The sequence below is a fragment of the Nerophis lumbriciformis genome, linkage group LG23 (assembly GCF_033978685.3).
Source record: "Nerophis lumbriciformis linkage group LG23, RoL_Nlum_v2.1, whole genome shotgun sequence".
NCBI classification, from domain to species: domain Eukaryota; kingdom Metazoa; phylum Chordata; class Actinopteri; order Syngnathiformes; family Syngnathidae; genus Nerophis; species Nerophis lumbriciformis.
The window spans coordinates 28,713,546-28,785,634 of record NC_084570.2 but is presented as its reverse complement, the minus strand read 5'-3'; the positions used below and the strand labels follow the sequence as shown (position 1 = coordinate 28,785,634).

At 39.7% G+C, this 72,089-nt stretch overlaps 3 protein-coding genes across 8 annotated transcripts in view; all 3 read right to left on the bottom strand.

Annotated features, from left to right (window-relative positions):
- The window catches only part of rassf5 (Ras association domain family member 5), a 101,075-nt gene extending 98,202 nt beyond the window's left edge, over positions 1–2,873 (bottom strand). Inside the window, exon 1 of the mRNA XM_061984842.1 lies at positions 2,101–2,873. Coding sequence (XP_061840826.1) covers positions 2,101–2,782 — 682 coding nt within the window. The 5' untranslated portion in view covers positions 2,783–2,873. The remainder of the gene's footprint in view (positions 1–2,100) is intronic.
- A 14,736-nt stretch (positions 2,874–17,609) lies between these two features.
- On the bottom strand, positions 17,610–60,684 carry ikbke (inhibitor of nuclear factor kappa B kinase subunit epsilon). 5 transcript variants are annotated; one of them, XR_009817755.1, is made up of 21 exons: positions 60,353–60,684; positions 60,085–60,176; positions 45,442–45,579; positions 45,237–45,366; positions 41,195–41,376; positions 37,924–38,084; positions 37,734–37,844; positions 35,606–35,785; positions 29,946–30,142; positions 29,767–29,840; positions 29,596–29,687; positions 28,652–28,753; positions 28,491–28,548; positions 28,231–28,343; positions 28,068–28,144; positions 27,958–27,997; positions 27,787–27,888; positions 27,592–27,688; positions 20,259–20,345; positions 19,218–19,289; positions 17,610–19,143 (listed from the first exon to the last, which is right to left on the bottom strand). XR_009817755.1 is itself a non-coding variant. In XM_061984845.1 (21 exons), exons 2-21 carry the CDS (start codon positions 60,172–60,174, stop codon positions 19,080–19,082), a joined length of 2,175 nt encoding a protein of 724 aa, XP_061840829.1. In that variant the 5' UTR covers positions 60,175–60,176; positions 60,353–60,684; the 3' UTR covers positions 17,610–19,079. The 5 variants fall into 5 exon arrangements, 4 of the variants coding, with proteins under 4 accessions (XP_061840829.1, XP_061840831.1, XP_061840830.1 ...); XM_061984845.1 differs by having other exon boundaries at positions 20,251–20,345; XM_061984847.1 differs by having other exon boundaries at positions 17,610–19,138; positions 20,251–20,345.
- Positions 60,685–67,278: 6,594 nt separating this feature from the next.
- The window catches only part of srgap2 (SLIT-ROBO Rho GTPase activating protein 2), a 231,242-nt gene continuing 226,431 nt past the window's right edge, over positions 67,279–72,089 (bottom strand). For both annotated transcript variants that reach the window (XM_061984849.2, XM_061984850.2), the window contains exon 23: positions 67,279–70,717. In XM_061984849.2, coding sequence (XP_061840833.1) covers positions 70,166–70,717 — 552 coding nt within the window. In that variant the 3' untranslated portion in view covers positions 67,279–70,165. The remainder of the gene's footprint in view (positions 70,718–72,089) is intronic.

The window sequence follows — 72,089 nt, the reverse complement described above, 5'->3', positions numbered from 1 at the left end:
TCTGTCTGGACTGGAGCCTGCAGTGCCTCAGACTGGAAGTCTCTCCAGAGAGTGGTGAGGACAGCGGAAAAGATCATCAGGACTCCTCTTCCTCCTATCCGGGAAATCGCAAAAAGCCGCTGCCTGACCAGGCCTCAGAAAATCTGCAGAGACTCCTCCCACCACCACCAAGGACTGTTTTCACTGCTGGACTCTAGAAAGCTCCGGGATTCTCCAGGAGGAAGTCGCTAATGTTTCTCTGGAGAGGGAAGTCTGGGGGTCTCTGCTGGAGCTGTTGTCCCCGTGACCCGATTCCGGATAAGCGGTTGAAGATGGATGGACTCTAGAAAGAGGTTCGGTAGCCTCCGTAGCAGAACCTCCAGGTTCTGTAACAGCTTCTTCCCTCAGGCCATAAGACTCTTGAACGTATCATAATAATCCCCCTCAATTCCCTCCCAAAAATGGATTAACTGGCTGGAATATAAAGACAATATAACATACATCCATAAACGTGGATGCATATGCAAAAGTGCAATATATTTATCTGTACAGTAATCTATTTATTTATATCTGCACATAATTGCTCTTTTATCCTGCACTACAACAAGCTAATACCACGGAATTTCGTTCTTATCTGTACTGTAAAGTTCAAATTTGAATGACAATAAAAGGAAGTCTATGTCTAAGTCTAAGACTAAAATGTCAACATCCTAAGAAACACTTGCAAATAACTCGCAAGCCATCACTTTCCAGGCAAAAATGTCCTACTCCAGGGGTGTCAAACTCATTTTAGACCCGGGGCCACATGGAGAAAAATATACTCCCAAGTGGGCCGGACTGGTAAAATCACGGCACGATAACTTAAAAATAAAGACAACTTCAGATTGTTTTCTCTGTTTGAAAACAGAACAAGCACATTCTGAAAATGTACAAATCATAATGTTGTTGGGTTTGTTTGTTTTTTACAATTAACTGTTGCGGTTAATAGTATATATACTTTATTTGTCGTTATTTATATTTTCTGAATAAATTATGTGATCATGTTCATCAGTCGACACATTGGTGTTAATTTTCAATCTATCAAGATAACATAAATAATATCAAAATCAAATTACAGGATGTTATTTATGTAGTTTACTCATTTTCCTCGACTGGTGCACTGACATCATGTGGTTTATATTTTTTACATATGTAGCATCCTCTACAAAGATACAAAGAATTGCTATTGCGACATCTAGTGGACACATTTACAACAGCAGTTTATTTCATTCAAAAATTCCAGGTTAATTTTTATACTTGGCAAACTCATCCTGGGGGCCGGATAAAACGTGTTTGCGGTGCTGGGCCGTACATTTGACACCCTTGCTGTGGAGCAAAATGTCCACATCCTAAGAAACACATGCAAATAACTCGCAAGCCATCACTTAACAAACAAAAATGTCCTACTCCAGGGGTGTCAAACTCATTTTAGATCGGGGGCCACATGGAGAAAAATCTACTCCCATGTGGGCCGGACTGGTAAAATCACGGCACAATAACTTAAAAATAAAGACAACTTCAGATTGTTTTCTTTGTTTAAAAATAGAACAAGCACATTCTGAAAATTTACAAATCATAATGTTGTTGTGTTTGTTTGTTGTTTTTTTTACAATCAACTGTTGCGGTTAATAGTATATATATACTTTATTTGTCGTTATTTATATTTTCTGAATAAAAGATCAGTCAACTTATTGGTGTTAATTTTCAATCTATAAAGTTAACAAAAATAATATCAAAATCAAATTACAGGATGTTATTTATGTAGTTTGCTCATTTTACTCGACTGGTGCACTAACATCATGTGGTTTATATTTTTTTACATATGTAGCATCCTCTACAAAGATATAAAGAATTGCTATTGCGACATCTCGTGGACACATTTATAACAGCAGTTTATTTCATTCAAAAATTCAAGGTTCATTTTTTTACCTAACAAACTCATCCTGGGGGGCGGATAAAACCTGTTTGCAGGCCTGATCCGGCCCTCGGGCCGTACGTTTGACACCCTTGCTGTGGAGCAAAATGTCCACATCCTAAGAAACACGCAAATAACTTGCAAGCAAACAAAAATGTCCTACTCACTTTGACACTGCAGGGCCCGGGCGGTGATCTGGCGGCTGCATGCATCGCACCAGTCCTGAGTCACAGCCTTGGCTTCGAACCGGTGTCCCTCTCCCGGCTTGTGCTCCGACCCCTGTGGGAAGATGGCCCACGCCTCTCGGCGGGGAGGCTCCGTGCGAGCCAGCCTCACCACCCCGGTCCTGCCCTGCGTGAGCCGCTGCAGGGGAGGACGGCGGCCGTCCCGCTTGGCTGCCGCCGAGGTGGAGACGCTCGGTTGTCCGCTGCTTAAGTCCCTCCTGCTCCGGAGGAATTCCCGTTGGCGTAGCGTGCTCGTCACGTCGACGCCAGGACCGTGGAGGGAGGTCTCGCCGTGACCGTGATTGCGGTCAGTGGGACAGTCCGTGATGACGAATCCCGAGTGACCGTCTCTCCTGGCGGGCGAGCGCCGGACACGCTCCGGGCTACGTGGCGTCGCTCCCCGGCATCCCGCCGCGCTTCTCCCCGCCGCGTCTTCACGACACGTCCCGGCGTGTTCCTGCGGGGCGACGGACTCGCACTCCCCGCCGCATCTCCTCGACATGATTCTCTCCCACGAAGACTTCCGCGGCAGGGCGATTTTCTTCCTGCCGCCGGCCGGTTTGAAGACCCGGAGGAGCGGCTCCGGGTCCAGCCTGTGCTGGCCCACCACGCTCGCCGAAGCCATGAGTGTTTTTATTTTGTTTTTGTTTTTTTGTCCCCGCGAGGTGGGTGCGTGTGTGGCGCGGCTTTGAAGTGTGGCGCTCCGTGCCCTGAATGTCAACTCCGCTCACGCCTGACAGCCGCTTGTCGCCGTGACGTCACAAGCGCCTCACTTAAGGAGGGAAAAAACCTAGAAGCGCGCACCCTCGAAGGCGACGGGAACGCGCCCTGCTCTTCAAAGACAAATAACTTTTTACTTTGTGCGGTGGTCTTGTAATATCAACTTATATATATATATATATATATATATATATATCAATATGATATTAATACATATGCATATATTAATACATATACAAATACAAATACAAATGTGATATAAAAACATATAAATAATTTGTATAAATAAACGCGCAGTGGTCCCCAACCACAGGTCCGGGGACCAAAACCGTTCCGTGACGCATTTCTACCGGGCCGCAGAGAAACATGAAATAATTTATAAAGGACTGCATTTTCTCCGACTTAGCTTTGGTCTGTCCCACTAACTTGTTTTCATTGAGGGCCACACCGCAGTCATGGTTGCCATTAGAGGACCGCTTGTAACAGTAAATAATTAATAAATTTGCCTATGAATTAGAACATTTTTTTTTAAATTTCTAACGTAAAGGGTAAAAAAAAAAAATTCTGAGGATTTTACCACGGTTTTTTTTACAGAAAAAAAGTTGTCAGACTTTTACTGTAAAATATATGGTGTTTTTTTATTATTATTATTTTTACAACATAATTAAATGTGATACCATAAAATCATCAACCGTGGATTTTGCAGTAAAAAAAAACAAAAAAACTGACAGCTCAATTGACAGAATTTTACTGTAAAAAAAAAAAACATTGGTCGTTTTTTTTTTTACTCACAGTAATATGCTGTAAAAAAAATTACAGTAAAATCTATTGGTCATTTTTATAGTGTACAATTTGATGGATAACTTGCTTTGAAATCATAGGTTAAGCAGATATTTAAGTATTTTTTTGGATTTCTACCAACAAAGTTAGATAATATAATATTTGTTACATTGGACACCAGAGGTGTGGACTCGAGTCACATGACTTGGACTCGAGTCAGACTCGAGTCATGAATTTGATGACTTTAGACTCGACTTGACAAAATGTAAAGAGACTTGCAACTCGACTTAGACTTTAACATCAATGACTTGTGACTTCACTTGGACTTGAGCCTTTTGACTTGACATGATTTGCTACTTTCCCCAAAATCCAAAGCTTAAAAAGTTATTTGGGAGCGCTCCGTATTTTTCATTTTCTTCGCCTGTGTCTATCAGCGTGTTGTTCCTGTCAGCTGGTGTGCTCTCAGTACAATAGCCAATCAAATTAGATCTATGTTGTTTTCATCACACAGCATTCATCCAATCAAATTGCTGTACAACCAATGAACAAGAGTTGTGAAACAACGTGCCAGTGAGAAACAATTATGCCAAAGTTGGTTTCGTTCGGGTATAAAAACTACGACTTGGTCAACAAAAAACGAATTGCCGTATGCAAATCACACAGTTCGAATATTACAGACGGAGATGCAACAACTTCCAACTTCGTTCGACATTTAAAGTTGCATAAAGAAGGGTAAGTTTTTAATGTAAGATAACGTTTATTGGCTAAGTAACGTGACTTTTATTTGCTGTGTAGTTAAATCAGTGAGGCTGCAAACTCCCTCCTAACGTTATAACCATAAACATCTTATAAGTAGACGCAGCATGGAGCGCGACTGCCTACTGGCGCTGACGAGACGCGGAGCCGCCATCTTGGAGTGGTGATCCGCTCCACTCAGTGCAATTCATTTGGCAGGAGCAATGAACTGTCAGCGCATTTAATTCATTTTACCTCACTGAATACCACTGATTTTCACCCCCTTTTTGTCATACGTGTAGCTATGATAACAGACACATGTTTTGGCGTGTTTTATTATTCATAGTTTGCCTAACAGTAATCTAATATTCTTATACGCTATAAATGAACAGACGTCCGAGATCAAAACTGGGAATATAATCCCAGAGAAGGGGGAAAAAAACGGTCAGCTATTTTTAAGTTAAAGAAAGAATATGATTAGGTTATATATACATGCATATATCCTACATAAACAATGTATGAATACATTAGATATCTATATATCTTAGGGACCTATAGACTGTATCTCTGTTGCTTCAGCAGCAGAGAGTTTATTCTGTCTTGACACTTTGTATTGATATTTTCTATTACATTCTTCCCTTAAATGATAATGTTTGCAGTGCTTGTTTTATATGTATTTTTTATGTAAGTTGCTTTGGATAAAAGCGTCTGCCAAATACTTAAACATATATAAACACCTGAAAGTCTTTATATCAGCTAAAACCACCAATCTGTTTCACTGGATTCAGAATAAAACCAAATTCTGTCTTACCCAACAATGTTAGTATTTGAATATTGTTACTTAAAGACTTATTCCTGGTTACAATTATACTGTTAAGAAAGTATTGTCTTATACTTTGCCTAAAATGAGAATGCATCATAATCAGTGGCAGCTGGTGAATTTTGTTTTAGGTGGGGCTGAAAGTTTGTAAACCAAACCCCTGTAGGGGGTTCATCCTCCCCCAGAAGATTTCTTTGTGATTTTCACATACAAATATTGAAGAGCTTTGCTCCTTCTCAACTCTAAAAGTCTCAATCAATAAATCAATCTGTGGTAATATTATTTTCATAAAATACAACCAATAGTACGTTAATGTTAAATCTTACTCCCCCGATTCCTATTTTCAACAGTCCGCTCATTTGAGCTGGAAAACGCTGAACACCATCTTTGTTTTCTACCTGTCAACTGTCAGTTCAGGCTGCTCGCCAGCTCCTCATCACCACTTCAAGATGGCGGCCAAATTGCTCACGTCACAGCAACCAATGCTGCGTCTACTTATAAGATGTCTATGGTTATAACGTCATTGCAAACACGGCAATATGTTGCGTCCACTGCAGTTCGCTACCTTATTCATACTTTTTGTCAAGTGATTTTTTTTAAGCAGGGTCTCATGAGTTACCTTCACATAACGTTACGTTAGTCAATGTATCACACACAGTAACGTAACGTTAGACGGGGGTCAGCAGCCCCGCGTTTTTAACCACCTACAAAAAGACAAACATAGTCAAATACCTTCTACCATCCGAGTCACGTCCGTTGTGTCCTTGGGCAAGACACTTCAACCCTTGCTCCTGATGGCTGCTGGTTAGCGCCTTGCATGGCAGCTCCCACCATCAGTGTGTGAATGTGTGTGTGAATGGGTGAATGTGGAAATACTGTCAAAGCGCTTTGAGTACCTTGAAGGTAGAAAAGCGCTATACAAGTATAACCCATTTATCATTTATGTATTTATAAATAAAGGTCAGTTAAAATGTATACTATATTAATAATATGTGTACATATTGCATAGGGCTCTGACATCTAAAAAGTACAACTCTGTTCATTGTTATGTTCATATATTTGTTATGTTTTTCATGTGTACGCACACATCAACACACATACAGTATGAGATGAGATCAATGAGATAAGGTAAGAACAGGATAGAAACTGCTGTGGAACTAGTTACAATGCAATATGCCATGGAAATATAATGTTAACACTTTTGTGCAAATAAGTACAGTTGCACTTGTTTTTTCAAATGTGTTTATTCTGTAAAGGAATGAGTTACATGTTTAAAATGACTGGTTAATAGTGCTATTTTGAAGTGCAATGTCACCACTATCTTTTTCCCTGCAATTTCAAATGCACTTGTTTTAATAAATAAATACAGCGTTTTAAAAGCATACACAATCTGTGTAAATACATTAGTCTGTGGTTAAAACGACTTGAAAGGACTCAAAACTCAAAATGCAGGACTTGGGACTTGACTTGAGACTTTCCAGTCTTGACTTTGGACTTGACTCGGGACTTGCCTGTCTTGACTCGGGACTTGACTCGAGACTTGAGGGCAAAGACTTGAGACTTACTTGTGACTTGCAAAGCAATGACTTGGTCCCACCTCTGTTGGACACTATTTGACACTATGACACCGACAGCCATCAGACTGTATAATGCATATGTTCCTTTTTGACTGTATACTAGACTGTATAATAGACTGCATTTATATTATTCACATGTGAATAATGCTGTATAACAGACTGTATTTATGTTATTCACATGTGAATAATGCTGTATAATAGACTGCATTTATATTATTCACATGTGAATATTGTTGTATAATAGACTGTATTTATATTATTCACATGTGAATAATGCTGTATAATAGACTGTATTTATGTTATTCACATGTGAATAATGCTGTATAATAGACTGTATTTATAGTATTCACATGTGAATATTGCTGTATAATAGACTATATTATTCACATGTGAATAATGCTGTATAATAGACTATTTATATTATTCACATGTGAATAATGCTGTATAAGACTATTTATATTATTCACATGTGAATAATGCTGTATAATAGACTATTTATATTATTCACATGTGAATATTGTTGTATAATAGACTGTATTTATATTATTCACATGTGAATAATGCTGTATAAGAGACTATTTATATTATTTACATGTAAAAAATACCTAAGTGTTTATTGTTTATTGTGAGCGAACTGTGGTGCTGAATTTCCCCCAGGGATCAAGAAAGTACTTTCTATTCTATTTTTTTTCCTGTCAAACTAGAAAAAAAACCTAATACCTTTCTTTAGTAAGAAAATAAGAAAGTAAAGAAAGAAAATATAAGGTATTTTATTGACACATTATTTCCAGGCTTTTGCGGGCCACATAAAATTACGTGGAGGGCCAAAACTGTCCCGCGGGCCTTGAGTTTGACACCTTTGCACTAGACACATCTATAAGCTCGTTTATAGATGTACCATAAAACTCCTCATAGGAAGTTGCCATTTGTTATAACTTTGTGACATGATACAATGCACATTAATGAACATATCTCATTGCAAAGAAACCCAAATTCAGCATTATAGTGAGTTGTATTTTTCATGCACTTAATTTTGCTGTATTTATCTGGCACAAGTGGAAAGCCGGTCCCTGAAAATAATGCTGTGTCCATGGTGCTAAAAAGGTTGGGGACCCCTGTTGTAAAGGACGAGGAGCATTAGAAAAACACAACCACAAAACTCATAGTATGCTAACGTTAGCTTGCTAAGTTTTTGCGCTAGTTTTGCAACCGTTTACCCCAGAGTCATGTAACCTGGTACGTGACACTTGTAAACTGTTAGCATGCTAACATTAAAGTGCTAACTTTCTTTGCTACATTTACTCCTTTTTCTCTAATTCCCCAGCTATACACCTTACAGTCATATAACTTGGTATGTGACACAAGCTTACCATGAATTGAGTAAACACGTTGAAAAACTTATTGGGGTGTTACCATTTAGTGGTCAATTAATCAAAACTATTATCATGCTCACATTAGCTTGCTAGCATGCTAACTTTTTGCGCTAGTTTTGCAACCGTTTACCCCAGTCATGTAACTTGGTACGTGACACTTAAGCATGCTAACATTAAAGTGCTAAATTTCTTTGCTAAATTTAGTAATTTTTCTCCATTTCCCCAGCCAACCTTAGAGTCATATAACTTGGTATGTGACACAAGCTAAATATTATCATGCTCACATTAGCTTGCTGGCATGCTAACATTAGCATGCTAACTTTTTCAGCTAGTTTTTCAACCGTTTCACCCGGAGTCATAAAACTTGGTATGTGACACTTGTTACCTGTTAGCATGCAACCGATAGCATGCTAGCAAGCTAACTTAAGCATGCTAACTTTTTCTTCTAATTTTACACTTTACTTTCTATTTCCGCAGCCGTATATACCTTTGAGTCGTATAACATGGTATATGAAACATGCTGACTGTTATCATGCTATCGTTAGCACACATGCTACGTGCATACTTGCCAACCTTGAGACCTCCAAATTCGGGAGATGGGAGTGGGTAGCGGGGGTGTATATATTTTCAAGTATTTCTTATATATATATATATATATATATATATATATATATATATATATATATATATATATATATATATATATATATATAAATAATCCGTTCATGAATGAGTATATCCATTCGGCCTCCGTGTTCAATGGAGAAGTTTGATCTACAAAATTTGCAAGCAGCATACCCCTTCCCCTTCGAGTTGTCCGGGATGAACTGAAATTATTTTTTCCAATCATTTTGGAACTTGCAAGCGTACTCCTTCTTTTTACTCGTTGTCGCCATGTCTCTTCCTCGTTCTTCTGCTTCGTCTCTGTTATGTTTTTGGACACAACTACTCGCCGTAGTTTTGAAGCAATGCATGATGGGAATTTGGATGTTGTGTGTTAGTGTATTAACGTGCCGGCTGGAATAAACACACGCTGAGAAATAGCTCCATGCCTGCCTACTTTATGGGTTATAGATAAACATTGCAATGGATAACGGAGACATATATAAAAGTCTCCTTTTCAGGTGAGAGAGGACGCTAAAGGCAGTGCCTTTAAGGCACGCCCCCAATATTGTTGTCCGGGTGGAAATCGGGAGAAATTCGGGAGAATAGTTGCACTGAAATTCGGGAGTCTACCGGGAAAATCGGGAGGGTTGGCAAGTATGGCTACGTGTTACGGTGTTATCATTTTTGTGTAAACATGCTACTGTTTCAGGCTAGCTCTGTGGCTCTCTTATGTTACACCGAAAATTCCTGGATTCAGACGCTCGGCACCATCTAATAAGTACGACGGCTTCTGACGACCCCTGGCCAGAGGTCCAGGGCACAGATAGCAGGCCCATCAACATTTCTGCGGGAATTTTCTAGTTTGTGTTTATTCTTGGCATATATCCAGAAAGTATTCACAACTTTACTTTTTCCAAATTGTGTTATTTCAAAATTGTTTTTTATTTTCAACACACAATTGCCCATATGTGTGACAACATGAAACATGCTTTTATTTTAAAATGTTTTTTTGGTAAAATGTAAACAACAAATGTGCGGCCATAAGTACAGTAGCACCACAACTTAAAACAGGGTTTGTCTTTCGGCTAATTGTTATGCTTTAAATTGCAAACACAAATTTGAGTAACTTACATCCCCGCAATCAGGGGTGCATAAATATTCTAAATTGGATCATCATTTTTTTTTTTTAAATGTTCAGTGCTAAATATTATAAACTTATCACTTTCCTCTGGCACTGTTCCCCTAGAATTCAAAAAAGCGGTTATTCATCCTCTGCTCAAAAGACCTAACCTTGATCCTGACCTCATGGTAAACTACCGACCGGTGTGCCACCATCCCTTTATCTCGAAAATCATCAAAAACACTGTTGCACAGCAGCTAAATGAAGACTTAGTGTCTAACAATCTCTGTGAACCCTTTCAATCGGGTTTCAGGGCAAATCACTCTACGGAGACAGCCCTCGCAAAAATGACTAATTATCTATTGCTAACGATGGATTCTGATGCGTCATCCATGTTGCTGCTTCTTGATCTTAGCGCTGCTTTCCATTCCGTCGATCATAATATGATCTGCGGTCCCCTCCAAGGTTTCTCATTGTATCCCATTGGGGTGAGTTTTTTCTTGCCCTGATATGTGGGATCTGTACCGCGGATGTCGTTGTGGTTTGTACAGCCCTTTGAGGCGCTTGTTATTGAGGGCTATATAAATAAACTTTGATTGATTTATTTGATTGACGTCACATAAACTGGAAGTGAAGCGCCCCAACACCCGCTTTTTTCCATTTATCACCAAAAAAACAGAAGAAGATAAAAATATTTTTACCATTCCATAGAAAATAATGGTTATTAGGACGCCACATCAATATTGAATGGGTTTTTTTCTGCCAAGAAAGTGTTTTGTGCGTTATAGGGTTGTACGGTATACCGGTATTATACCGCGATACTAATGAATCATATTCGGTACTATACCGACTCTAAAAAATACCGGTCCCACCCTCTCTACCCCCTGCCGTCGTCACGTCGTGTCATTGCCAGTTTACGAGCAGAGGAGCATGTTCGGCAGCGCGCACACACACAGAGTACTTACAAGCAGACACAGTGTGTAGACAGAAAAGGGAGAACGGACGCATTTTGGCTTAAAAACTAAAGATAAAGGTGAAGTTATAACACTGAAACGCCCTCAGGAAGAGGTGCTTTAAGACATGGTTAGCTAGCTAGCACCTAACATCCATCCACAGTGTTTTAGCTACTTCTAAATCACTAATCCTCGCCTTTATGGCGACAAATAAAGTACGTTTCTTACAAGTATAATCCCTGCAGGACGAGGAGTAGCTAAACATGCTTCACTACACATCGTAGCTCACCGGCGTCACAATGTAAACAAACCCCATTGGTGGATCTACACCTAAAATCCACTGTAATGATACAAAGTACGGGAGCGTAGCTAGTGGATTCTACTATGATTGCATCGATATTTTTTGGCATCACAAAATCTTTTCGTTAAAAAAAAATTAATGTTATGTTTTTCGAAACTCAGAAAATATGTCCCTGGACACATGAGGACTTTGAATATGACCAATGTATGATCCTGTAAATACTTGGTATCGGATCGATACCTAAATTTGTGGTATCATCCAAAACTAATGTAAAGTATCCAACAACAGAAGAATACGTGATTATTACATTTATTCTGATTAACAGTAGTGTAGATAGAATATGTTGAATTGGAAAACAAACAGATATTACCAGTAAATGAACAAGTAGGTTAATAATCCATTTTCTACCACTTGTCCTTAATGTTGACAAAATAATAGAATGATAAATGACACAATATGTTACTGCATATGTCAGCAGACTAATTAGGAGCCTTTGTTTGTTTACTTACTACTAAAAGACAAGTTGTCTAGTATGTTCACTATTTTATTTTAGGACACAATTGCAATAATAAACATATGTTTAATGTACCCTAAGATTTTTTTGTTAAAATAAAGCCAATAATGTCATTTTTTGTGGTCCCCTTTATTTAGAAAAAGACCCGAAAAGTACCAAAATATTGGTATCGGGACAACACTAGTGTGTTAATATAATTTGTTCAATTTTCAAATAAAACTCTGTTAAAAAATGTCGGTGTGTGTATAAGTACTTTTTGAAAAAATATTGTGATATTGATAACCGTGATAATTTTGTTCACAACCATGATATGACATTTTCATATCACTACATCCCTAATACTAACTTTTTAACTAACTCAGGTGTTAACTTGGGTTTGAAAAAATAAAAATAATAAAAATTAGTGGACTTTTTTTTTTCCCATTTACTTTAAAGTGTACTTTTGTACCGTATTTTCCAGACTATAAGGCGCACTTAAAATCCTTTTATTCCTCAACACTCGACATTGCGCCTTACAACCCGGTGCGCCTAATGTACCAAATAATTCTGGTTTTGCTTACCGACTTTGAAGCTATTTTATTTGGTACATGGTGTAATGATAAGTCTGACCAGTAGATGGCAGTCAAGCATAAGAGATACGTGTTGACTGCAATATGACTCAAGTAAACAACACCAAAATTGTATATGTTCCATTTAAAATAGAGAACATTACACACAGCACTCAAAGATCTATCAAAATGTTTTAGTATGACTTTGTAAGCTATGAAGCCGCAGCGCTTGATGGATTGTACCCTGCTTCAACATAGGAGTATTATTATGGTGTGTGTATAAAGTAAGACATATTATCTGGCGTTTTGTTTCGCAATATTATGCAAACGCAACTTTTCTTACCTTCTGGTACCTGCTGATCTGTATTTGGGATCTTCTTCTTTTTCGCTATCTTCTTGTTATGGGACATTCATCCTCCGCTGTTGCCATTTCTAATATTAAGTAGTGTAAAGTTCTTACTTATATCTGTCAGTAAACTCGCCATGAAAGCGCTAAAACATACCGGTGTAGTGAGTTTATATTATTCACCCAAGGAGAGTTCCGGTCAGACGGTTTTTCACGGGACACATTTCCGGTGTTGTTGTTTCCGGATGAGGAGATGCTGCTCCGTTTTTGATTGAAGTAAAGTCTGAATGTCATTAAAACAGTTAGCTTCATCTTTTGACCTTGCACGCTACACCGCTACAACAAAGATGACGGGGAGCCACGTAAATAAGACCGCCCACAAAACGGCGCATCCTGAAGCGACTGTCAGAAAGAGACTTGAAGAGGATCTGTAAAACATCATCTATGCAACATTTTGACCAAAGAACCACCATTACATGTTATGTAGATGACAAGGAAGTCTTTTACATTTAGAAAAAAAATTATAAAATGACCCCTTTAATGCGCCTTATAATCCGGTGCGCCTTTTGTATAAAAATAGACCTGACTAGACCCGCTTTTTGGCAGTGCGCCTTATAATCCGTTGCGCCCTATGGTCCGGAAAATACAACAATAAAAATGAGTGGACTTTTTTGCATAAAACATCTCTTTCTTTCATTTACTTTAAAGTTGACTATTGTAATACTTTGTGTATGTGACAATAACACCTCAAAACAGTGGATATTATTTGTGTTAATGTGAATGCTTTCATTGGATTCCAATGTGTGTTTTAGAAGTCTTAACACACTCCAAATAAACTGACGTGAGTGGGTGGCCAGTACAAAACTTGTCACAGTTTCCCTTTAAGCAGCACAAAACCACAAGAAACCTTGATGTCATTTCACAACATCGGAGGTGTTGGTCCTGGAAACTTGAGAGAACATTTTAGATTTACTTTCACTTTTGTCATGAAGATAAATGTGAGAAAAAAATAAAATAAACACGACTACATGGCAAAAGCAACAACATACTAGAAATGTACTTTTAAATAAATGTGATGGTCTCGGAGTGATTTCATCACAGTTTGTACTAAAAGTAGACACAAAGACATGGAATTGACATACTTCTATATAAACAGAGCAAGGTTCAGGTCGACTTTAGCCTCTTCTACACAGTCAGTGAGACACTGTTGGCCTGATTTACTCAAGGTTTGCGAGTTCTAAAACACGTGCAAACTTGATAGCGCACACAAAGCTGATCTACTCAACTTGTGAGCCAAGGATTGCGTCTGTTAAGTGAGCAGGATAAGGCGTGCAAACCATTTTGCGTCTGTCTTCATTAATATGCAAAATATATGCTGATCATCAAAATGCCCACAATAATGAGAGGAGAAGATGCAAATGTAATTAATTATTTAGCACACACAATGTGATTTATCAACACTTATCACCGTTTTGGGAGCACTATTGTACGTTTCATTTAGCACGTTTAAAAAGGACGTGCAAACTGACAGTTCCACACACGGCTGAGAGAGAGGAGTGCTTGCACACACACGCACAACAGGGAATCCTCAGTCGTACGTGTGTGTCAACATTTTGGACGGTCAGAAACAAAAAATATTAGACACATTGTCTATTCAGCAACATCCTTTTATAATTCCATAGCTGCTGGATGACTTAAGGGGCTGAATAAAACACATTTAATTGATGCGTTTTGGTGTATTTTAATGATGTTTGTTTTATTCACTTAAGATGTATATTACTAAACATATATCCAGTGTTGGGACTAACGCGTTACAAAGTAACGCGTTACTGTAACGCCGTTAGTTTCGGCGGTAACTAGTAATCTAACGCGTTATTTTTTATATTCAGTAACTCAGTTACCGTTACTACATGATGCGTTACTGCGTTATTTTATGTTACTTTTTATGTAGTATAAAGTGTGTTTTATCGGAGCGCTGCTGTGTCATCGTTCTGATTCTTCTTGTGTCACAAGCCGGAGAAGAGAGACATGCGCTCTGTGTGGGTGTGGGGAGGGAGGAGAGGGGGGGGGGGCGGCGTGTCTGATCATGGCGGAACCAGAAGTCGAGTTTGCTAACATGGAGATATTTTCACTACTTTTCTTTTGTCGAGCACAAAGAAATTAACATTTTAGTTAAATGTAAATTGTGCTTTGGATCAAAAATCCAATCTACTGCCCATAACAGCAATTCAAATCTGCTGAAACAAGCTACATAAGCAACATGCTTCGACGAAACTAGTAAAGAGAGATAGAGACTCCAATGACACTTCACCTACACCACCACCACTTAAGGATTAACTCTGCCTCTGCTCATCATTCAGCACTGAAGGTACACACACTCTGTCAATCAATGTTCCCTCTAATTGTTCATGTGTGTGAGCAAACGCAAAAACTCCCTGAGCATTCAGTGGAGCCCATGTGAGCAACATCAGACGTGCACACTGTGGCTACACCAGCAGCACACCTGTCCCAAACATGACTAAATAACAAGTTAAATCTCCATCCATCCATCCATTTTCTACCGCTTGTCCCATTCGGGGTCGCTGGAGCCTATCTCAGCTGCATTCGGGCAGAAGGCTGCGTACACCCTGGACAAGTCCCCACCCATTGCAGGGCCAACACAGATAGACAGACAACATTCTCTTATTATTATAATCAAATGACAGCAGTCATTTCCATTTCTAATATAAGTGTTTAGGCCCACTTACAATGACAATAACAAAAAATATTGTTTTTCATTAACTGTGTACTTGTATTGTTTGTCTGGGTGGAGGTCCTGCTTTGGAAATAATTTGTACCCCTTTCAGACATTGCATTTAGTTCCCATTAAAACATTCACATGTTGCACAATGAGATGTAAGCATGGGATCATGTTAAAGTTAAAGTTAAAGTTAAAGTACCAATGATTGTCACACACACACTAGGTGTGGCGAGATTATTATCTGCATTTGACCCATCACCCTTGATCACCCCCTGGGAGGTGAGGGGAGCAGTGGGCAGCAGCGGTGGCCGCGCCCGGGAATCATTTTTGGTGATTTAACCCCCAATTCCAACCCTTGATGCTGAGTGCCAAGCAGGGAGGTAATGGGTCCCATTTTTATAGTCTTTGGTATGACTCGGCCGGGGTTTGAACTCACAACCTACCGATCTCAGGGCGGACACTCTAACCACTAGGCCACTGTGCACATTCCTGCAACTTCCTGTTTTTAAAAATATATTTTTATTAGTATGTATTTAATATACTAACAGCATTTAATGATTAATATTTATAAATTAAGATTCCTAAAAAATGACACCAGAATAAGCACACATTTGATTGGTAAATCATAGAGTAACGACCTGGAATAACACTTTATGTGTGGTGTTGGAGTTGTCCGACTTTTTGTGTGGCTGTAAACGCATCACTGGCTAAGTGCCATATGTGCATGTGTTGGCGCAAGTGAGAAAGAGCGAGCGGCTGCTGTTGATATAACAGTGATGTGTTTATGGCCGACAATAAAGAGTTTTGCTCAGTAAAGTGATGGATGGAATTCATGTCCTCAAAGCGTCTCGACAGACGTGTTATTATATTTGAACAATGATGACGAAAATGGTTTTCTCTGTCGTGTCCGTGTCGTGTCGAAAATTGTTATGCGCTTATTTTTTTATTTGATTTTGTGCGTGGCATAGATTTGCCGTGCACAGAGGACGTTTGAGCAGTGCGCAATTGCACAGGTGCGCTCCTTAGAGGGAACGTTGCTGTCAATTCTCTTATATACTCTTTCATTCTAGACTTCTAGAGTGTTTGATTATCACATCACTCTAAATGTATAGACTATAAAGTTCACAAACATAAAGAGGTATGCTAGTGGGCCAGGCCAATCTTTCCTTATCTCTAAACTAAAACTGGGGAAATGTGTAGAGTGTTCTGGGCTTCAGACATGATTTTGTGTCAGAATTTCTTGAGGAAAAAATGCCTGGTTAGGCTTTGTGTATGTAGTGTGTGCCTTTCTTGCTTTACAGTTATTATGTTATTATGTTATGTTATTATGCTGTTTGTTACTTATGTATGTTATGTTGCAGCTATTTAAAATATTTTTGTCAATTTGTTCTGGCCAGAAACAAATTGGCCTTTGAAACATATCTTTGTCTTTGTGTGTTGTATGTAGACCACATTGCTTAGCAGAGTTCAGTGATACAAATGTATGTCAAGTTGATCAACAGATTGTATTATTCTCCAGTGCAATAACAGTACTGAAATGAAGGCTAAAAGGGCATTAATGGGAGCTTTAAAAAAAAAAAAGAAAAAAAAAAAGAAGTAACTAAATAGTTACTTTTCACAGTAACGCATTACTTTTTGGTGTAAGTAACTAAGTTAGTAACTGAGTTACTTTTGAAATGAAGTAACTAGTAACTGTAACTAGTTACTGGTTTTCAGTAACTAACCCAACACTGCATATATCCTATATACGGTAATGAAAATAATCTTGAAGTAGGCATTTTTTGTGTCTCGAGTACAGCAGTGCAGCGTCTTTCCCATGCACCTTAAGCGGTAAAAAAATATATATATATAGATGCACTGTAGGACTGCTTCCAACAGGCCTATAAAAAGTGGTAGATGTCTCCTGTTTGTTTGAAAACGTAACAAAATGCCACAGGTAGGAAGGAGCATGATAACATGAATGTGCAGTAAATGAGTATCTCCCTGGTTATGCCCCATATAGTACACACAAAATGATACATCAACAATTAACGCCGTTTTGGGAGCACAATATTACGTTTCATTTAGCACGTTTAAAAAGGACGTGCAAACTGACAGTTCCACACACGGCTCTGAGAGAGCTACACACATGCACACACACACGCACGCACGCACACATGTAGGACAGAGAATCCTCTGTTGTACGTGTGTGTCAACATTTAGGATGGTCAGAAACAAAAAATATTAGACATTGTTTATTCAGCAACATCCTTTTATAATTTCATAGCTGCTGGATGACTTAAGGGGGTAAATAAAACAAATTTAATTGATGCGCTGTGGGGTATTTTAATATTTTTTAATGACGTTTGTTTTTCTCACTTAAGATGTATATTACTAAACATATACCCTATATAATAAAACGATTTTTGTGACTTGAGTACATCAGTGCAGCCTCCTTCCCATGCAGTTTCAGCGGTAAAAAAAAAAAAAAAGTGGTGTCAATATAGATGCACTGCACAATTGCTTCTAAAATGCCCATAAAAAGTGTACACGCACGCACACACACAAACACACACACCCACAGGACAGAAAATCCTCCATTGTACGTGTGTGTCAACATTTTGGACGGTGAGAAACAAAAAATGTTAAACACATTGTCTATTCAGCAACATCCTTTTATAATTTCATAGCTGCTGGATTACTTAAATCAAGTCCTGGGGGCGCCCTAGAGGCGCCCCCAGGACTCGCTGGCTGGATGTATTAGCCCAGGACCTTAAGGCCTGCAATGTGACTATGGCACAAGCTCAACACCTTGCCCACAACAGACCCAGATGGAGAGACCTAGTTGCTATGGTCGGCTCTACGCGCCCTGAAGTGCAAGAGGACTAAGTAAGTAAGTAAGATTACATAAGGGGCTGAGTAAAACCAATTAACTAATTGATGCGTTTTGGTCTATTTTAATGTTTTTAATTACGTTTGTTTTTTTTCCACTTAAGATATATATTACTAAACATATATCCTATATAATAAAAACAATCTTGAAGTATGCATTGTTTGTGTCTTGAGCACAGCAGTAAAAAAAGAAAAAAAAAAGAAAAAAGAAAAAAGAAAAAAGAAAAAAAGTGGTGTCAATATAGGTGCACTGCACAACTGCTTCTAAAATGCCCATAAAAAGTGGTAATGTCTCCTGCTTGTTTGAAAACGTAACAAAATGCCACAAGTAGGAGCGTGAAAACATGAATGTGCAGTAAATTAGTGTCTCCATGGTGATGCCCCGCATAGTACACGCAAAATGCTAATTTAAAGGAGGCAGTCTGCACCACTTTACAACTGCACACGCAATCTTAGTAGATCACACGCAACACGCCCACTGATAGTACGTGCCATTTTATAGATTGCACACGCTGTTTAGCAGGAGGTATTTTGATCTTAGTAAATCAGTCCCTCAGTCTATTACCGGTATCTATATATTACTCATTCTTCACACACACGCTTACATGTACACACACACACACACACACACACACACACACACACACACACACACACACACACACACACACACACACACACACACACACACACACACACACACACACACACACACACACACACACACACACACACACACACACACACACACACACACACACACACACACACACACACACACAAAAGTGGCGTTTTTGTCCCAACCGTGCCTCTTATCTCTTAATTGGTTCCTGTTCTGCGGTCTACCTAAGGCGATCCTTGGTAGCATCACAGCAGTCCAACCAGCATCTGTCCATGAGGAGATAAACCCGCTGCCAGTCAGAGTGTACGAGGCCGGCCCACGATCGGATCTTCAGGGGGTGCAGAGTTCGCTGGTCCTAGACTACAGAAAATTAAAGATATATCGTACAAAACGCTGGTACTTGTTTAGTGCTGTGAAATGAGTGTTCAAAATACCTCTCAATAATGGCGTTGTTACACTGCAGTTCCCGGACAAGAATTTCCATTTCTTCCTTAAGGTGGTGCATCCTACAAAACAATGAAAAAGCGCTTATAGAGCAACTGTAACACACACCTACATTCTTGTATTTGTTACCTTCTTGAGACCTCTGAAAAATGCCTACCTCTGTAAGACCACCCTTTCTAGATATATAAAGATTTGTATTTACATCAATAATAATATATCCATACTATGCAAATACAAAAAAAGATAAGCTTTTAGTAAAAAATTTATTTTTTTGTTTGTAATCTTCATTATTTACTTCAAGTTATTACAGTATGTCTCTATATACATATTTATTTCATTAATTTTGGCCAAAGGGGGCGCATTTCAATTTCTTACACACACACCTGTATTTACATATGTTGGCCAGAGAGGGAGCACTTCAAACTTTTACACACACTTGTTATTTCAAATGTTGACCAGAGGGGGAGTACTTTTAAAACAGACACAAAGTCAGTTTGAGAAATCCCTCCTTTTTGGGACCACCTTAATTTTGATAGATTTCACCACCAGGGGTGCAAATGAGACATTCTCTATTAGATGCAATGGTTTTCCGTATTGGGACCATGATTTATGTCCTCACTTGTTCATACCTCCTCATATGGAAGGTACTTTGGGGCGGTATAGCTCGGTTGGTAGGGTGGTCGTGCCAGCAACTTGAGGGTTCCAAGTTCGATCCCTGCTTCTGCCATCTTAGTCACTGCCGTTGTGTGCTTGGGCAAGACACTTTACCCACCTGCTACCAGTGCCACCCACACTGGTTTAAAAATGTAACTTAGATATTGGGTTTCACAATGTAAAGCGCTTTGAGTCACTAGAGAATAGCGCTATATAAATATAATTCCCTTCACTTTTCCTTGTTGATGTCTCAAGAAGGGTAGAATACTAGAATACTAGAACGAACACACACACACACACACACACACACACACACACACACACACACACACACACACACACACACACACACACAAACAAACAAACAACCTGGACACCATTTGATCCTTGTTCATGGCTGATGTCTCCTTCTGCTTCGGTCCTGTGTTGCCCGTCTGCAAAGTGACCAAGACCTTGTCCAGAGTCTGAAGTGGATAGATGAAATGTGAAACTGAAATGTCATTGACACAAACAACAAAACCTCACACTGTAAAGAGGAAAGAAAGACATTTGTATTTACAAGAATAAAGTCAAAATATTATGAGATTAATTTGTTTAAAAAGGTTCAGAGACATGCACCTGGGGATAGGTTGATTGGCAACACTAAATGGTCCCTAATGTGTGAATGTGAGTGTGAATGTTGTCTATCTGTGCTGGCCCTGCGATGAGGTGGCGACTTGTCCAGGGTGTACCCCGCCTTCCGTCCGAATGCAGCTGAGATAGGCTCCAGCGACCCCGAACGGGACAAGCGGTAGAAAATAGATGGATGGAGGTTCAGATACTTTTCAAATTTTGTAAATGTTGTAATCAGACTATATTTATATAGGAATTTTTACCATCTTATATACCAAAAAAAATTCCATCTAATACAATGAAAATATTGTCTGATTATAAGAAAATTTGAAAAGTAAGACTTAAGTTGCAATTTTAAGAGGAAAATATTTTACGTTGAGATTATTAAATGTATTATCAAAACAATAATGTAATTTTTTACAATAAATAATTTGTACAAAACCCAAAACTAGTGAAGTTGGCACGTTGTGTAAATGGTAAATAAAAACAGAATACAATGATTTGCAAATCCTTTTCAACTTATATTCAATTGAATAGACTGCAAAGACAAAATATTTAATGTTCACACTGAGAAACTTAATTTTTTTTTGCAAATAATCATTAACTTAAAATTTAATGGCAGCAACATATTGCAAAAAAGTTGGCACAGGGGCATTTTTACCACTGTGTTACATGGCCTTTCCTTTTAACAACACTCAGTAAACGTTTGGGAACTGAGAAGACCAATTTTTGAAGCTTTTCAGGTGGAATTCTTTCCTGTTCTTGCTTGATGTACAGCTTAAGTTGTTCAACAGTCCCAGGTCTCTGTTGTCGTATTTTAGGCTTCATATTGCGCCACACATTTTCAATGGGAGACTACAGGCAGGCCAGTTGAGTACCCGCAATCTTTTACTATGAAGCCAGGCTGCTGTAACACGTGCAGAATGTGGCTTGGCATTGTCTTGCTGAAATAAGCAGGGGCGTCCATGAAAAATACGTGCAGTGATTTCTCCAGATTCTCTGAACCTTTTGATCATATTACAGACCGTAGATGGTGAAATCCCAGAATTCTTTGCAATATCTGGTTGAGAAATGTTCTTAAACTGTGACAATTTGCTCACGCATTTGGTCACAAAGTGGTGACCCTCGCCCCATCCTTGTTTGTGAATGACTGAGCATTTCATGGAAGCTGCTTTTATACCCAATTATAGCACCCACCTGTTCCCAATTAGCTTGTTCACCTGTGGGATGTTCCAAATAAGTGTTTGATGAGCATTCCTTAACTTTCTCAGTCTTTTTTGCCACTTGTGCTTGCTATTTTGAAGGCAACAAATTCCAAATGAGCTAATATTTGCAAAAAATAACAACGTTTACCAGTTCGATCGTTAAGTATCTTGTCTTTGCAGTCTATTCAATTGAATATAAGTTGAAAGGAATTTGCAAATCATTGTATTCTGTTTTTATTTACCATTTACACAACGTGCCAACTTCACTGGTTTTGGTTTTTGTAATATAACCAGCATATGATGCATAAATATTAGGAATGCTGACATGTTTTACAACAGTGGCGACTGCTGGTCTTTCAAGAAGGGGAAGCTCCTTTACAGCTCCTCTCTAAACACAAGGACAGTAGCCAATAAGAGATAAGATACAATGAAGATATGCTGTATTAGGCAAAGAAAACATCACTTGAATTGTAATATTTTCCGTATCAACTCAGAACAACCAAATTAAGCTTGAAAAATGCTTTGGCGGTGATTTGTATTTGAAGATTGCTGACTAACTTATTTGACTGTTAATCAAAAATAGATTCAGCCTCAGGCCATGTCCACACGAACACAGACAGTTTCAAAAATGCATATTTGGGGTTAAAATGATCTCCATCCACACAAGTGTAGTTTAAAAACTGTCTTTGTCTACACACCAACGCATACACCTGCTGTCACCCCTGTTTGTTTTTATATACTAGACGTTAGGGTTGTACGGTATACCCGTACTGGTATAGTATCGTGGTACTTATGAATCTAAAACGGTACTATACTAAAGTACCGGTTCCCAGGCATGACGGCGCGTTGTCACGTCGTGACATTGCTGGTTTTACGAGCAGAGGAGCATGTTCGGCAGCGCACACACACACGGAGTACTTACAAGCAGATACAGTGTGTAGACACAAAAGGGAGAACGGACGCATTTTGGCCTAAAAACTAAAGATAAAGGTGAAGTTATAACACTGAAACGACCTCAGGAAGAGGTGCTTTAAAACATTGCTAGCCAGCTAGCAGCTGACGTCCAGCTGCAGTCGGCAGTGTTTTAGCTACTTCTAAATCACTAATCCTCGCCTTTATGGCGACAAATAAAGTACGTTTCTTACAAGTATAATCCCTGCAGGACGAGGAATAGCTAAACATGCTTCACTACACACCGTAGCTCACCGGCGTCAAAATGTAAACCAACGCCATGGGTGGATCTACACCTGACATCCACTGTAATAATACAAAGTACAAGAGCGTATCTAGTCGATGCTACTATGGTTACATCGATTTTTTTTTGTGGTCACACAATCTTTTTTCCTTTTTTTAAAATTCATATTATGTTTATAAACTCAGGAAATATGTCCCTGGACACGAGGACTTTAAATATGACCAATGTATGATCCTGTAACTACTTGGTATCGGATCGATACCTAAATTTGTGGTATCATCCAAAACTAAAGTAAAGTATCCAACAACAGAAGAATAAGTGATTATTACATTTATTCTGATTAACAGTAGTGTAGATAGAATATGTTGAATTGGAAAAAAACAGATATTAACAGTAAATGAACAAGTAGATTAATAATACATTTTTACAGCTTGTCCTTAATAATGTTGACAAAATAACAGAATATTACTACCGCAAGAAAAATTGCATCAGATGTCACAAAAGTAGCTGATTTTGAACACAAGTTGAACATATTCTGACGCATAATTAGTCAACGAAATATCAACACAAAAGTATTTATTTGACCTCTTAATTTTTTGGGGGACATTTTAGTACAGGAATTTTCAAACTGTTTTTTATTGAGGGCCACATCAATTATGGCTGCCCTCAGAGGGCCGCTGTAACAGTGATTAATATATGATTTTGCGTCTGCATTTAATTATTTTGCATATATTTTTACGTACAACATCTGGATATTTCACAGTAACATATTGGCAACTAAGTCTCCAGAATATTATGGCAAAATAAGACAGTAAATGTTTTTTTAACGGGGGAAAAAAGGCAGCTTAGACGCCAGAATTGTGCAGTAAAAGCCACAACAGTTCTTACAACACACTATTGTAAATGGAAAAACAGTAACACTACTTTTTTCATTCTGGCAACTGAGCTGCCAATTTTTTACCATAAAAAAAATTTGGTACTATTTTCCCATTTACAGTAACACTGTAAAAACAACAACCGTATATTGATATTGTACAGTAAAAAAAACTGGCAGCTCAGTTGACAAAATGTTATTGTAAAATACAGCGGTAGAGTTTTTATTTTTTATTTACAGTATTGTGCTGTAAGAACCACCGTACATGTTACCGTAAAATCTATTGTCATTATTACAGTGTACAATCGGATAGAAAACTTGTTTTAAATTTCCTAAGTCAAACAGATATTTAGGTGTTTATTTTTTATTTTGATTAAAAAAACTGTTTAGAAAGTATGATAATATAATATTTGTTGCCTTGTTGCAGACCTTGGCAAAATACGGCCCGCGAGGCACATGCGGCCCATTAAGGTTTTCAATTCGGTCCGCCGGACGTTCTACATAATTTTTTTAAACCTTTAACATCAAAACTATAGCCGCCATTATGATGTGCAGTGCTGTTTTTAAATGACCGTAAGTCTTGAACTATAGAAAGTATTTCAATGGTTGAAATCTGTGCTTTTGAGTGTTTTACGAGTTATTACGGTAATCTACGTCACAGCAGCTCAGACCAGGAACAAAGCAGAGTGGGCGGGGTTTGTTTTCAGAGCAGGCAGCCCCAAACGCATGTGTCAGGAACAGATGCGGAAGCAAATTTTTACAACAAATGTCTGCATAAAAGTGATAATATATCATATTGTAGGTGTTTATTACACTTTGCATTCATATTTTGCTGTTTGTTACATTTGTGTTGTGTTTTGCTTGATTGTAAAAGATGTCCATCTAGGAGCTGGTCTGAGAAGAAAAAGAGGAGCGATGTTCATATGTTGTTAATATTCAGTGTTTTATTGTTCATAGTTAATATTGTCAATCCCACTTTTTTTATTTTAATGTACATTTTGGGTATCCCATTCGGTAAAAAACTGTAAAATTCCCTTCCGTTTTTTTGAACTATTGGACATTGTGACTTTTGGTATTGGTGTTCCTGAAAAAAAGGGACCCAAACACATACTATACAGCAGATTTTTAAAGCTAAATGTGTACACATCATTTATATACACATACACATTGGCCCTCCAGACACATTTTTTTCTCTTAATGTGGCCCCCCGAGTCAAAATATTTTCCAAGCTCTGCCTTATTGGGCACTTGTAAATTTTAAAAATTATGCCATTTCACACAGTAGATATATTTTTTACTTTCAAAATGAAAAAAAAATCATACAGTTAGTAAGAAAAGGTAAGGCACTTACTGGCGCATAATATTTCCAGTTGTGAGCGGGCCATATAAAATAAAGTGGCGGGCTGCTGACATCTGTGTTTTAGTAGAAGCCGAGCTTCCCTCGCAGTCTTTGAGCAATCACCATTGTTTTAAGAATAATAAAATACATGATCAGTTTAAAGCAGACCTGGGCAAATTAAGGCCCGGGGGCAGCATGCAACCCGTTGAGCTTTTCAATCTGGCCCGCCGGACATTCCCAAATAATTTGTTTAGATCTTTAAGATGGAAACTGTAGCGGCCATTATGATGTGGTTGAACTCTGCGCTTTTGCATGATATACTACAAACCCTGTTTCCATATGAGTTGGGAAATTGTGTTAGATGTAAATATAAACGGAATACAATGATTTGCAAATTTTCAAAAGTAGTTGGGAAAGGGCATGTTCACCACTATGTTACATGGCCTTTCCTTTTAACAACACTCAGTAAATGTTTGGGAACTGAGGAGACACATTTTTTAAGCTTCTCAGGTGGAATTCTTTCCCATTCTTGCTTGATGTACAGCTTAAGTTGTTCAACAGTCCGGGGGTCTCCGTTGTGGTATTTTAGGCTTCATAATGCGCCACACATTTTCAATGGGAGACAGGTCTGGACTACAGGCAGGTCAGTCTAGTACCCGCACTCTTTTACTATGAAGCCACGTTGATGTAACACGTGGCTTAGCATTGTCTTGCTGAAATAAGCAGGGGCGTCCATGGTAACGTTACTTGGATGGCAACATATGTTGCTCCAAAACCTGTATGTACCTTTCAGTATTAATGGCGCCTTCACAGATGTGTAAGCTACCCATGCCTTGGGCACTAATACACCCCCATACCATCACAGATGCTGGCTTTTCAACTTTGCGCCTATAAGAATCCGGATGGTTCTTTTCATCTGTGGTCCGGAGGACACGACGTCCACAGTTTCCAAAAACAATTTGAAATGTGGACTCGTCAGACCACAGAACACTTTTCCACTTTGTATCAGTCCATCTTAGATGAGCTCAGGCCCAGCGAAGCCAACGGCGTTTCTGGGTGTTGTTGATAAACGGTTTTCGCCTTGCATAGGAGAGTTTTAACTTGCACTTACAGATGTAGCGACCAACTGTAGTTACTGACAGTGGGTTTCTGAAGTGTTCCTGAGCCCATGTGGTGATATCCTTTACACACTGATGTCGCTTGTTGATGCAGTACAGCCTGAGGGATCGAAGGTCACAGGCTTAGCTGCTTATGTGCAGTGATTTCTCCAGATTCTCTGAACCCTTTGATGATATTACGGACCGTAGATGATGAAATCCCTAAATTCCTTGCAATAGCTGGTTGAGAAAGGATTTTCTTAAACTGTTCAACAATTTGCTCACGCATTTGATGACAAAGTGGTGACCCTCGCCCCATCCTTGTTTGTGAATGACTGAGCATTTCATGGAATCTACTTTTATACCCAATCATGGCACCCACTTGTTCCCAATTTGCCTGTTCACCTGTGGGATGTTCCAAATAAGTGTTTGATGAACATTCCTCAACTTTATCAGTATTTATTGCCACCTTTCCCAACTTCTTTGTCACGTGTTGCTGATATCAAATTCTAAAGTTAATGATTATTTGCAAAAAATAAAATGTTTGAACATCAAATATGTTGTCTTTGTAGCATATTCAATTGAATATGGGTTGAAAATGATTTGCAAATCATTGTATTCCGTTTATATTTACATCTAACACAATTTCCCAACTCATATGGAAACGGGGTTTGTAGTTACTATGGTAATCTAATTAGTTACTATGGTAATCTACGTCACAGCAGCTCGGATGAGGCACCCAGCAGTGTGGGTGAGGAGCGTTTCCACAGAGTATTTCCAGAGCGGCCAGCCTGAAATGCGGGTGTCAGGGACAGACGCGGAAGGAGATTTTTACAACAAAGTTCTAAAGCTTAGTGATGTATCAGATTGTAGGTGTTTTGTTTTTTTACCCTTTGCGTTCATATTTCACTGTTTGTTGCATTTTTGTTGCGTTTTGCTTGATTGTAAAATATGTCGATCGAGTTTTATCATTCATAGTTAATATTGTAAATCCGACGTTCTTTATGTTCATGTACATTCTGGGTGTCTCATTCAGTAAAATTTTTTTTAAATTCCATTCCGTTTGTAAGGCGGTCTGTCATAACGTTTTTAGCGTTCAGACATTATGTTGAGGTTTTGTATTAGTGTTCCTAAAAATAGAAATACCGGCCCCCAGACACATTTTTCTCTCTAAATTTCGCCCCACCGAGGCAAAATAATTGCCCAGGCCTGGTTTAAAGCAAGAATTATGGTAAGCGCTAAAATTGTCTGTTTTGTTGTGTTTCTTCAATCATAACACACCCTTAATACTAGTTTTGGGATTATCATACAGTATATATATTTAGTAGTGCATTAATGCAAAACTAACAGCATGTGTTGTTTGTGTTACATCCCCTGATTGGAGCTCACATTGTTGAGGTGCTGTTCAGTTATCTCCAGGTCGGCCAACAAGCCTGCGGAGAAGGAACTGAAGTCCTGCAGATGGGTCTGCATTTCTAGTAAAATACTGCACATAGGGACACATTTACTTCCACGGTAATTTCACTGTGCGTTATTGGCAATATTTGCAGTGATGATGTTTCTGGGCTCCGAGTGTGCTCTGACCTGCTCCATGTCTCGGAGGTGACCAACAGCTCCTTGTACCTTTGCACACAGTCCTCTCTGAAGAGAGATTTTATTTGCTTGATGTGAAAGCACAGGTGGATTCTGGGATAGAGGAAGTATAAGCAGATTAGAGGATTGTCGGGCAGCCGGTGCAGCAGATGTGCCACATACTTCTCAAACTTATGGATTTGTTCGTCGTTATATGGCAACCCTGTGGAGAAAACGAGACGTCAGGTGCAGCAAACGTGCGGGAGGGAAGTGTGAAAGTTATGAACACATACTGCCCAAATGTTTGTCTTTATGGTAAAGTTGATGAATGGACGTGATCTTCTGGAGGAGCACCTGCATTCTTTGACACCTGGAGGAGACAGGAGGTCAAAAAGGAGGTTGCACATGACCCCTGGGTGAAGCAGTGACTTGCAGTTTTGTTCAGAAGTACGGTACATTTTCTCACTGGCATGGGCCTCTGCTAGCTTGGCCTGTTCTATCTGCAAGCGCTCAAGGCGGCTCTGAAACTCCTGGATGCCCGCGGCATACATGGGCAGGTGCTCGTTGACCTGCAGGGTCATAAAAGCAAATGGAGTTGCATTTACTCGTATGTTTTGGTTCTCCTTCTGCACGTTTTCCAGTAATCCAATTTCAGGTACGCAGAATGTCCCGCTGGAGGAAGTTAATGCGAGGCTAAGCTTGCTGGCGCCACTCACCTGCTGCAATCTGTCATTCTTATCTGCAGCATCCAGGTTTCCCAAGGTGCGGTGACCTCTTCAGACACAAACATGACAGAAAAAACAGATAAGTAACATCAATGTTTGGACAAATATTTATCTATTATATTTCTTTCTTTTATGTAAGCAACTGGACTCACAGTGCAATTGTCCTGTGTTGTACACTGAGGCAGGACCTCAGTCTAATGCTGATCTTAGAGATATTATGCATTGCTTCGCCGCACTCGGCGCGCAACTTCATCCTGAACACAGTCAAGTTATTGCAGTTTTTGGAAAACAACAAATATGCCTGAAATAAATAAGACTTGGCATTTCCAGTGCATCCAGAAAGTATTCAAAGCGCCTCACTTTTTCCAAAATGTGTTATGTTACAGCCTCATTCCAAAATGGAATTAATCCATTGTTGTCCTCAAAATTCTACACACAATACCCCATAATGACAATGTAAAACAATTTTGTATTTGTATTTTGCAAAATTAAACAATCACATGTAAAATAAGTATTAACAGCCTTTTTTCAATACTTTGTTGATGCACCTTTGGCAGCAATTCCTGCCTCAAGTCTTTTTAAACACGATGCCACAGGCTTGGCACACCTATCTTTGGGCAGTTTGGCCCATTCCTCTTTGCAGCACCTCTCAAGCTCCATCAGATTGGTTGGGAAGCGTCGGTTTTCATCCAGCATGTACATTGCTGCATCGTATTCAAAAAGACTGTAATTACTGCTAAAGGTATTGAGCATTTATATTTTCTTTATTTGTAAAAAAATGTGCAAACTTAAAAAAGAAAAAACTTTTCAGTATAATTTTGGGGTATTGTGGGTAGAATTTCTGAGGACAAAATGAATTAATCTCATTTTGGAATAAGGTAGTAACATCACAAAATGTGTAAAAAGTGAAGCACTGTGAATACTTTCCGGATGCACTGTATAAAGCTGAAGCTTAGCTCCGCCTCCCCATAATAAAATATGACATTAGGTACAACTGGATTATCTAATATAATCTAGTACTACTTCCTGCTTCTTTCACGATTGAATGATAAGTGAAAGCAGTGAGTGAACTTGAACATTTAGGAGTGATCCTTACATGTAGCAGTAATATCCTTCCAGCAGCAGCTCTCGGTGTGAGTGCAGCAGTTGTGCTATCCTCAGGTACTGGTGGACCACCCCCACTACCACCTGCAGTTGCAGTAAAATGGGAGAGGTTGTGATGTGCTCTGTTGGAACCCAGAGATTTTTCAACAGAAATGTACAGCACCTTGGAGAAGTTGTAGTCTGCCTTGACGTCAAACTTGGGAGGGATGGTTGGAGTCTCTGCTACAAAAAAAAAAGCTACCAAATATTAAAGACAAAGCACACATGTCTCATGCTAATTATATGTAGCACCCAATATATCCTGTAAAAAGTGTCATGTGTGTTACAAAAGATGCATCTTACGTTCCCCAAAGGGCAGGCTGCTGTTGGTTTCTGGCCTGTGACTGACCAGTATGAGCGGTCGCTCGCATGTGGTGTTTGGGAGGTTGACCACTTTCATGCTGCCCTCTAGTGGAAGTTCATAGCCCAAGTAGAGGAGCTGCTGGTATGGGACATGAATTCCAGTCTGCGACGCAACCTCCTCGAAGAAGACGGACACCCTGGGAGGATGGACAGACGACAGGGAGCGCTTGTTGTTGGCCATCTGATGTGTTTTACAGGGTTTCCCCGACATGTAAACCAGGGGTGTCAAATTAGTTTTCATTGAGGGCCACATCGCAGTTATAGTTGCCCTAAGAGGGCCGCTTCTGACAGTGAATACTATTATTACACATTTTATTAGTAGATATTTTTATTTTAAATGTAAAAAAAATATGGTAAGTGGCAATAATTTCACCTCAAAATTTATTGTATTTTACTGTAAATGGAAACACAGTACTGCTGTTTTTATGGTTAAAAAAAGGCAGCTCATTTGCCAGAATTTTACTGTAAAATATTGGCACCTGAGTAGCCAGTTTGTTTTTTTTACCGCAAATCAACAACTGCAGATTTTTCGGTGTATTACCGTAAATGCTAAAACCAGTTTATTACAGTAAAAAAAAAGTACTGTTTTTTTCCATTTAGAGAAAAATGCTGTAAATACCACAGTAAATTTCACAATTTTACCATGAAATCGATTTCTACTTTTATATTGCACAAATTGATGGATAAGTTGCTTTGAAATCATTATTATTAGTATTTATTTCTATTTGGGAATCACTGAGCATTTCATGGAATCTACTTTTATACCCAATCATGGCACCCACCTGTTCCCAATTTGCCTGTTCACCTGTGGGATGTTCCAAATAAGTGTTTGATGGGCATTCCTCAACTTTATCAGTATTTATTGCCACCTTTCCCAACTTCTTTGTCCCGTGTTGCTGGCATCAAATTCTAAAGTTAATGATTATTTGAACATCAAATATGTTGTCTTTGTAGCATATTCAACTGAATATGGGTTGAAAATGATTTGCAAATCATTGTATTCCGTTTATATTTACATCCAACACAATTTCCGAAAATGGAAAAGGGGTTTGTACCATATGTAGTCTATTATTTACGTATTATTGGCTATAATACGTTTGAAAAACAGCCCAAATATCATAAAAACGTTCCTCGTTGCTTTATTTTGAAGAAAAAAAAACGTGCATTTAATCGCCTGTTAGAAGCGCGTCAGCTGAACGAGTCGACACCCGGCAAAAGTAAAGAGAAAGTTGAAGAAAAAGGTATTTTAAACTAATTAATGCATATCTTATTTTAGTTAATTCCAAATTATTTAAATAATCTAACGGGATTCCTACATGTATGTGCACTTCATGTGTATATTTAATGTATTTTTTTTGTGTGCTTGTTAAGAATATCAACAAAATACCTTAAGTAATTTTTTTCAAAACTAACTCAAAGGACTGTTTACATATTTTACTAAACGAAATTGCAACATTCAGGGAGGGCAGAATAAAGCCTGAGTTACCTTTTACAATAAGCAACAATTAAAATTGCATTGTACAAAGAGTCAAATTCTTTGTGTTGAAGCTGATTGTTATTCTGATTATATAATGTTAATAATTATTAATGGTAATATTAATAATAGCACTAATATATGCTTTTATATATACATAAAGTATTTGTTTAGCCTTTTTAAAGAAAATATATGCATCATTGCAAATCAAAATTATCATGTCAGATATATGATGTCATATTGACCACGCCCCCACCACCACTACAATTTATAGTGGCAATCTAGGGGAAATCCTGGTTTTATGCAATGTTTTCTTTTTTTATGCCTTTTAATATGTAGCACTTTGGTATATGGTGTCAAATTAAAAGTGCATTATAAATAAATGTTATTATTTGATATAAATAATACTTAAAAAGGCTGCACAATTTTGAGAAAACACCTAATTGCAATTTTTCTGTCCATAATTGCGATTCGATTTGCAAACATAACGAGTGAAAGAAGGCCCGTTACTTCTTAAAATGTCAGTCAACATATTGTTCTCTCAAGGTGTCACACATTAGAACGGGAGCTTTTGTGTACATCATGTTCCTAAACCGATTAAATAACCAATAAAAACTATACAATGTTTATAATGTTATGTAATAATAATATATAACTAGAAAATTCCCGCATAAATTTTGTTGGGCTTGCTATCTGTGCTCTGAACATCTGGCGGGGGGTCGGTGGAAGTCGGCATACTTATAAGATGGCGCCAAGTGTCCAAATCCATGGTTTCTAGGAGTAACTATACAATGCATGCTAATATGAGACGTTGGCATACGGCAAAGATGGCCCCAACTATCGAAAATCATAATTTGTAGGTTTAAACATACAATATTAGCTAAAGAGTGTTAGCATGCTAATGGTAGCATACTAATATAGAAGACGATAGCATACTTCCAGGATGGCACCAAGTATCAAAAATCATGATTTTTAGGTTAAAAGATAAGAAATTAGCGAAAAAGCTAGCAGAAAACGTTAGCATGCTTGCACGTGACAAAGTAAGAGGAAATACCAAACGGCACTATTTACAAGTGTAAACATACCAACTTAGCTGAAAAGTTAGGATAAAACGTGAGTGGGCGCTTGCATTGCAGCAGGCCCATAATACAAACCTCGTTTCCATACGAGTTGGGAAATTGTGTTAGATGTAAATATAAACGGAATACAATGATTTGCGAATCATTTTCAACCCATATTCAGTTGAATATGCTACAAAGACAACATATTTGATGTTCAAACTGATAAACATTTTTTTTTGTGCAAATAATCATTAACTTTAGAATTTGATGCAAGTAACACGTGACAAAGAAGTTGGTAAAGGTGGCAATAAATACTGGTACTTATTTGGAACATCCCACAGGTGAACAGGCAAATTGGGAACAGGTGGGTGCCATGATTGGGTATAAAAGTAGATTTCATGAAATGCTCAGTCATTCATCTGGCTTTGTACCGTATTTCCCGGACCATAGGGCGCACCGGATTATAAGGCGCACTGCCGATGAGCAGGTCTAGTCAGGTCTATTTTCATACAAAAGGCGCAACAAAGGGGTCATATTATTATAATTTTTTTCTAAATGGAAAACACTTCCCTGTGGTCTACATAACATGTAATGGTGGTTATTTGATCAAAATGTTGCATAGATGATGTTTTACAGATCATCTTCAAGTCGCTTTCTGACAGTCGCTTCAGGATGCGCCGTTTTGTGGGCGGTCTTATTTATGTGGCTCACCTTTGGCAGCATCTTCTCCTCGTCATCTTTGTCGTAGCGGTGTAGCGTGCAAGGACGGGGGTGGAAGAAGTGTCAAAAGATGGAGCTAACTGTTTTAATAACGTTCACTTTACTTCAATCAATAATGGAGCAGCATCTCCTCATCCGTGGCTCACTAGTGCAACAACAACGCCGGACATGTGTCCCGTGAAAAAACGGAATGGAATTTAAATTTTTTTTACTGAATGAGACACCCAGAATGTACAGGAAAACAAAGAATGTGGGATTCACAATATTAACTATGAACAATAAAACACTGAATATTGACAACATATGAACTTCACCCCCCCCCCCCCCCCCCCCCCCCCCCCCCATCCATCCATTTTCTACCGCTTATTCCCTTTGGGGTCGCGGGGGGCGCTGGAGCCACGATCGAAATATTTTACAATCAAGCCAAACGCAACTAAAATGCAACAAACAGCGAAATATGAACGGAAAGGGTAAAAAAAACACCTACAATCTGATATAACACTAAGCTTAAGAACTTTGTTGTAAAAATCTCCTTCCACGTCTGTCTCTGACACCCGCATTTCAGGCTGGCCGCTCTGGAAACACTCTGTGGAAACGCTCCCCACCCACACTGCTTGGTACCTCATTTGAGCTGCTAAGATTTAGATTACCATAGTAACTAATTAGATTACCATAGTAACTAGTATATCATGCAAAAGCGCAGATTCCAACCATTGAAATATTTTGTATAATTCAAGACATATGGTCATTTGAAAATATCACTGCACATCATAATGGCAGCTACACTTTCCATCGTAAAGATCTAAAAATAATTATTTGGGAATGTCCGGCGGGTCAGATTGAAAAGCTTAACGGGCCGCATGTGGCCCCCGGGCCTTAGTTTGCCCAGGTCTGCCTTATACACACACCATAATAATACTCGTATGTTGAAGCACAGTACAATCCATCAAGCGGTGCGGCTTCATAGCTTACCCAAGTCGTACTAAAAACATTTTGATAGATTTTTGAGCGCCGTGTGTAATGTTCTATATTTTCAATGGAATATATAACATTTTGGTGTTGTTTACTTGAGTCATGGGCAGCACGGTGGAAGAGGGGTTAATGCGTCTGCCTCACAATACGAAGGTCCTGAGTAGTCCTGGGTTCAATCCCAGGCTCGGGATCTTTCTGTGTGGAGTTTGCATGTTCTCCCCGTGACTGCGTGTGTACCCTCCGGGTACTCCGGCTTCCTCCCACCTCCAAAGACATGCACCTGGGGATAAGTTGATTGGCAACACTAAAATTGGCCCTAGTGTGTGAATGTTGTCTGTCTATCTGTGTTGGCCCTGTGATGAGGTGGCAACTTGTCCAGGGTGTACGCCGCCTTCCGCCCGATTGTAGCTGAGATAGGCTCCAGCTCCCCCCGCGACCCCGAAGGGAATAAGCGGTAGAAAATGGATGGATGGATGGATACTTGAGTCATATTGCAGTCTACACATATCTCTTATGTGTGACTGCCATCTACTGGTCACACTTATCATTTCACCATGTACCAAATAAAATAGCTTCGAGGTCGGTAAACACAACCACAATTATTCCGTACATTAGGCGCACCGGGTTATAAGGCGCACTGTCGAGTTTTGGGAAATGAAAGGATTTTAAGTGCGCCTTGTAGTCCGAAAAATACGGTATAATTATTATGATAATGCAATTAACCATTTAATAGGATGTAAAACTATTTCTCATTACTGTAGAATTGTTTACCATTCTACAGTAATTGGACTGTAATTAACTTTGTTATCTTAAATAAATAAACAAACAAAAAATATAATTGACTCATTTCTGTTAGCAAAAATGTAACTTACATAAAACTATTGAAAATCTTAAAGTGCATTTTTTTAAATATTTGCCACCACGTGATCATGTCATTTTTGTTTGTCCGTGTTAATGGGCTCATATTGCCCATCTGATTTGAAGCTAAAATATCCTCACAACCGCCTAATTTTTGTTACTTTGTGGCGAGTTGGGAGGCTGCCTGTGTGTGTTAAGCTGGTGCCCCGCTCTCCGCCCGCCGAACGGACAAAGACTGTGGATGACTGAAAAGAGGGCTCACTGCATTCAGTTAATTCTACTGTTAAATAAACACGCTCAGGTGCTGAGAGCGATACTAAGAGTGAGACCTCTTTCCTCCTGTTTGGAGTGTGAGACTGATAAACGCGAGCTTAACAATTCTTCACTCGCCAACATGTCTGCCCCTCAAACGCGGATGACGCCTCTTGCGGTTACATAATGGCACGAATAAAAACCCTAATGTCAATAGAAAACCCTCATGTCAATAGTGCTTAACGTTGCAAGACAATGCTCACGTGTTGTAATGGTGCACATAGACACAGTGCGCCACAGCTTGTTGGAGAGCAAAGACGTGCACCGGCTGTCGCTGTAGTATGTCTGTTGTGGCGGTGAAGAACTGGTCAAAGCCCCAACATCTCTCCTGGTCTGCCTCGAGTATACCGGCGAGTACGGGAACGGTCAACATCCTCAGACCCCTGCGGTGACAGTTAAGAAAGACGGGTGAGCCAGAAGAAATGCAAGGCCTCAGACAACACATGTAGTTTGTTTATCAGAGTTTTAACACCAAGCTTTGTTCCCATGAAGATGAAAACCACTTAACCAACAGTGGTTAGAATACATTTCAAGGAGCAGCAAATAAGGAAGAAATAATATCAAACGCTTTTTTTTAAATCTAGTAAGTCCACAAGGCTAATATGCACTATATTGCCAAAAGTATTTGGCCACCTGCCTCGACTCACATATGAACATGAAATGTACCATCCCATTCCAAACCCATAGGGTTTAATATGATGTCGGTCCACCTTTTGCAGCTAATACAGCTTCAACTCTTTTGGGAAGGCTGTCCACAAGGTTGCGGAGTGTGTTTATAGGAATTTTCCATCATTCTTCCAAAAGCGCATTGGTGAGGTCACACTGATGTTGGTCGAGAAGGCCTGGCTCACAGTCTCCGTTCTAATTCATCCCAAAGGTGTTCTATCGGGTTCAGGTCAGGACTCTGTGCAGGCCAGTCAAGTTAATCCACACCAGACTCTGTTATCCATGTCTTTATGGACCTTGCTTTGTGCACTGGTGCACAATCATGTTGGAGAGGGAGGGGCCCGCTCCAAACTGTTCCCACAAGGTTGGGAGCATGGAATTGTGGAATTGTCCAAAATGTTTTGGTATCCTGGAGCATTCAAAGTTCCTTTCACTGGAACTAAGGGGCCAAACCCAACTCCAGAAAAACATCCCCACACCATAATTCCTCCTCCACCAAATTTCACACTCGGCACAATGCAGTCCGAAATGTAGCGTTCTCCTGGCAACCTCCAAACCCAGACTCATGGAAAAGCGTGATTCGTCACTCCAGAGAACGCATCTCCACTGCTCTAGAGTCCAGTGGCGACGTGCTTTACACCACTGCATCAGACGCTTTGCATTGGACTTGGTGATGTATGGCTTAGATGCAGCAGCTCGGCCATGGAAACCCATTCCATGAAGCTCTCTGCGTACTGTACGTGGGCTAATTGGAAGGTCACATTAAGTTTGGAGCTTTGTAACAATTGACTGTGCAGAAAGTCTGCGACCTCTTTGCACTATGCGCTTCAGCATCCGCTAACCCCTCTCTGTCAGTTAACGTGGCCTTCCACTTGGTGGCTGAGTTGCTGTTGTTCCCAAACTCTTCCATTTTCTTATAATAAAGCCGACAGTTGACTTTGGAATATTTAGGAGCGAGGAAATTTCACGACTGGACTTGTTGCACAGGAAATCACTGAGCTCCTGAGAACGACCCATTCTTTCACAGATGTTTGTATTAACAGTCCCCATGCCTAAGTGCTTGATTTTATACACCTGTGGCCGGGACAAGTGATTCGGACACCTGATTCTGATCATTTGGATGGGTGGCCAAATACTTTTGACAATATAGTGTAGCTAATATAGACACTTAAATCATGTGTTATCTTCATTATAACACGTATATAAGAATTTTAAAGTAATTTTGATAGTAGGCTAATATAGACATGTCATGTGTTGTCTTCATTATAACACTTATATAAGACTTTTAAAGAAATGTTGATAGTAGGCTAATATAGCTCAAATAGACACTTACATTGTGTGTTGTCTTCATTATAACACTTACCTAAGACTTTTGAAGTCATTTTGATAGTAGGCTAATATAGCCACTTACATCATGTGTTGTCTTCATTATAACACTTATATAAGACTTTTAAAGTAATTTTGATAGTAGGCTAATATAGATAATATAAACACTTACATCATGTGTTGCCTTCATTATAACACCTATATAAAAGGTACAGTATAAAAAATGTTGGCGATCCGGACAGATTTTTTTTTGTATTTTTGGTCCAATATGGCTCTTTCAACATTTTGGGTTTCCGATCCCTGCTATAGATGCATGATACAAACTCAGAGGTGACATACTCTGACAGTTGGCAGCTCTGAGGTAGATGTGAACTCCACTCGATCGGTCCGTTCTCCACCCGCTGTATTCCGCTAATGGCTCCTGTAGGTTTCTCTGTGGTGATTTTGAACCTGCGTAACAACGCACACAAGTCAAGTTGAGCCAGTGCAAGTGCAGGAAAGTGTTTCATCGGGGCTTTTCGGGGCTTACATGGTTTGCTTGTCCCTACGGGGCCCTCCGTACGGCACAAAAGGGAGACTCCCAGTGGCGGCGTGGTAAAATGTTACACCCACGCTCCACAGGTCCACGCTCACTCCGTAGGACTTCTGGTGAGGCTTACGGAGTACCGCACGCTCATACATGTCTGGGTGCTACATACGGAGATACTTCAGAAGGTAATACATCGTGTCTTCCCATAGCACACACATGATATTGCTTCAAACATCGACATGATTGAGCAATTGTGTGCAACCTATTAAAACAATTGTGGCAAGATGAAATGTATGACACAAGCATCTGTTGACTCAGCTGTTTAAAGAGAATCATTACATCACTTAGAAGTTAAGATGGAAGTATACACAACTTGTATCAAAACAATAACAATTGATGTATTGTCTTATTTAACCACATCAAATACAGTTTGTCAAATTTTCATCCCTTCTTTATGGAAGCCTGTATCCGCCACTTAAAAAAAGTTCCCAATGGTAAGTCATAGTTATGAGATAAAGTCATAATTATGTGATAAAAAGTTAAAAAAAATATTAGATAGTCGAAAATATGGGATAAAAAGTCATAATTATAAAATAAAATCCAAATGAGATGAAAAGTCAAAATTATGAAATAAAAATCCAAATGAGAAGTCAAAAAGTGGAAATGTTAAAATAGGAAAGTCATAATAGGATAGAAATAAATTATGAGGTAGTCATAATTATGAAAAAGTAATAATGAGATAAAAAGTCAAATTTATGAGATAGTTGTAATAATGAGATACAGTCAAAATTATGAGATAAAACATCCAAAATATGAGCTAGTCCAAAATATGAGCTGGACCAAAATATAAGATAAAAAGTCATAAATATGAAATAAAAATACAAATGAGATAAAAAAATCATAATTATGAAATAAAAACTAAAATGAGATAAAAGATAAGCTAAAAAGTTGAAATTTTAAAATAGGAAAGTCATTATTTATTTATCATTTATTATAGGATAGAAAGTCGAAATTATCGGATAGAAAATCATAATTATGAGATAGTCAAAATTATGAAAAAGTAATAATTATGAGATAAAAAGTCGAAATTATGAGATAAAGTCATAATTGTGAGATAAGTCGAAATTATAAAAGAAAGTCATAATTGTGAGAAAAGAGTCAAAATTATGAGATAAAAAGTCATAATTGTGAGATAAGTCAAAACTATAAAAGAAAAAGTCTATTATGAGATAAAAAGTCGAAATTTGAGATAAGTCATAGTTATGAAATAGAACAGGGGTCAGTCACCAACCTTTTTGAAACCAAGAGCTACTTCTTGGGTACTGATTAATGCGAAGGGCTACCAGTTTGATACACACTTAAATAAATTGCCAGAAATAGCCAATTTGCTCAATTTACCTTTAACTCTATGTTATTAATAATTAATGATATTTATCTTTGTGTAAACACTGATCATTTAATGATTTCTCACAATAAATATACATAGAAACAGATAAATATCAATATGCAACACTTTATTTTTATATTTTCTCTAAGTGCACATTTTTCAAATTGAACATTTTCAAATGATCACTTCTAAGACAGTCTTGTGAAATCACAATATCCCATTTTAACTAGCTAGCCACTAACATTTTTTTAACAAATCATGAATTACTTTGCACCATGTTCGTACAAATAATAACTCATGTAAAATACAAAAGTCAACACTCAAATTTTTAAATAAATCATGTCACACTTTGAACTGGACACCAAATCTGTTATCTGTTTCTTGTCAGTTAGTGAAGACCAAGTCTTTAAAATATTTTCTTGGATTTTCAAATTCTATTTGAGTTTTGTCTCTCTTAGAATTAAAAATGTCGAGCAAAGCGAGACCAGCTTGCTAGTAAATAAATACAATTTAAAAAAATAGAGGCAGCTCACTGGTGAGTGCTGCTATTTGAGCTATTTTTTAGAACAGGCCAGAGGGCTACTCATCTGGTCCTTACGGGCTACCTGGTGCCCGCGGGCACTGCGTTGGTGACCCTTGAGATAGAAAATCAAAATTATGACAAACTCATAATTATGAAATAAAAAGTCAAGATTTTGACATAAAGTCATAATTGTCAGATAAGTCAAAATTATGAGAAAGTCGCAACTATGAGACAGAAAATCAAAATTATGAGATAAAGTCATAATTGTTAGATAAGTCGAAACTATAAAATAAAAAGTCCTAATTGTGAGATAAAAAGTCAAAATTTGAGATGAGTCATAGTTAGGAGATAGAAAATCAAAATGATGGCAGTCATAATTATGCAAAAGTCATAATTATGAAATAAAAAGTCGAGATAATGAGATAAAAAGTCATAATTTTGAGATAGAAAGTCGAAAAGATCAATAAAAACCAAATCATCCATCCATCCATCCATTTTCTACCGCTTATTCCCTTTGGGGTCACTGGAGCCTATTTCAGCTACAATCGGGCAGAAGGCGGTGTACACCCTGGACAAGTCGCCACCTCATCGCAGGGCCAACACAGATAGACAGACAACATTTACACTCACATCCACACACTAGGGACCATTTAGTGTTGCCAATCAACCTATCCCCAGGTGCAATCAAAGTTTATTTATATATTGCCCTTAATGACAAATGTCTCAAAGGGCTGCACAAGCCACAACCACATCCTCGGCTCAGATCCCACATCAGGGCAAGAAAAAAACTCAACGCAATGGGGACAACGAGGAACCTTGGAAGGGTCCGCAGATGTTGGGACCCCCCCTGGGTGAGTGGATACGGTTAATGTTATCATATCTTATGGTCATAAGAATGTCAAAATGATGAGGGAAAAAAAGCCAAAATTATGAGATAAGTAATATCGACTTTATTTCATAATTTTGACTTTTTATATCATAACTTTGACTTTCTTATCTCATAATTATGACTTAACATTGGGGTACTTTTTATGGCAGAAATGGGCTTCCATACTTTGTACAATTTCTTTAGCTTGGGGCGTGACTTTTTGGAGTCAGTGTTGCCCTTGTTGTTTGACCTGCATCGTTATATATAGCATTAACTACACTTACCAATATTTTACTTTGAACTATATCCCCTGACAACAGCAGGTCTGCGCATTACTGATTTTGGCCAATAGAGGGCACTACAGTGTCTAAAACCAAAAATCTGAGCCTGGTAAAAATGTTTTAAATCATTCAGTGATGGAACGCTACCTGTAGTTTGTTGTTTGGTAGGAATTATTACCTGCTACACACACTCATTTTATCTGATGGCTTACCAGATATTCTTCAGTACCATATATGGACAAAAACGTCTCGTCATCCTCCAAATCTCGTGCCGCTCCAAAGTCTGTCAGCTTATAGACGGACCTGCCGTCCTCCCCGGTCAGACGCATGATGTTGCCTGGTTTAATGTCTCGATGGACCACGCCGTTCTCTCTCAGGTGGTTCATTCCCTGCACTGAACACAATTTGAGAACCAACCACCGGGTATAAAAGTTAAAAATGTTCAAAAGCATGATGCACGTCACAAGCCACGCTCTTTAAACACTTAGGTTTGGCAGTAGACTTCTAGTTTAAAACTGATCAGCAGGTAACATAAGTGTTAAGGGGGTCACAGTTTGACTTTGGGGCAGATTACAGATTTTTGTACGATTCGGTTTTTGATTAAAATTATTGCCAAAATGAGTGCCCGGACAAAGAATCCTTAATGTTGTTGACTCAGTCTTTGTAAGGAATGGATATTGGTTCTTTTAGAGTTCAGACACTATGGACGGATTAGAGCCAAGCCATCTCTGTTATGTGTGTGTGTGTGTTGTATTTGTTCATAGAACGCACACAAGTTGATGAACCACTTCATATATTCCTCCTATCAGACACTGCACTCCCTGAAGCGTTCAAGAGGGAGACAGCTTGTAGCATATGGCGGCGGAACTGCGGAGTCACGACAGTGTGACGTGTTGTGCAGGCATGTGATTTAAACTTAATGAAAAAGACTGAAAATAAGCCGGGGGTCTGGTGCCCTGGTGGGGGGGACAAGAGGGGCAACCCCCCCGAAGCTCCTGGTTTTTCAGCAATTGAACATGCAAAATTTAGCAAATAAAAGCACCATTTAAAGATGTTTTAGTGTTTAAAGAATTGAAAAATTATCAACAGAGTTGAGATAAATACATAGTCCGTTCATCCAAATGAATCACTATGTCTGTTTCAGTCACTATGTTATTTAGTCACTACAGTAATTACAACTTGTGTTCACATCCTCAAGAACCACATGGGTTAGCCTACTCTATACAGTATTTACAACCTTACTAGTGTTCACTTCACAGCAACAGATGGTTCATCTAGTTATTGACATTATTTACACATTACTATGTCTGTTTAGGTCACTATGTTATTTAGTCACAACAGTAATTACAACTTGTGTTCACATCCACAGGAACCACATGGGTTAGCATACTCTATACCAGGGGTGCTCACACTTTTTCTGCAGGCGAGCTACTTTTCAATTGATCAAGTCGTGGGGATCTACCTCATTCATATATATAATTTATATTTACTTATTTATTTACTTGTTCACGAGTGGGGGAAGAGTGGATCGTGAGATCGACAGGCGGATCGGTGCGGCGTCTTCAGTAATGCGGACGCTGTATCGATCCGTTGTGGTGAAGAAGGAGTTGAGCCGGAAGGCAAAGCTCTCGATTTACCGGTCGATCTACGTTCCCATCCTCACCTATGGTCATGAGCTTTGGGTCATGACCGAAAGGACAAGATCACGGGTACAAGCGGCCAAAATGAGTTTCCTCCGCCGAGTGGCGGGGCTCTCCCTTAGAGATAGGGTGAGAAGCTCTGTCATTCGGGGGGAGCTCAAAGTAAAGCCGCTGCTCCTCCACATCGAGAGGAGCCAGATGAGGTGGTTCGGGCACGTCCGACCGGTAGGCCACGGGGAAGACCCAGGACACGCTGGGAAGACTATCTCTCCCGGCTGGCCTGGGAACGCCTCGGGATCCCCCGGGAGGAGCTGGACGAAGTGGCTGGGGAGAGGGAAGTCTGGGCTTCCCTGCTTAAGCTGCTGCCCCCGCGACCCGACCTCGGATAAGCGGAAGAAGATGGATGGATGGATGGATGGAAATATATGTTTTTGTTAACAAGTTAAAGGTGTTTAATGGTAATGCAAGCATGTTTAACACATATAGTTAATATTGTTAATAAATTAAAGGTGTTTAATGATAATACAAGAATCAGGGGTGCTCACACTTTTTCAGCATGCAAGCTACTTATAAAATGATCAAGTCAAAATGATGTACCTACTACAAAAATGCAAAACATATATTTATTTCTAAATATATTGAGGATTCTTTATATTGAAGATAATATTTCTGCCTTATTTTTGAAGTCTCGGAACAATGAGTCAACTGCTTCAACGAATGCCTCCTTAACCATCTCTCCGTCTTGGAAGGACTTCTTGTTATTAACGATGATGTGACTCACCCGGAATGATGCTTCGGTGGCGACTTTCGCTTTTGAAATTTGTTGTGTGAAAAATGACTGCTGTCCGGACAACTGGGATTTCAGTTCCTTCACCTTTCTTTTTCTCAGCGGGAAGTCGGTGTCGTATTTTCCATGAATAGTCCGAAAATGCCGCTCCACATTTCCCTTCTTTGGTATTGCGATGGCAGATTGGCAGATGAGGCAAACGCACTTCGAAAATGTCATCGTGAAAAAAAAAGTCCTCCTCCCATTCCGTATGAAAGTGATAAGTTTTTGTCTTTTTACTTGGTCCAGCTCCCCCACTCATTTTTATACCCTTAAGAGAAAAAACCGAGGGCTGAAAATTGGCGGTAACTCGCTGACAAGCTGTTAGCTTTGCTGCACTGAGCGCCGTTGTTTGCGCATGCGCAGTGACCTAAGTGTCAGAAAAACGAAGATGTCATCTGACTGGCTGCCCTGTTTATCAATCAAAAGACGGGATGGATGATAGGCTGGCGTAAATTTTTTTTTAATGTAATGCGCTCTACCAATACTACCTTTGCGATCGACTGGTAGATCGCGATCGACGTATTGAGCACCCCTGCTCTATACAGTATTTACAACCTTACTAGTGTTCACTTCACAGCCACAGATGGTTCATCAAGTTATTGACATTATTTACACATGACTTTGTTTCATTCATACATTATTTGGGCATTTTGACTTTGATGGCTCTGACATGAGCCCATCCATCCATCCATTTTCTACCGCTTATTCCCTTTGGGGTCGCGGGGGGAGCTGGAGCCTATCTCAGCTACAATCGGGCGGAAGGCGGGGTACACCCTGGACAAGTCGCCACCTCATCGCAGGGCCAACACAGATAGACAGACAACACTAGGGCCAATTTAGTGTTGCCAATCAACTTATCCCCAGGTGCATGTCTTTGGAGGTGGGAGGAAGCCGGAGTACCCGGAGGGAACCCAGCCTTCCTGGCAAATTTCTGAGCAGCTTGCATTTTCCTTTTTGTTCCTTGAATTTTATAGCCAATTTCTGTCTCTTCGACTCCCTCTCCACTTCTAACTGCAGGTGGGAAAAAATGAAGAAAAACGGAAAATATTTTTTCAATATTTTTACAGAGATAAAAAAGAACGGATTTCCGACTATAGACGGAAAAATCACATGCCTGGTTGTGCGATTGGATCAGAGGTGTTAAAACTGCGGCCCTCCAGCGTCTTCAATTTGGCCGGCGAAAAGTCATGAGTTAAAACAGGAATTGTGCCCGCAGGGAGATTGCATTCACTTTAAAATGACTGCCTTTGATGCTGCCATTTTGTCACCATCAATACAAGTAATTTAATTATGGTCGGAATGGACCTATGTGCACCATTTACTTATATGACCCAATGCAAACAACCTTCCCTAGTCATGGTGGAAAAAATAAAAATCAAACAACACAAAACATGGTCACACATAACCTGCTCACTGAACTTGGTGGATATTATAAAAAAAACATACAAAATTCCAAACTACAGCCATTACAAAGAATGATGAGAAAACTGCAAAACACTCTCCACAAGTATTCATTGTTTGGCGCATTTTCTGATTGATTACAAAACTTTAAGGAGGTTGTCACGGAAGTAAACAAGGTAGGAGTCGAACTTTCACAGATTCTTAATATCCAATTAAGTTTGGACACTCCTGATGTGAACAAAGTTGTGTGCGCACACGGTCGTTGTCTCTGCGTTCTTATCGCTTATTAAAAAGTGTTTTGGTTTTTGAGGGACTATGTGGAACGAAGTAACAATGAAAACCGAGGTATCACTTTCCTACGTAAAAATATGTTCATCCTCCTACCGACACATTGCAGGACAGTGAGGAACTCGGTCTCAGGCAGGCCAAAGGCATTTTCTGGCTCCTCAAGCAAGCAGAGCAGACTTCTTCCAGAGCAATATTCCATCACCAGCACCTTCTGCTTGGAGGGCAACTGCAAAAGACGGGAGATCAGAGCATGCGTGCAAGACCCGCGCTTGTTGGGTTTCTGCACAAATGGCGGCTTTACCTCCTCCACGTCGTACAGCCTTACGATGTTCCTGTGCTTGAGCTTCCTGAGCATTTCAAACTCCCTCATCTGGACCTCGTGAGTTCGGTTGTAGCTTGCCACGTTGAACACCTTGACAGCTACCAACTCGCCCGACCTCTGGACGTACATGAGGCACAAATAAAACGACAAAAGTCAGATCTCAGTATTTTGCGGCAATTGTCAATTAGGGCTGCGCATATGTATGTCCTGACACCAATATTTTGGTACTGGTACCAAAATGTATTTCGATACTTAGATACTTTTCTAAATAAAGGGGACCACAAAAAAATTGCATTATTGGTTTTATTTGAACAAAAAATATTACGTTACATTAAACATATGTTTCTTATTTCAATTGAAGAACAATTTTGTCCTTAAATAAAATAGTGAAAATACTAAACAACTTGTCTTTTAGTAGTAAGTAAACAAAGGCTCCTAATTAGTCTGGTGACGTATGCAGTAACATATTGTGTCATTTATATTCTATTATTTTATCAACATTATTAAGGACAAGCTGTAAAAATGGATTATTAATCTACTTGTTCATTTACTGTTAATATCTGCTTATTTTCTGTTTCAACATGTTCTATCTACACTTCTGTTAAAATGTAATTATCACGTATTCTTCTGTTGCTTTATACTTTACATTAGTTTTGAATGATACCACAAATTTAGGTATGGATCCGATACCAATAAGTTACAGGATCATACATTGGTCATATTCAAAATCCTCATGTGTCCAGGGACTTATTTCCTGACTTTATAAACATACGTAATATGAATTTAAATATTTCGTGACGATAACAAATATCGATGTAATCATAGTAGTATCGACTAGATACGCTCTTGTACTTGATAACATTACAGTGGATATCAGGTTTAGATCCAACAATGGCATTTGTTGACATTCAGGAATGGTATCATTAGCAGTGAGGCCGGTGAGCCACGGTGTGTAGTGAAGCATGTTTAGCTATTCCTGGTCCTCCAGTGATAATGGTACGTGTAAGAAACTTACCGGTACTTTATTTGTCACCATGGAGGCCAGGATTAGTGATTTAGAAGTAGCTAAAACACTGCCGACTGTGGATGGATGTTAGTTGCTAGCAAGCTAGCCATGTCTTAAAGCACCTCTTCCTGAGGGTGTTTCAGTGTTATAACTTCACCTTTATCTTTAGTTCTTAAGCCAAAATGCGTCCATTCTCCCTTTTCTGTCTACACACTGTGTCTGCTTGTAAGTACTCCGTGTGTGTGCGCTGCAAACATGCTCCCCTGCTCGTAAAACCAGCAATGACACAACGTGACAACACGCTGTCATGCCCGTTAAAAAAACAATTTAAAAAAAACATGGGGAACTTGTACTTTTCAAACAGAGTATAGTACCGTTTTTCATTCATTAGTACCGCAATACTTTATTAGTACCGGTATACCATACAACCCTAGTTGCGCAATATAGAAACATACAACATAAATTATATAAATTTGGCCTGCAATAGAGCTTTGAATACTATCGTTATATCGTGATTATTAGGGATGGGTACTGAATCCGGCACTTTTTTGGCACCAAGCAAATCCTGGCGGTCCTACCGGGCACTGATTCACGTAAAATCTAACGATGCCATGTTACGGTACCTAGGTGACGCCTGATGTCACATCTGGTTGCCAACTCTTAGCACTTTGGCGATCACTCCAGCAGCACCGAGAGCAGACTCAACCAAACTACCTCTGGTTAATGTTGCAATTTTCAATGTCAACAAAGTAATTGACTTACAAAAAAAAACAACGTTTCAACGTAAGTAAAGTAAAGCTCCACCTTTCCAAATATGTGCTGGCTTGATGCTAATATAGAATAACTTTGCTATAGACATTCTACTGATTAGTAGGGATGTATTGATATCATAATGTCACGGTACGATATTGTGTCCAAAAAAAAAAAAAGACTTAAAAATGTTGTAGAGCTTTATTACCTACGCCAAAGAGGTTGTGTTTTCGCCAGGGTTTGTTTGTCTGTTTCTTAGCAACAAAACTCAAACAGTTGTGGGTGGATTTTGAAAAAAAACAACAATTCACTTCCTACTTCCTCTTTCTCTCTCCTTTGCGGCGCTTCACGCCCCCACATTGTGATCTTGTGCTACTGCAGAGGATTCTGCGAGATGTAGTTTATTTTCCGACCTGCCAAAGTGCCGGAAAAAAGTACACCCACCAAGTTTTTTTTGTTACAGTCACGCGTCACGGCATTATTGTGAAGATTTTTTCAACCGCAACACCGCGTTACATGCTACTGAATAGCATTGGAGATTTTACTAGGAGATTACAATACCTCCATTGTTGTCAAAGAAAACTACAACTACGATGCACATTTCAATCAAACAGCTGGTGCGTAGTAAGTACAATACTTACAGTATTAACACTTTAGGGCGTAACAAAAAACAAAAAAACACACCATAAACAATTGCTTGTATTTTGACACGTGACTTCTTCCCAGAAGTGAAAAGCAGTGGTCATCAACCAAGCCAAGATGGGTGTTGTAAAACAAAAAGCGTGCAAAAGAGGCTTAAATCTTCCTGCAAAAAGCAGATAGGAGCAAAAAATCAAACTATGTAATGTAATAGATCCTATACTTCATCAAAATAAGAGTTGTCGAGTGATATCAATCATATACCATATACAGTGGGGCAAAAAAGTATTTAGTCAGCCACCAATTGTGCAAGTTCTCCCACTTAAAATGATGACAGAGGTCTGTAATTTTCATCATAGGTACACTTCAACTGTGAGAGACAGAATGTGAAAGAAAAATCCAGGAATTCACATTGTAGGAATTTTAAAGAATTTATTTGTAAATTATGGTGGAAAATAAGTATTTGGTCACTTCAAACAAGGAAGATCTCTGGCTCTCACAGACCTGTAACTTCTTCTTTAAGAAGCTCTTCTGTCCTCCACTCGTTACCTGTATTAATGGCACCTGTTTGAACTGGTTATCTGTATAAAAGACACCTGTCCACAGCCTCAAACAGTCAGACTCCAAACTCCACTATGGCCAAGACCAAAGAGCTGTCGAAGGACACCAGGAAAAGAATTGTAGACCTGCACCAGACTGTGAAGAGTGAATCTACAATAGGCAAGCAGCTTGGTGTGAAAAAATCAACTCTGGGAGCAATTATCAGAAAATGGAAGACATACAAGACCACTGATAATCACCCTCGATCTGGGGCTCCACGCAAGATCTCATCCCGTGGGGTCAAAATGATCATGAGAACGGTGAGCATGAGAACGGTGAGCAAAAATCCCAGAGCCACACGGGGGGACCTGCTGAATGACCTGCAGAGAGCTGGGACCAAAGTAACGAAGGTTACCATCAGTAACACACTACGCCGACAGGGAATCAAATCCTGCAGTGCCAGACGCGTCCCCCTGCTTTAGCCAGTGCATGTCCAGGCCCCTCTGAAGTTTGCCAGAGAGCACATGGATGATACAGCAGAGGATTGGGAGAATGTCATGTGGTCAGATGAAACCAAAATAGAACTTTTTGGTATAAACTCAACTCGTCGTGTTTGGAGGAAGAAGAATACTGAGTTGCATCCCAAGAACACCATACCTACTGTGAAGCATGGGGGTGGAAACATCATGCTTTGCGGCTGTTTTTCTGCTAAGGGGACAGGCCGACTGATCCGTGTTAAGGAAAGAATGAACAGGGGCCATGTATCGTGAGATTTTGAGCCAAAACCTCCTTCCATCAGAGAGAGCTTTGAACATGAAACGTGGCTGGGTCTTCCAGCATGACAATGATCCCAAACACACCGCCCGGGCAACGAAGGAGTGGCTCCGTAAGAAGCATTTGAAAGTCCTGGAGTGGCCTAGCCAGTCTCCAGACCTCAACCCCATAGAAAATCTGTGGACGGAGTTGAAAGTCCGTGTTGCTCGGCGACAGCCCCAAAACATCACTGCTCTCGAGAAGATCTGCATGGAGGAATGGGCCAAAATACCAGCTACTGTGTGTGCAAACCTGGTAAAGACCTATAGTAATCGTTTGACCTCTGTTATTGCCAACAAAGGTTATATTACAAAGTATTGAGTTGAATTTTTGTTATTGACCAAATACTTATTTTCCACCATAATTTACAAATAAATTCTTTAAAAATCCTACAATGTGAATTCCTGGATTTTTTTTTCACATTCTGTCTCTCACAGTTGAAGTGTACCTATGATGAAAATTACAGACCTCTGTCATCATTTTAAGTGGGAGAACTTGCACAATTGGTGGCTGACTAAATACTTTTTTGCCCCACTGTTGGTCGTGTTCCCAGACATGTGGAACTATTGTGCTCCAGACATCATTCTACACAACAAAACAGATGAAACTTGTAAAAGCGTGGAGGTCTACAACTTCTTTGTGTGTGTCTGGGTCAAGGACATTGGTATCAAGACTCTCCCAGATAAATATGTATAGTTTTTGCTCGGGTAAGGTTGCCATGTTTGTCGTTGTTGTTACACGCGCTGTTTATGAGTACAGTGTTTTTATCAAACATAACAATACATGTCAACATTATGTATGTGCTGAAATATTAATTTATGATTGTCAAAATATAACTATAGATGTCAACATTGTGTATGTGCTAAAAGATTCATTTATGATTTTTTGCCTTTGGTTAAAATTATTTTAGGTCTTGCTCACATTTGATTCATTTCATTTAGACTCGCCGAGTTGGTGCTTTTCCAAACACCCGTAGCAAAAATATGTTTAAGAAATAAAAATAATATCAAGATAATGCTTCGATGGGAAATAATAAATGTTAAAAGTATATCAAACAAACCTTTAACAAAGTAATCACTGCCAACTCATGCATTCTTCGACTCTGTCCTTTGGACTGGAGCACGCGCTACTTTTGTCATCGTCTTTCGTAAAATCTTTCAGTTTTCCGCCCTTTTTCATTACCTCTTGAGGAACTCTGAAGAAACCTTTATCTTTTGAACGGTTTGTACAGCCGAAAACAATGTAATCATAAGACATTTTTCTTCTAGAATTGCTAAATGGGGCCTAGTACCCACTGACAACAGACGCTGGCTACAATACTGCCATCTCGGTCTTGCAACTGCAGTGGTGTGCCGTCAGGGCCAGCAATGCCTTCTCTGCTGGCCTAACATAACCAGAAATCATGATCATAATTAAAGATAAAAGTAATTTTTAATTTACTTTCCCTAAATATCTAAAAGTATACATATTCTCTTCATGTCATATTATGCTCCTTCCAGTGCTGTTGTTTTTAGGTTAGAGTTTGTACCCAATCAGAATTCAACTAGCTTATGTTGCCATGCTGTACCAAATCTGCCCAGGGGCCTTCAGAATCAACAATGCGGGCGTCCATGCACTGTAAGTGAACCGGCACATAGAGTCGATAGACAATTGCGATAGCCAATCAGATTACGAGTTATTGTCAGTAAGGCTTTCTGGCTGGCCTCACGTTGAACGTGACATTTACGCGGCCACGTCCGGATGAATCAGCGGATGAATTTGAGAACACATACGGTTGATAGACAGTTGCAATAGCCAATCAGATCAAAAGTTGTTGACAGTAGGCTATCTAGGTAGCCTGATGTTAACAAGACTGTGATTACAAACCCTGTTTCCATATGATTTGGGAAATTGTGTTAGATGTAAATATATAAACAGAATACAATGATTTGCAAATCCTTTTCAACCCATATTCAATTGAATGCACTACAAAGACAATATATTTGATGTTCAAACTCATAAACTTTATTTTTTTTTGCAAATAATAATTAACTTAGAATTTCATGGCTGCAACACGTGCCAAAGTAGTTGGGAAAGGGCATGTTCACCACTGTGTTACATGGCCTTTCCTTTTAACAACACTCAGTAAACGTTTGGGAACTGAAAAGACACATTTCTCAAGCTTCTCAGGTGGAATTCTTTCCCATTCTTGCTTGATGTCCAGCTTAAGTTGTTCAACAGTCCGGGGGTCTCCGTTGTGGTATTTTAGGCTTCATAATGCGCCACACATTTTCAATGGGAGACAGGTCTGGACTACAGGCAGGCCAGTCTAGTACCCGCACTCTTTTACTATGAAGCCACGTTGATGTAACACGTAGCTTGGCATTGTCTTGCTGAAATAAGCAGGGGCGTCCATGGTAACGTTGCTTGGATGGCAACATATGTTGCTCCAAAACCTGTATGTACCTTTCAGCATTAATGGTGCCTTCCCAGATGTGTAAATTACCCATGTCTTGGGCACTAATACACCCCCCATACCATCACAGATGCTGGATTTCAACTTTGCACCTATAACAATCTGGGTGGTTCTTTTCCTCTTTGGTCCGGAGGACACGACGTCCACAGTTTCCAAAAACAATTTGAAATGTGGACTCGTCAGACCACAGAACACTTTTCCACTTTGTATCAGTCCATCTTAGATGAGCTCAGGCCCAGCGAAGCCGACGGCGTTTCTGGGTGTTGTTGATAAACGGTTTTCGCCTTGCATAGGAGGGTATTAACTTGCACTTACAGATGTAGCAACCAACTGTAGTTACTGACATTGGGTTTCTGAAGTGTTCCTGAGACCATGTGGTGATATCCTTTACACACTGATGTCGCTTGTTGATGCAGTACAGCCTGAGGGATCGAAGGTCACGGGCTTAGCTGCTTACGTGCAGTGATTTCTCCAGATTCTCTGAACCCTTTGATGATATTACGGACCGTAGATGGTGAAATCCCTAAATTCCTTGCAATAGCTGGTTGAGAAAGGTTTTTCTTAAACTGTTCAACAATTTGCTCACGCATTTGTTGACAAAGTGGTGACCCTCACCCCATCCTTGTTTGTGAATGACTGAGCATTTCATGGAATCTACTTTTATACCCAATCATGGCACCCACCTGTTCCCAATTAGCCTGTTCACCAGTGGGATGTTCCAAATAAGTGTTTGATGAGCATTCCTCAACTTTATCAGTATTTATTGCCACCTTTCCCAACTTATTTGTCACGTGTTGCTGGCATCAAATTCTAAAGTTAATGAGTATTTGCAAAAAAAAAAAAATGTTTATCAGTTTGAACATCAAATATGTTGTCTTTGTAGCATATTCAACTGAATATGGGTTGAAAATGATTTGCAAATCATTGTATTCTGTTTATATTTACATCTAACACAATTTCCCAACTCATATGGAAACGGGGTTTGTAGATACTTATGTGGGAGTCCCAAGTGAAAATCCAGTCACAAGTTGCGACAACAGGAAGTGGCACCGGAACCGTACGAGCCATAGAAAGCCACAGAAAACTCATCGGTACAATAACCACAAAGATAAAGTGTTTATCGTACACCTAGTAATCCGCTGTGGACAGACAAAGCCAAGCAATGCAGGTTTAGGAAATCCATTTTTGGCAGGCAATCACATTTTGCCACAACACCGGTGGTGAAACTTTCACACGAATCAAACGACTACGAGCGGTACCACTGGCTTATACGGCGTGGGATGGGTGCTACAAATTGTGAGTTCAAATATTTTTTATTGATTTATTTTTTCGTGTTTCATTTGTTTGATACAATTATTTTAATTTTGACAGTACCTCGTAAGATATGTTATAATTGCTGAAGCAGGTTTATTGAATGTTAAATATGCCGAAAAATATATGTTTTGTGCACTGTTGAGGGGATTCAATCCCAGTAGTGTGCAAGTGGGTTCCTGTATAATATCTCCAGCCGTGTCCAAGTGGTGACATCAATTACGGTATTTTGAGAGGGGAAGTCGGACTAAGTAGGACATCACTGAAGGTCGAGGTGAGAAACGCAGGGCCCGCCACTGTGCAACTGTAAAAGCAACTTAATGTCATGCTAGAAAATGAGAAAGATACAATTAGGGCTGGGCGAAACATCGAGTTTGTAAGATGTATCGATATATTTTTAAACACAATATGAATTAAGAAAATATCGTAATATTTATATAATTTTTTTCACGTTAAAATGACCAAACGCCGCTTATTTGTTGTGATCCTTGTTCTCCCCCGCAATACTACATGGGCTATTAAACCCCTCCCCTCCCCCCCACTGCACCGACCCACAACAACAACACACAAGCAAATATGGAGTCTGACTGTGCCACCACCAGCTACGCAGCTTAACTACATTTCCCAGTTGATTGGCAGTAGCTTCGCCACTTTTTAAAGTCCCAACGATGGTCACACACACACTAGGTGTGGTGAAATTTGTCCTCTGCATTTGAGAAGAATAGAATAGAATGGACTTTATTGTCATTATATTTGCATATAACGAGATTAAGGACCCCAATTTAAGGTGCGATAGTGGAAACAAATATGGAATACAATTAAATCAAATAAGTAATAAAGATAAAAAACAATAATTGAAATAAACAGACTACTATCCAATAAAAACAATAAGCAATCCTGTAGAATATACAAAAAAACTGTACAATATACAGAACAAAACAAGAGTACTGGAGTAATAAAGTATTGACAATCAGTGTCGGACGTATTGCACTCGAAGGGTAATATTGAACAGTAGGGTATTGGGGTAGGATATTGTACAATGGTGAATAATTTATTACAAGATTGAGTTCAAGATGGTGACAGCTGTGGGAAAGAAGCTGTCTCTGACCCATCCCCATGAGCAGTGAGTACGTAGCGTGCGACGCGCTCGGGAAAGTAGCGATTTCCGTAGCTTAGTTATTTTTAGACCCATGTAGCGGTTAGCTAAGCTACATGGAAGCTTCATGTACATAGTGCAGTGTTTTTCAACCACTGTGCCGTGGCAGTGTGCCGTGAGATACCATCTGGTGTGCCGTGGGAGATTATCTAATTTCACCAATTTGGGTTAAAAATATTTTTTGCAAACCAGTAATTATAGTCTGCAAATGATGTGTTGTTGAGTGTCGGTGCTGTCTCAGAGCTCGGCAGAGTAACCGTGTAATACTCTTCCATATCAGTAGGTGGCAGCAGGTAGCTAATTGCTTTGTAGATGTCGGAAACAGCGGGAGGCAGCAAGCAGGTAAAAAGGTATCTAATGCTTAAACCAAAAATAAACAAAAGATGAGTGCCCCTAAGAAAAGGCATTGAAGCTTAGGGATGGCTATGCAGAACAAAACTAAAACTGAACTGGCTGCAAAGTAAACAAAAAGAGAATGCTGGACGACAGCAAAGACTTACTATGGAGCAAAGACTTACTGTGGAGCAAAGACGGCGTCCACAATGTACATCCGAACTAGGGATGTCCCGATCCAGGTTTTTGCACTTCCGATCCGATACCGATATTGTTTTTGCATTTCCGATCCGATATCGATACTGACCGATACCGATACTGACCGATACTGGCCTATCCGAGCATGTATTAAAGTTTAAAGTTATTTAGCCTATTTAGTTGTCAGAATCATGTTGAAAAGGGTTTTAGTACTCTTGATAACAACTAGCCAGCTGAATTAAGGGAGTTTGAATAATACACAATGGTTGGTAACAAGAAACTGACCTGTTTATTGAAGGATAAACACAAAATAGACAAAATTATACATGACAAACAGAAATGGCATCATTGAACTAGGGCTGGGCGATATGGCCTTTTTTTAATATTGCGATATTTTAAGGCCATAATGCGATACACAATATATATCTCGATATTTTGCCTTAGCCTTGAATGAACACTTGATGCATATAATCACAGCAGTATGATGATTCTATGTGTTTTGATTGATTGATTGAGATTTTTATTAGTAGGTTGCACAGTGAAGTACATATTCCGTACAATTGACCACTAAATGGTAACACCCGAATAAGTTTTTCAACTTGTTTAAGTCGGGGTCCACTTAAATTGATTCATGATACAGATATATACTATCAGATATATACTATCATCACAATACAGTCATCACACAAGATAATCACATTGAATTATTTACATTATTTATAATCCAGGGTGTGGAGGGGGGCGCCGGATGTAAGTGTCAAAAAGACAGCCAAAAGAGTTTGATATGAGAATAAATCTAAAGTTAAAATATAGGGTAGAAATTAGGGATGTCCCGATCCGATATTTGGATCGGATGCCGATATTCGCAAAAAAATGCGTATCGGCAAGGCATGGGAAAATGCCGATCCAGATCCAGTTTAAAAAAAAACTCCGGTCCGTGTTTTCCAACGCACCGATTTAAATAATATATTCCACTTTTCTGCTGTTCCCTAAGCTCCGTTCCGCATTTTCCAGCACACCTTCAGCACATCCACATGTCTGTGGATTCTAACGCAGTTGCTTTTAGCTGCTGGCATTACACGACAGGCTCTTCTCACTCTTTCCTGTGTCTCCCTCTTACAGACAGCGAGCGCACCTTCTTACACACGTCACATACTGTCACGTTATACGTCACATACGTATGCGTCCTCTCCCAGCAGAGAGCGAGGTAGCAGCATGGCTAACGTTTGCTGTGATGCTAGCGCAGCCGCTAAGGTGCGCGCCTGCTCAAGCGTCTTCTGCGCACGGCAAATCTATGCCACGCACAAAATCAAATAAAAAAATAAGCGCATAACAATTTTCGACACACGGACATGACAGAGAAAACAGTTTTCGTCATCATTGTTCGAATATTGTAAGGTCTGTCGAGACGCTTATCTCCATTCGGTGCCACACGTCCACACCATCGCCGAGGCAAACATTTCCACGTCAACACCGTATGAAAAAAATTGTGATTTTTTTTTTTAGTTGTGATTTCCCACTCTGCATGAAAGTTTAAAAGTAGCATATATTAATGCAGTATGAAGAAGAATGTTTTAATGTAGACATGCAAGCCTTGAAAGAAAATTTTGAAAATCAAGACTACATGTCCTGCAAATGGGTGCATTTCTACCCTATATTTTAACTTTAGATTTATTCTCATATCAAACTCTTTTAGTTGTCTTTTTGACACTTACATCCGGCGCCCCCCTCCACACCCTGGATTATAAATAATGTAAATAATTCAATGTTATTATATTGTGTGATGACTGTATTATGATGATAGTATATATCTGATAGTATATATCTGTATCATGAATCAATTTAAGTGGACCCCTGGAAAAACTTATTGGGGTGTTACCATTTAGTGGTCAATTGTACGGAATATGTACTTCACTGTGCAACCTACTAATAAAAGTCTCAATCAATCAATCAAAACACATTGAATCATCATACTGATGTGATTATATGCATCAAGTGTTCATTCAAGGCTAAGGCAAAATATCGAGATATATATCGTGTATCGCAATATGGCCTTAAAATATCGCAATTTAAAAAAAAAGGCCATATCGCCCAGCCCTAGTTTCAATGATGCCATTTCTGTTCGTCATGTATAATTTTGTCTATTTTGTGTTTATCCTTGAATATACAGGTTCGTTTCTTGTTACCAACCATTGTGTATTATTCAAACTCCCCTAATTCAGCTGGCTAGTTGTTATCAAGAGTACTAAAACCCTTTTCAACATGATTCTGACAACTAAGTAGGCTAAATAACTTTAAACTTTAATACATGCTCGGATAGGCCATTATCGGTCAGTATCGGTATCGGTCAGTATCGGTATCGGATCGGAAGTGCAAAAACAATATCGGTATCGGATCAGAAGTGCAAAAACCTGGATCGGGACATCCCTAGTAGAAATGCACCCATTTGCAGGAAATGTAGTCTTGATTTTCAAAATTTTCTTTCAAGGCTTGCATGTCTTCATTAAAACATTCTTCTTCATACTGCATTAATATATGCTACTTTTAAACTTTCATGCAGAGAAGGAAATCACAACTAAAAAAATCACTAATTTTTTCATACGGTGTTGATGTGGAAATTTTTGCCTCGGCATTTTGATGGTGTGGGCGTGTGGCACCGAATGGAGATAAGCGTCTCGACAGACGTTACAATATTTGAACAATGATGACGAAAACTGTTTTCTCTGTCGTGTCCGTGTGTCGAAAATTGTTATGCGCTTCTTTTTTTTATTTGATTTTGTGCGTGGCATAGATTTGCTATGCGCAGAGGACGCTTAAACAGTGCGCAATTGCACAGGCGAGCACCATAGAGGGAACGTTGCTCGCACGGCTGCGCTAGCATCACAGCTAACGTTAGCCATGCTGCTACCTCTCTGCTCGGGGAGGCCGTATACGTATGTGACGTATGACGTGACAGTATGTGACGTATGTCGTGACAGTATGTGACGTGTGTAAGAAGGTGCACTTGCTGTCTGTGAGAGGGAGACACAGGAAAGAGTGAGAAGAGCCTGTCGTGTAATGCCAGCAACTAAAAGCAACTGGGTGAGAATTCACAGACCTGTGGATGTGTTGAAGGTGTGCTGGAAAATGCGGAACGGAAATTACGGAGCAGCAGAAAAGTGGAATGTATTATTTAAATCGGTGTGTTGGAAAACACGGACCGGAGTTTTTTTTTTAAACTGGATCGGCATTTTCCCATGCCTTGCCGATACGCAATTTTTGGCAAATATCGGCAGCCGATCCGATCCAAATATCGGATCGAGACATCCCTAATCTGAACATGACATGACAATAAACAATGTCCCCACAAAGAAGGATAAAAACAACTGAAATATTCTTGATTGCTAAAACAAAGTAGATGCGGGAAAATATCGCTCAAAGGAAGACATGAAACTGCTAAAGGAAAATACCTAAAAAAGAGAAAAAGCCAACAAAATAGGAGCACAAGACAAGAACTAAAACACTACACACAGTTGGTTATGGTTTAAAGTCATATCCAACAATTGCGACAACGACTTTTTACTGTCAACTGAGTTTAGTTTTTTAATGATTTCTGCTGGTGGTGTGCCTCCGGATTTTTTCAACGCAAAAAATGTGCCTTGGCTCAAAAAAGGTTGAAAAACACTGACAGTGTATATACCGCCCCTATTTTTTGTATATAATGTTTTTCAAATCACCTGACATGTATACTGTGTATATGTACATAGTTTATCCATTTTTTTACGTAATTTTTATATACATGTTACAGGTTATACATCCTTTATTATTGAATGTATGAAATGTGATTAATATTTAATGGACCACAATGGAAACAAGCCTTTTGGCTTTTTGTGCCTTTTTAAAGCATTACATGGATTCAATTCTTTAAGATGTCAAAAAACTTCTCAATCAATCAATCAAAAATATGCTACAAAAGAAAAGAGAGGGAGAAGAGAAAGACAACTGGACTAATACAACTCCACGGGCAAGGGACAACATATACGGGAAAGATCAATGATTGGTTGGTTTACCTATAAGAACATCCATGATTGGTTGGTTTACTATGATGAGTCACGATTGGTCAAGAGTAGGGTAAAAGATTGGGGACTGGCCAATCAGAGGCAAGACAGGGCGGGTCATCGAACCAGGAAGAGAAATCACATCATACATCCCAAATGACGACGAGAGTCGGAGAAAAGAGAATTTTCCGACGAAGTGAGGAAGATCATAACTGCACAATGAAGTCGAGTCACTGGGGATGGCAGTTGGGAGAGTGGCCGTGCCAGCAACCTGAGGGTTCCTGGTTCAATCCCCAGCTTCTACTAACCTAGTCACGTCCGTTGTGTCCTTGAGCAAGACACTTCGCCATTGCTCCTGATGGGTCGTGGTTAGGGCCTTGCATGGCAGCTCCCGCCATCAGTGTGTGAATGTGTGTGTGAACGGGTGAATGTGGAAATAGTGTCAAAAGCGCTTTGAGTACCTTGAAGGTTGAAAAGCGCTATACAAGTATAACCCATTTACTTACTTTGCGCGGACCACTTCTAGTAGGACCACAGGACCGAATGTTTGTGACAGTCCATTACATCGTCGACTGGGAATTAATAAGTGCCTGCCTGCGAATGTATTTTTTATCTGAGTTGTATTATTTGCACAGCTATGTTATTTATTTTATGTAGAAAGAATATTTTTCTATTTTATTTATGTTATGTAATTCTGTGCTACTTAAACAGTTTATTTTCTGTGCTGTAATGATTCTACAGTGTGTGTGACAATCATTGGTACTTTAACGTAAACACCCATTTTGTCTAACTGGGTTAATAAAAGTGTTTACAGTACAGTTGTCATTCACTTCAATTTCAGTGAATCTCGCTCAAAAATGAATATCTTTATATGTATACTTTCACCGGAAAATATATCGAGATATATATCGAATATCGGGGTTAGTGCGTCTGCCTCACAATACGAAGGTCCTGAGTTCAATCCGGGGCTCGGGATCTTTCTGTGTGGAGTTTGCATGTTCTCCCCGTGACTGCGTGGGTTCCCTCCGGGTACTCCGGCTTCTTCCCACTTCCAAAGACATGCACCTGGGGATAGGTTGATTGGCAACACTAAATGGTCTCGAGTGTGTGAATGTGAGTGTGAATGTTGTCTGTCTATCTGTGTTGGCCCTGTGATGAGGTGGCGACATGTCCAAGGTGTACACCGCCTTCTGCCCGAATGCAGCTGAGATTGGCTCCAGCACCCCCCCCCCCGCGACCCCGAGAGGGACAAGCGGTAGAAAAATGATTGGATGGATATCGAATATTGAGTTTAAGCAGAAATATATCGAGATATACTTTTTCGTCCATATGGCCCAGCCCTAGATGCAACAACGAACTGGACAGCAGTTATCATTATTGTCACCTTGTTTCGAGCCTTGTAGACACAGGCTGTGGCCCCCTGACCCAGGACATCTTGTAGGCACCACAGGTAGCTGGGGGTGCTGGCGGTCATCCCTGACAAAACATAACATAAACATTGTAAAATGAGTGGTTTTATTGCCAAACATGAATGCATTCGCTTTAGCAGTTGTCCATTAGTTTAGCAGCACCATTCAGTTGCATTAGCCCTTAAATTAGCATGTAGATGGAGAAAATGTCGAGAGAAATAAACATCGTGTGGGACAACGCACCTGAGCAGGAATGACTTTATTAGGCGCTAGAAAAAGGAAGGACGACCTTTTGTAGACGCTTTCGTTTCCTACTTTATTGCAGAACTTGAGCGTCCCATGAAGCGTTTGAAGGCAGCGATGTTTCCCTCATGCAGGAAGTGTTGCCGCAGCGGTACGTTTTTCTAGGCGGAAACGCAGCAAAATGTCGAAAAATAAAAAATAAAAACACGACTTAAAATCTGTGACATGGCGTCCGTAAATTTGTGTTAAAAGTCGTGCTTCTGGGTCATTTTGTCTCTCCTAAAGTGAAAGTGCTGGGATGAATCCGAAAAAAGGAGTGAAGTTTGTCTCCAAGTTCCCGCCCACAAGCACCAGGTGACGTCATGGGTTTTTTTTTACCCCTTTTCAACTTTATTTTGTCACGGAAATGCATCCGCATGATAAATATAATTTAAATGGTGTTTAATCATATCATAATGTCATTAATACATACTTCCGAGGTGTGTTTTTCATTATTAGACGTCCTACTGACGAGTATTTAGAAGAGGGGGCTTTTCGGAGTTGTAGTCGTCTTCAAGCAAAACATGCTTTTGGACCTTTTAAGCCACCGTAGATCACAAAATAACACGTTTTTTTAAACAAACGAAAAATAACTTATTTATTATTACACGCAATAACAGTGATTCACACTGTTAAGGTGTTTGAGCTTCGTGGAGTTCTTTATGCGTGCACATAAACGACACTTTCATCGAGTCTGTTCAACGTCCTCTCACACGAGGATACTTTATTCTTCTTCTCTGTTTAACATAACACACCAGCACCAGAGCGCCCCAAGTGGGGAACATGCGCTATAACAGCCAACCTTTACAATAAACCACACAGAGTAAGAGCGCAGATCAATCTCAACACCCCCACTCGCTATTAGCTCACTGTGTTAAACCAATTTTTAAACAATATTTCAAGAACATCTTCCATGAAATGAATGAACTGCCTTCACACAAAGTTGCACAATAGCCTGATGTGCTACGTCTGTCTGTTTCATTTGATGCCCAACTTGCATCACAGTAAACTGTCAGACCGAGTCTTTCAGTTACATTCTTCTTGAAGTTAAGTCCTTGTTCTGATGTACCTTTTAGGTATCTGAATACATGTTTCACTGTATTCCAAGGTTCCATAGTAGGTTCATTAAAGTGTTGGGATAGTTTACTCACAACAAAGCTTATGTCAGGTCGAGTGCATGTTGATAAGTAAATTAAACTTCCCACTGCTTCTCTGTACTGTCTTGGTTGTTTCAACTTTTCAGCATTTTCTGCGTAATCAAGTTTTGGTTCACAAAACCTTTTTCACATATCTCTCTTGTGACATTTTGACTAGTCCATTTGTTTGTTCAAAGTTTATTCCTAAGAAATGTTTTAGGATTCCCAAATCCTTCATTTTGAATCTCTGAGTTAACATTCTTTTTACATCCTGCATTGATTTTTCACTTGAAGCAGCTAAAATAAGGTCATCTACCCAAATAATAAGTATTACCTTTTGACCATATTTTTCTCTTGTGTACACACAATGATCTGCTTCATTTTGCACAAAGTCATTTTCACATAAATGGGTGTGTAACACTGTATTCCAGTTTCTGCCCGACTGAGTCCATACAATGATTTGTTCAGTTTACATACCAGTTTTTCACCAGTGTTAGAGTTTTTCTCGTATCCTTGTGGTTGTTCTAAATAGATTTCACAGTCTATGGGTGCGTGCAGATACGCGGTCTTCACGTCCATCTGATGTAAGATTAGGTCCTCCTGTGCCGCCTTCTGCATGAGAATTCTTACACTTAACATGTCAGCTGTCGGTGAAAACGTCTCTTCGTAATCAGTTCCTACTTTCTGGTCGTATCCTTTGGCAACAAATCTCGCCTTATATTTATTAGATCCATCTGTGTCTGTTTTGAGTGCATAAACCCACTTTGCTTTTAAAGCTCGCTTACCTGGTGGTAAGTCAGTCAACTGGAATGTGTCATTTTCCACTAGTGAGTTCATCTCCTCATCCATGGCGTTTTTCCAGTGCATTGACTTGGATGATAACACGGCTTCCTGATAAGTTTCTGGAATGTCACAAACTGCTCGATAACAGAAATCAACGCATGTTTGTAATCTGTCCAATGAATCATCAGTCTCAAAATCTTGTAAATAAACTGGCTTTTGTTTTATCCTGAATGGATTCTTTCTGATTTCTGTTTCAGCATTTGCCGCTGACTGTTCCACATCTTCCTGCTCATTTAAATCCTCAGTTTTGTTTTCAGGTTGAACTCTGTCCTCATCCTTCTGGTCACTGTCACAGACTGCATTGTCTCTGTTTCCAATGTCATGTCCTGCGTATGGCTCCAAAGTTTGTGTCTCTCTCTCTCTACACTTGTTTTGGTTGCGAATCTCACCAGTCTGATCTTTTGGACCTTTTCCATTTCTGGATAATATACAAGGAAGGCTGGGCTGTTTTTATCATATCCTATGAAAATGCCCTGCTCACTTTTGGAGTCTAGTTTTCCTTTTTCTTGTTTGTAACTAAAACATGTAGACCCAAACTTTTGCATTTGTGACACATTTGGTACTTTTCCTGTAAGTAACTCATATGCTGTTTTCTTTGTCCGTCTATTGTAACACCTGTTTCTAACATGAGCTGCTGTTTGAATGGCATAGTTCCACAAATAGTTTGGTAGTTTGCTTTCTATCAGTAAGCATCTAGCCATGTCAAACAGTGTTCGCCATTCTCTCTCTGCTGTGCCATTTTGGTGTGGCGAATAAGGCGCTGACGTCTCATGTCTTATTTTGTTCTTTGTTAGTAACATTTGGAACTCTCTGTTTGTAAACTCAGTGCCGTTGTCTGAACGTATACACTTCACATTTCCATAGGGTGCTACATCTGCTAAGAACTTTTCTTTTGCAGCAACTGCATCACTTTTTGACTTAAGGAAATATACTAATACAGCACCTGAATAGTCATCTGTGAAACATTGTGCGTATTTGTGTCCTTCTATGCTTTCAGTTTTCATTGGCCCTGCTAGGTCTGTATGGATTAACTCCAGGGGTTTATTTGCTTTAGCATCTAGCTCCCTATTTCTCGTTTGGGTAAACTTGCCTTTTGTACATATTTCACACATCTGATCTGGCTTAACAACATTTCCCTTAATTACCATACCTTTGACCACAGTTTGGAGTTTGATTACATCATCATAGTTGCAGTGCCCTAGAATCTCGTGCCATGTTTGTACGTCATGACAAACTTTACACTGATCTTCATTTGCATCAACAGTTGGTAGATAATATAGCTTCTCATTTTCGTTTATGTTAAATCTGTTACCATCTTTAGTGATCATGTGGCTCTCTCCTTTCTTGAAAGTTATGGTTGCTCCTCCGTCGGCTGCTCTTGCCACTGAAAAGATGTTGTGGGGATATGAGGGCATGTACAGAGCATTTCGTAGTTGTGCCCTGTGCTGTCGTCCATCGCTGTCCATTAGATGTATCGTTGCTGTTCCTCTTCCTTGGGCCGATCCACTGCATCTTGTCCCATCAGCTAGTTCCACTGAATGAGTCTCTGGTTGAAAAGTGTTGTCAAAGCTTGTAAAGTTATTTACATCATTTACAATGTGGGATGTCGCTCCTGCATCCACCATAATGCCTTTCATCTTTATTTTGGGTGCTGACTCACTTTCTTCTTGTGCCGCTTTGAAGAGGTAATCATTGGATTGTTCATCCGTAACCTTTCTGACATTGTCTCGTTTATCTTTCTTTTTGCATATGGTTTCTTGGTGTGTGTTGCTCTTACAAAAGTTGAACCACACTTTTCGGATACACATTCTTGCTCTGTGTCCTTTTAATCCACATTTGAAACATGTCAGATCTCCATCTTCACTTCTACTTTGAGTGCTGCTGGTGTACTTCTTCTGGATATTTCTATCCTGTTTTGTGAACGTTTTCATCACATTGTCTGTTGGCTCAGCAGTACTAATTTTCTCTGACTCTTCGTAAATACGTAATCTTCTTTTGAAATCTGTAAATGTCACATTGTCTTCATTTTGCGTTACATGTACAGCTAATGGCTTGTAAGAGTCAGGTAGGCCTCCAAGAATCATGGCTATGATCAGAATATCACTGAGAGTCTCACCGGCATCACAAAGTGCTGTAATCAGGTTTTCTGCTCTGATGATGTAGTCCGTAGTTGACTCTGTCTGCTTTCCGTAGTTTTGTCAAGGACGTGTACAGGTTGATTATTCGTGGCTTGCTTTTTCCTGAGTAATGGTCCCTCAGTATTTTCAGTGCTTTCCTGCCATCGTATGCAGCATCATGTCTTATTAAAGACAAGCTTTTATCATCGATCAACCTGATGAGCTCTGCATAGCAGTCTGGATTCTTTATTCTGTCCGCTGCTGCTTGCTCTTCTCCTACTGGTTCATTTAGAACAGTGTCTTTCAACTTTAAAATATGTAAGTGTCCCAAAAATCTTGCTTCCCAAAGGTCATACTTGCTTTCGGATCCATCAAAGTACAGTTGCGGGGATACTGCTCCTGTAGTACGAGCCGCCATATTTGTTTAAGCTCCGCACTTTAGCACTATGCTATGCTAATTAGCTCAAACTTTACCGCGGTTACTTCTTCTTCGAGGGTACACGCTACTTTATTGGCTAAAGTCACTTTTATGCTCCGTGTAATACTTCACGTTTGCAATACCTTTATCCTTGGTCAAGCAGTTCTCCTCTGTTAGCTCAAGTCCACACCTGCAAACTTTCTTGGCTTCTCTGTCCGTGCGTCGACTCAACGCTACCTGGCCTTGTTTGCTTGAGTTGGCTGGAATCTCTGGGGTTCCTGGGCACCATAACCTGTTAAGGTGTTTGAGCTTCGTGGAGTTCTTTATGCGTGCACATAAACGACACTTTCATCGAGTCTGTTCAACGTCCTCTCACACGAGGATACTTTATTCTTCTTCTCTGTTTAACATAACACACCAGCACCAGAGCGCCCCAAGTGGGGAACATGCGCTATAACAGCCAACCTTTACAATAAACCACACAGAGTAAGAGCGCAGATCAATCTCAACACACACCTATTGATGTATGTTCATAACGTGTTCTGCCTCTAGTTTTACCAGACTGTGATTAAATACATATTTTTCAACACAGCAGGGCTGTCAAACTCGTTTTCATTGATCCATCCATCCATCCATCCATCTTCTTCCGCTTATCCGAGGTCGGGTCGCGGGTGCAGCAGCCTAAGTAGGGAAGCCCAGACTTTCCTCTCACAAGCCAATAATATGTGAATTTGCGTTTTTTACGTACAATGCAAAAAAAATAAATCTGTAGATTTTACAACAAAAAACTGGCACCTCACCAGAATTTTACTGTAAAAATAGTGTTTTTTTAGCCCACACCCTGTAGTTCCAAAGGCGGGACATCGAGGCGTTCCCAAGCCAGCTGTGAGACATAGTTCCTTCAACGTGTCCTTGGTCTGCCCCAAGACCTCCTCCCGGCTCACGACAATAGGGCGAAACCATCCTTGCCCAGGCACACCCTCCTGGTTTCGGAGTATAAATATTTGGGGTTTTGGCACCAACCACTGGACTAGATGTGTCCAATCTAAGTCTAAGACCAGATGTGACCAATCTAAGTCTAAGACTAGATGTGACCAATCTAAGTCTCAGACTAGATGCTACCAATCAAAGTTTAAGACTAGATGTGACTAATCTAAGTCTAAGACTAAATGTGACCAATCTAAGTCTAAAGACTACATGTGACCAATCTTAGTCTAAGACTAGATGTGACTAATCTAAGTCTAAAACTAGATGTGACCAATCTAAGTCTCAGACTAGATGTGACCAATCAAAGTCTAAGACTAGATGTGACCAATCAAAGTCTAAGACGAGATGTGACCAATCAAAGTTTAAGACTAGATGTGACTAATCTAAGTCTAAAACTAGATGTGACTAATCTAAGTCTAAAACTAGATGTGACCAATCTAAGTCTAAAGACTAGATGTGACCAATTTAAGTCTAAGACTAGATGTGACCAATCAAAGTCTAAGACTAGATGTGACCAATCAAAGTCTAAGACGAGATGTGACCAATCAAAGTTTAAGACTAGATGTGACTAATCTAAGTCTAAAACTAGATGTGACCAATCTAAGTCTAAAACTAGATGTGACCAATCTAAGTCTAAAGACTAGATGTGACCAATTTAAGTCTAAGACTAGATGTGACCAATCTAAGTCTAAGACTTGATGTGACCAATCAAAGCTTAAGACTAGATGTGACTAATCTGAGTCTAAAACTAGATGTGACCAATCTAAGTCTAAAGACTAGATGTGACCAATTTAAGTCTAAGACTAGATGTGACCAATCTAAGTCAAAGACTAGATGTGACCAATCAAAGTTTAAGACTAGATGTGACTAATCTAAGTCTAAAACTAGATGTGACCAATCTAAGTCTAAAACTAGATGTGACCAATCTAAGTCTAAAGACTAGATGTGACCAATTTAAGTCTAAGACTAGATGTGACCAATCTAAGTCTAAGACTTGATGTGACCAATCAAAGCTTAAGACTAGATGTGACTAATCTGAGTCTAAAACTAGATGTGACCAATCTAAGTCTAAAGACTAGATGTGACCAATGTAAGTCTAAGACTAAATGTGACAAATCCAAAGTCTAAGACTAGATGTGACCAATCAAAGTCTAAGACTAAATGTGACCAATCAAAGTCTAAGACTAGATGTGAACAATCTAAGTCTAAGACTAGATGTGACCAATCTAAGTCTTTTTTAGCCCAATACGGGCCCCAGGACAAGAAGTCTGGACTCCCCTGGTCTAAACTGAGCGATGGAGGGAGAACACGTGTATTTTGTCAGTTTTTTATTTTTGAATACATTTGCAAAAAGCTGTAAAAAAAAAAAACAACAACCTTATCACATTGTCATTATGGGGTATTGTGTGTAGAATTTTGAGGACGAAAATGAATGTATTCAAATTAGAATACGGCCGTAACATAACAAAATGTGGAAAAAGTGACGTGCTGTGAATACTGAAATGTTGCAATAATGACTGATCAAGTCCAGGTTGACTAAAGCAAGCAATGTTTATTAAAAAAAAGAAAGAATGTAGGACAAGAAGTAGACAGAATGATATAAGGCCTATGTGATGAAACCACTATTGTATGACTGTACAATATTGTACCAAAAAAAGCGTGTACCTCTGTAATGTACAACATTGTATATACAACACAGGATTCTCCAGTAATACAAAGACGACTATAAATAGATTTGACATTACAGTCTTTTTTTTTTTTTTTTTTTAATTTTTGCTGTTTCCAGAATGAACCCAAAAGCATATTGGACAAACTTTCAAAATAAATCACCCCCTGACAGTTAGTACACACGTGAAGCCGACTTGTTCGAGTGCGAGATGATTTGATTTGAGACACGCATCAAGACAGTCACCATCCCCTCAGCCGTGATGAGGTCAGAACAACACAAATACAACAATTGTACAGGTGAGAAGAAAACATGGACGAGTGTGATTCAACAGCTAGTCCTGTTAGAAGAAGTCATAAACCCATCTAATTTACAAACATCATGGCTTCTTCTTTGGCCACTCTTCTCAAGGTGTTGCAGTCGTCACCTTTTGGTGGACTTGTTTGTCTGAAACAATAAAAAATGTAATCATCGAGAAAACAATGGACTTTTTTGTTGTGGCTTCTCGTAATGTTGCGTCCATTTCTCCCAGCACACTTCCACATGTGAGCATAAACCAGTGAAGAAAGAAGTCCTTGATGAGGTGCTTGGTTGTGCTTCCAACTCAACACTTAAATAATAAAGACTCTCCTCCCAGCAGGCACGAGACATTGGAACAACATTGATACAACGTTGAGAACTTGTGGAATTAGGTCATGACATCGAGCAACTCAAACACAACGTTGAAACAACATGCTTTTTGACGTTTAATCAATGTCAGGTTGTGACGTTGATTTGATCATTGAAATATGGTCATTTCTCAACCACATTTCAACAACACAAATACAACGTTGAAACAACATGCTTTTTGACGTTTATTTAATGTTAAGTTCTGACGTTGATATGACCATTGAATTTTGGTCATTTCCCAACCAAAACTCTACAACACAAATACAACGTTGAAACAACATGTTTGTTGTCGACGTTTAATCAATGTTGAGTTCTGACGATTTGATTATTGAATTTTGGTCATTTCCCGATCAAAATTTAACAACAGAAATACAACATTGAAACAACATGCTTTCTGACAACATTTCAATGTCAGGTTATGGCGTTGATTTGACCACGGAATTTTAGTAATTTCCCATCAAAATTCTACAACACAAATACAACGTTAAAACAACATGCTTTTTGGTATTTATTCAATGCTGAGTTCTGACGTTGATTTGACAATTGAAATTTGATAATTTCCCAACCAAAATTCTACAACACAAATACAACGTTGAAACAACATGCTTTTTGACAACGTTGAATTAATGTTGGGTTCTGACGTTGATTTGACCATTGAATTTTGGTCATTTCCAAACCAAAACTTAACACAAATACAACGTTGAAACACATGCTTTTTGACAACGTTTAATTAATGTTGGGTTCTGACGTTGATTTGATCATTGAATTTTGGTCATTCCCCAACCAAAACTTAACACAAATACAACGTTGAAACAACATGCTTTTTGACAACGTTGAATTAATGTTGGGTTCTGACGTTGATTTGACCATTGAATTTTGGTCATTTCCCAACCAAAACTCGACAACAGAAATACAACATTGAAACAACATGCTTTTTGACAATGTTTGTTCAATGTTGAGTTCTGACGTTGATAGAATTTTGGTCGTCTCCCAACCAACAACGTGAATCCAACAGTGGACATCCACGTTGCGGCAGTTTACAACTGCAATCATTTTTCAAACGTTGTTTCAAAGTCAGTTTCAAAGGACACAAACGTAAAATCAACGTTGTGTCAACGTCTTGCGCCTGCTGGGGCTCCTCCTTCGCTCCGTGCTTCCAGTTATCCTCATTATTAACAAACATACATAAACACCGTTAGAATCCTCCAACTCTTATTTTTACTGCCAGGTGTGAAATATAATCCTATGAGCAAGCATGCTATCCCTTTTCTTACACGGCAGGGAAGGGATTCACGTGGCCCCGTCGTTTTGCGGCGCAGTGCGCTGAAAATGATGGAAAGCGCCATGTGGTCAAAGTTGGAATTGCCATAAAGCACAACCCCCCCAAAATTTGGTCACATTTCCTGTGTCCATGTGAATTCCCGACTGGGGAAACCTCCTTGCCGGTATTGCAGGTACGCAAAATGATGCCGTCATGCAACCTGAAAGGTGTTTAGCTGCCCCCCACACACACACACACACACACACACACACACACACACACACACACACGTGTGTGTACAGTCCTACATCACATGTACAAAAAGGAAACGCTGGCTTTCAGTGGACCCCGACTCCCAGAAGAAGAGCTGCAGGAGAAAAGCAGCAGAATGACCAGCAGCTTGTATTATTGCTATATTTAGAGTTGTCACTTTTCTTCTGCATCCAGTCTTTCACACGTCCAGCAGCAAGACTGTTTTTATTTCACCAGACCTTGGAAAATTTCACAGTCTCTTTTTAGGACCCAAACAGTCCCTTTTCGCTAGAATGATACAAAAAAAAGAAAAAAGGTGGAGAACATTTTGGCCCCGCCCACTGAAAAGCAGCAGGTGTTCCCAGGTGAGAAACATGAGGAGTGGCGTGAAGTCCACCGGACTAAGTGCGAGAAGTGAGGAGGTGCTAGGCCGGGCAGGACTTGTCGCTGGACTGGGAAGGAGGCGGAGGAGGAGGCGCATGCGGGAGGGAGTGTGTGTGCCCCCCGGGCGGAGGAGGAGGCGTAAGGGGCACGGCGGATGTCGGGGACCCCGTGGCCGAACCGCCGCTCTTCGGGAACACCACCGGCTTGGGCCGGGTGGCCGGCGGACGCAGCTCCCGGAAGGAGGGCACGGAGGAGGAGAGGGAGGAGGAGGAGAGGGAGGGCGAGGTGGCGGAGGGCAGGGGGCTCCTCGGCCGGCCCTTAGCGGCCCGGAAGGAAGAGGGCACGTCGCTGGCGGAGGAGGCGCTGCGCTGGAGCGGGTGGGCGTGAGAGGGGCCCCCATCGCCGTCGCGCAGCAGGCGGGAGTGGAGCGGGCTGGAGGGCTCCGAGGCTCCGCCTCCTCCTCCGCCGCCTCCGCTCACGGCCTTGAGCTGCTCCAGTGTGTCCAGGACCACGTCGGGGGTGTGCTTGGAGGTGCTCTTACGTTCCAACTCCCTCAGCTCACTCAGGGCCGAGCTCATGGCCGCCTCGATGTCCTGAAACACCAACAGGCAACTTGACTTCATACCACTCTTAAAAATGCTCCTTTTATTTATCGTCCACAACCTTTTCTGGACTATAAGCCGCTACTTTCTTCCCAAGCTGGGAACCCTGCGACTTATACAAAGGTGCGGCTTATATATGGATTTGTATACAACAAACTTACATAATAATCACACGGAGATCAAAAGGTGTGTTAGTTTGTGCTATAGCACCACCTTTTTGGACAAAATTGCTCACTGCGGGTTGAAATACTTCCTTCTGTTTCGTGCCTTGAATCAGAAGTATAAGTGCTGTTCCGTCGACTAGTCGTCCATAGCATTTCCACTCATGTGTATTCTTCATTTATCACTCCAAGCAACGTTTGTACGTTTTACAATATAACTAAAACAATTCTTACTCACTAAAGCGTCCCATGTGTGATGAGTTTTCATGAATATTTGTACGTCCTATCGTAATGTCATAAAGCTAGCATTGTTAGCGTTGACAAATATTAGATTAGATTAGATAGTACTTTATAGATCCCCGAGGGGAAATTAAATTTTCAGCACAATCCCATTCAAGATCAGACAAAACATTACAGGGATATGCTACCAGGTTTACGAGTGTCTGTGTAAGTATTATTAACTTACAATGGCATTCTTTTTTCCTACGCTTCGTATCCCGCGGCTTATAAAACGGTGCAATTAATTTGCAGGGTTTTCTTTGCTAAGGGCCATAATATTTTGCATTCTAAAGTTTCCATTAGACACAAGCAGAGGCACTGAAAATGTGTGTTATTGTTAGTGCTGTGGCGCCATCTTTTGGACGAGTTTTCTCACTGCAGGTGCTGCAGGTTGAAAACTTATTTCCTGTTTTAATGCCTCGAACTGGAAGTATAACCGTCCATAGCGTTTCTGCTCAAAAGGATTCTTGATTCATCACTCCAAGCAACGTTTGTAAGTTTTACAATATAACTAAAACAATTCTTACCTACTGAACCCGTCCCATGTGTGATGTCTGTAGGAGTGTTTTCATGCATATTTGTACGTCCTAAAGTAATGTAATCAAGCTAGCATTGTGAGCATTAGCGAATATGCTACCAGGTTTACGAGTGTCTGTGTTAGTATTATTAACTTACAATGGCATTATTTTTTCCTACGCTTCGAATCCCGCGGCTTATAAGACGGTGCAATTAATTTACAGGGTTTTCTTCGCTAACGCCCATAATCTTTTGTGTTCAAAAGTTTCCATTAAATGCTAGCAGAGGCACTGCAAAAGTGTTTTATTGTTTGTGCTATGGCGCCATCTTTTGGATGAGTTTGCTCACTGCAGGTGCTGTAGGTTGAAAACTTACTTCCTGTTTAATGCCTTGAACTGGAAGTATAA

What these genes read in the sequence shown, in the direction of transcription:
- ikbke (XM_061984845.1), bottom strand. Translation starts at nt 60,174, where the DNA reads ATGACCGCCAGCACCCCCAGCTACCTGTGGTGCCTACAAGATGTCCTG. An exon ending in TCTACAAGGCTCGAAACAAG is followed by an intron (nt 45,580 to 60,084) that starts GTGACAATAATG and finishes ATGTACGTCCAG; the next exon opens with AGGTCGGGCGAGTTGGTAGC. An exon ending in ATGGTACTGAAGAATATCTG is followed by an intron (nt 38,085 to 41,194) that starts GTAAGCCATCAG and finishes CTCCGTATGTAG; the next exon opens with CACCCAGACATGTATGAGCG.